General features: G+C 41.7%; 7 protein-coding genes across 7 annotated transcripts; 3 read left to right on the top strand and 4 right to left on the bottom strand.

Annotated features, from left to right (window-relative positions):
- Positions 1 to 6,342: 6,342 nt before the first annotated feature.
- On the top strand, positions 6,343 to 7,308 carry LOC308439969 (olfactory receptor 2A1/2A42-like; the record flags this gene model as incomplete). Its single annotated transcript, XM_080941904.1, has 1 exon — positions 6,343 to 7,308. The coding sequence occupies one exon, from the start codon at positions 6,343 to 6,345 to the stop codon at positions 7,306 to 7,308; it is 966 nt and encodes a 321-aa protein (XP_080798030.1).
- Positions 7,309 to 28,287: 20,979 nt separating this feature from the next.
- On the top strand, positions 28,288 to 29,244 carry LOC308439968 (olfactory receptor 6Z7-like; the record flags this gene model as incomplete). Its single annotated transcript, XM_080941903.1, has 1 exon — positions 28,288 to 29,244. The coding sequence occupies one exon, from the start codon at positions 28,288 to 28,290 to the stop codon at positions 29,242 to 29,244; it is 957 nt and encodes a 318-aa protein (XP_080798029.1).
- A 3,113-nt stretch (positions 29,245 to 32,357) lies between these two features.
- On the bottom strand, positions 32,358 to 35,696 carry SLC37A3 (solute carrier family 37 member 3; the record flags this gene model as incomplete). Its single annotated transcript, XM_080941902.1, is given in 7 exon segments — positions 32,358 to 32,512; positions 32,515 to 32,559; positions 32,562 to 32,692; positions 32,694 to 32,906; positions 32,908 to 32,963; positions 32,967 to 33,151; positions 35,693 to 35,696. Coding segments are annotated over 7 exon segments (789 nt in total).
- A 5,689-nt stretch (positions 35,697 to 41,385) lies between these two features.
- Positions 41,386 to 42,327, top strand: LOC308439854 (olfactory receptor 6Z7-like; the record flags this gene model as incomplete). The annotated part of the gene is made up of 1 exon (XM_080941770.1): positions 41,386 to 42,327. One exon carries the CDS (start codon positions 41,386 to 41,388, stop codon positions 42,325 to 42,327), a length of 942 nt encoding a protein of 313 aa, XP_080797896.1.
- Positions 42,328 to 44,748: 2,421 nt separating this feature from the next.
- On the bottom strand, positions 44,749 to 45,679 carry LOC308439856 (olfactory receptor 6Z7-like; the record flags this gene model as incomplete). The annotated part of the gene is given in 2 exon segments (XM_080941772.1): positions 44,749 to 45,574; positions 45,576 to 45,679. Coding segments are annotated over 2 exon segments (930 nt in total).
- A 5,680-nt stretch (positions 45,680 to 51,359) lies between these two features.
- Positions 51,360 to 52,310, bottom strand: LOC308439858 (olfactory receptor 6Z7-like; the record flags this gene model as incomplete). The annotated part of the gene is made up of 1 exon (XM_080941774.1): positions 51,360 to 52,310. The coding sequence occupies exon 1, from the start codon at positions 52,296 to 52,298 to the stop codon at positions 51,360 to 51,362; it is 939 nt and encodes a 312-aa protein (XP_080797900.1). The 5' UTR covers positions 52,299 to 52,310.
- A 9,770-nt stretch (positions 52,311 to 62,080) lies between these two features.
- Positions 62,081 to 63,019, bottom strand: LOC308439855 (olfactory receptor 6Z7-like; the record flags this gene model as incomplete). The annotated part of the gene is made up of 1 exon (XM_080941771.1): positions 62,081 to 63,019. One exon carries the CDS (start codon positions 63,017 to 63,019, stop codon positions 62,081 to 62,083), a length of 939 nt encoding a protein of 312 aa, XP_080797897.1.
- Between the last annotated feature and the right edge of the window lie 9,070 nt (positions 63,020 to 72,089).

Below are 72,089 nucleotides of genomic sequence, written 5' to 3'. Positions count from 1 at the left end.
GTTTGTGTGTGTGTGTGTGTGTGTGTGTGTGTGTGTGTGTGTGTGTGTGATCATAGTGGTTATAATAAGAACCAGAGTTCAGATCCCAGAACCCATATAAATGCCATGTGGCCACATAATTTCAGTCTTGGAAGCAAACACATGGGATTCCCCAGAGCAACCTGGCATGTGGGTGAGCCCTAGACTAGACTGAAAACTCCTGCATCAAAGAACAAGGCGGGAGAGCAATTATGGCTGACTCCTCACATTAACCTAGGGTTTCCATGTGCACAGGCATACAGCCATGAACACACACACACTCACACTCACACACACACTCACACACACACACACTCACACTCACAAAAATACACACACACTGTATATATTGTAATGGAAAAAAGAAACAAGAAGAGAGGAGGCAGCAAGCTTGGTCCAAGTGCAGAGTGGTACTCAGAGACCATTTGCAAGTCAGGCAAGGCCAGTGATGGTGACTCCTAGGTTGCAGTGTGGACTCAAAGCACAAACATTCATGCAGTGGTCTGTTATCAAGCTTTATTGTTTCATAAACAAAGTGGGAATGATCCCTTACATATAATCTCACCCCCTACAATCACATAGCTTATGGTATGTCTGTGTACAGTGATGGATACATGGAACACTGAGCAGAGACCAAGCATTTGAACAGGGCCACTGTTCTTGGGTTGTCTGAAGGGACAAAGCTGAACATGGAAATGCTTGAATTCTTGATTTTCCAAGGGTCTGAAACAGGACTTGTGTATAAGATGTGTTGATTCATGTAGGAGTCAGCTTTTTGGGACTCATGAAATAATATAAGATAAAATGGATAAGAAAGGTGGAGCTGGGTCGTGGTGGTGGTGGTGCGTGCCTTTAATCCCAGCACTTGGGAGACAGAGGCAGGCTGATCTTTGTCAGTTCCAGGACAGCCTGGTCTATAGGGTGAGTTCCAGGACAACCAGGCCTACATCTTGCCTTGAAAATTAATAGGTCAATCAATTAATAAATAGAATAAAATATGGAATAGGGTCTAGAGAGATAAGGATGGAGGGTGTTAGAGGAGAGACAGTGTGGGGGGAGGGGAAGCTGTGATTAGGATGTAATGTATAAAAGAAGAATAAATAAAAAACAAAATCAGAAAAAACAAACAAACAAACAAACAAACAAATAAACAAACACAGAGAAGAGGGTACTGTTTTTGCAGAGAACCAGAGTTGGGTTCCCATTACCCATGTGGGGCAGCTCAGTGGCTTTTAACTTCCCCTGTGGGGCATCTGTCACTCTCTCTGGCCTTTGAAGGCACTGCACTTATGTGTGTGTACTCTCCCACCCCTGTAACATACTGAAATAAAAATAAAGAAAGAATAAAATATAGAACTAGGAGAAGGGAGACAGAGATGGAGAAACAGCAGGCTAACCTGTTTCAGGGTAAGATTCTAGAACAGAAAGAAAAAAGAAACTGGGAAGTTGAAAAATGTAGCCTTTTGCAAAGTGGTTGCTTTTTGCTTTCTAATTCTTTGTCTTTATAATAATTTATGTACTTTGGTTGTGGGTCCTACTTGGGTTCCTCATTTATCTGTCTCCTAACATTATCTCTGGTCTTTGGCTGGTTCAGCTCTCACCAGCTCTCTTCAAAGCCGGCTAGCCCAAGTCACTTTCATCTGTCTCTTAGGTTCACTCTTCAAAATCTCTCTTGTCTTCTCTCCTCTTCTCTCCTCCCTCACCTCCTCTTCCCTTCCCTTCCCTTCCCTTCCCTTCCCTCTCTTCTCTTCTCTTCTCTTCTCTTCTCTTCTCTTCTCTTCTCTTCTCTTCTCTTCTCTTCTCTTCTCTTCTCTCTTCTGTCCTCTCCTCTCCTCTCCTCTCCTCTCCTCTCCTCTCCTCTCCTCTCCTCTCCTCTCCTCTCTTCTCTTCTCTTCTCTTCTCTTCTCTTCTCTTCTCTTCTCTTCCCTTACTCAGTCTTCTTTATTCCTGCATTAACTGCCTCCTCTGACCCCACTCTTCTGTTTCCTGGTCCCTACTTTTTCCTCCTCCTCTCTCTAATTCCCTTTTTACTCCTTAGCTCTCAGCTTCTGCTGGCTCCTATATTCGCTCTTATTTCCAGAAGTCCAAGAGTCACGTGTCGCTGAAGAGCACAGAGTCATTTAAAGCACCAGACACATAAAATATTCATGTTACAGATAGAATAAAACAAGCTCAAGGCAATGCAAAGACTGAGCCAGTCAGAGGTGAAGAGAGGACGCGAAGGAAGGGATGGGACTATGGCATCAGGACAGACCAGCAGACATTTTGATAGAAAGAAGGACAAAGAAATACTAGGGGAGATAAGCCAGGGACCCAAAAATAAGAGAGGAGAAGAATTCGAGCTGAGAGATGCTTAAGATGTGAAAAGACAGGGGAAAGGAAGCAGGGAAAACGTGGTGCCTCTGACTGCTAGAGTTTGAGCCCCAGAACCCATACACTGGAAGGAAAGAATTGATTCTTAAAAAAAAAAAAAAAAAAAAAAAAGGTACAGTGTCCTGACTGTAGTACACCTGTACACCAGAAGAGGGCGTTAGATTCCTTTATAGATGGTCATGAGCCACCATGTGGTTGCTGGGAATTGGACCTCTGGAAGAGCAGCCAGTGCTCTCAACTACTGAACCATCTCTCCAGCTCCTACAAAGAACTGACTCTTAAAAGTTGTCCTCTGGCTCCCAATACTCCTCAAAGATAAGTAAAAAATAATGTAAAAATGAAAGAGAGGAAGCAAACGAGAGATGGAGAAAATGATAGGATAGAGAAAATCTTCCTGGCTTTTCTCTCAGGGTGACATCTATTCTCACACTTAGAAAAGGTAGGTGGGGCCCATGGGGACCTGGGGCTAAGATCAACCCACTGAAACCTCATTACTGATGGCCAATAATGGGTTCTTGTGGGAGTCAGGTGTGGTCCCAATGTTCTGACCCAGGGAGAGAACAAAGTGGGGAGTCTTGTAATTGCTCCCCAAGTCCCTCTGTGTCAGAGGTCTCTGTGGATCTGAGTAAAGGGCTTTAACTCACCCTACAGTGAACACAGTCTGGATAACTGGCTATTTTTCCTGCTTCTAAGCTCAGGAGTCTCATGCATACAGTGCATCCTTGGATGAATCTATCTACTCCATGATGGGGATGCAGATAGATGTAACCATGGAGCAAGTCTGAGTGAGGAACTGGGCAAAGAATCCATGTGGTAAAGGAGGAGGTGAGGAATTTCTGAGAGGTGAGTCTGTTAAGGTTTCAGACCCTTGAGCAAGACCCACAGGGGGGTCAATAAGATGTTCTATGATTCAGAGAACCCTCTGTACAAAGCAATGCATAAGGGAGAAATGTTTCTGGGTAAAACATTTCTCTCTCCATCTTTCTTCTACTATAGTCTTGACCAAATATCTACTAGGTATGTCGGTAGGAATCTTTCATGATTGATATTCAAGTACCTATGGTTTCAGGAAGTTTATAATTAGTGGAAGACTTGGATATTTGTGTATCTCAGGTCCAGCCATGGTCCTTCTTCTAAGTCTTGTGCTCACCTATCCAAGTGTTTGTTAGACCATCCTAGTTTAGGGACCAACAAGGGCCTAAAAATGTGAAACATAAGAAGAGTCTTGCATACCTCTGTTCTTTGCACTTGGCATGCTGATGTTGTAGGAAATCAAGTTTGAGTCTAGCCTGGGATACATCGTGAGTTTCAGGCTGACCTAAGCTGCACAGCAAGCCTCCAAAAGTCAAAGAGGAGAAAAAGGAGTTGGTTCCAGAATAAAAAGCCCCTTCTGTAAAAGGAATGTGAGTTTGCAGTCAAAGGCTTAGGAAGATCTGAAAGTTGCTTATCCATCTGTAATATGGTACTTCCTGAGAGCCAAGGTTCACATTCCCACTGAGAGTAGAATCAAGAAGTCTTCTCAGATGTCAGTCAATCAGACTATGTCACCCTGTGATTGACATGTGATGGCAGTCCCATCATGCTTGTCCAGGACCTTGGCTAGAACCACATTGTCATCTCTTCCTTCACTCAGGACACCCCAACCATCGGCCTCCTTAGTGCAGTCATGTGAACCCACGCTGTCTGAGCTGGACTTTTACTTCTTTTGTGTGTCTTTGGGCTCCTGACTTCAATGTCATCTCCCAAGTCATGATGGACACCTTTCTAATGGCTGTGTGAACTAACACACTCTTCAAACAAGCTTGTAAGTGATGTGCAGAGATTGTCTGCATCTTACAAAATTAAGAAATAGAGATTCAAAGTCATTTTTTTGTTTTGTTTGTTTGTTTGTTTGTTTTGGACATGGTTAGAATCAGTATAGAGCAAACTGGTTGCAGAGATTGCCTGTGTCTGCCACTCTTTTCCTATCCTTTCGACCAATGACCTTTAGATGCTTCATCAAAGACCTTGAGGTCAGTCTTGGATGTTTCTGTGAAGGAGTTTTGGAGCGTGGAAGATTGTTGTGGTTTCCCTAAGGTAGGCCCTCCTTGGAGAAAAATAAGCCAGATTTTCCCATGAGTACTTTGTTTTCTTACTGTTTGTCTAACCTAAACCCAGCAACTGAGTTAGAGCTGACCCAGAGGTTTTATGTGCAACTGTCTCTTACAGTGGATGTACCCCAGCCACCAGTACTGAAGAGGAAGAGAGTCAGGATTCAGACAACAAGAGAGGGGGAATGGAGGGCAGTGAGAGGTGAAAAGGAGAGGAAAACAGGAAGAAGAGAGGGAGGAGTGAGGGAACAGATGAGGGAGACAGAGACACTGAGAATTATAAGAACATGTAAGTGGAAGAGGGAACGGCAGGAGAGGAAGGAAGAGGAAAAGCAAGAGGCACAAGAGGTGGCTGGAGGGAGAGATGAGCAAAAGGCAGAGACAGGGAAAGTTAAAAAGAGAAAAGAAGGGAGGTTGAAGGGAGGAAGGAGAGAAAGAAGAAAAAAGGGTAGAAAGGAGAGGGAGGGAAATGAGAGACAGGAATTGGGAGTGGGCGATGTTTGTGACAGGGGTTATCATACTTTGTGAGAAGCCAGGGGTACATGTTGGTGGGGGGAGGGCAAGGCAACTCCAAGAGGGGAGAAAAGAGGAGAAAAGGAAGGAGAGAAGGGAGGGGGAGGAGGAGAGAAAAAGGGAGAGAGAGGGGAGAAGAGGGGAGAGAAGGGAGGGGATGAGGTGTGCCTCTAACTTGTCTGTGTCATGGAACCTTTGTAGAGAAATTTCTTTCTAGGAAAATTGAGAAGGGCCTCTTGCGATTGGACATCTTGTGATTTAATCTTGGACCCCAGGCTCAACCTTGGATTTCGGAATGATAGGTACTGAATGGAAGGAAGAATGGCTAGGGAAGCAAGGAAGAGGAGAGAGGAGAGGGGCAGAGAAGACTTAGTGTGAGGACCACCCTAGGCTTATGTTGACTGTTGGGGAGGGGTTACTGGGCCCAGAGAGGATTAGATCTTACAACCAACACTGCCTCCTCCCCACACCTGCCAAGTGGCATGTCCCACTATGTAAGTTTTGTATATTTTTTAGCTGAAGGACTCAATGAGAAATGAGGATGAGTTAGGGTTAGAGTTAGAGGGTAGGCTTAGAGTTGGGGGTCCCAGGGTCTTGTGATGATTAAGTCAAAAGTAGCCTGAATGAACATGGATGTGAATTACTGTGTCAGATGGTGATGTGGTGCTAGGGAGACGTGGAGAGAAAACAGAAGGGGATGGATAGGGACTAAGAATGGAGACGATGGGAAGAAAAGAGGAAGAGAGAGGATGAAGGAGAGAAAAGAGAAGAGGGCTAAAGGGAAGGATAAAGGAGAAATGGAGGAGAAATACTGGAAGGAGGGGAGAAAGGGGGAGATGGAGGATGAGTGAGGGAAGGGAGAGGAATGAGGACAAAAAAAGAAAGGTGGGCAGAGAAGAGGGAGGAAGATGAGAAGGAACGGGAGAAGAGAGAGAGGAGGGGAGAGTTGAGAAGGCTGGCGAGGAGAAAGAAGGGGAAATGAGGGAGAGAGAGAAGAAAGGGAAGGGAGAGGAAGAGAGGCAGAGAAGAGAGGGACAGAGAGATTCTTTTACAAAAGAATATAGAAAATTAATTTATCCTCCTCTCTGTGTCTCTGTGTTTCTGTCTCTATGTCTCCATCTCTATGTTTCTCTCTCTCTCTCTCTCTGTGGGGTGTGTGTGTGTGTGTGTGTGTGTGTGTGTGTGTGTGTGTGTGTGTGTGTGAGGGGAGGGGGACGGGATGTCAAGAACAATGAGGAAGAAAAGTTCTGGGAAGGGAGACTAAGGGAGGAGCTGGGTCTTGCCATCCGCCATCTCTTACATTCCCAGCCCAGACTATTTGTGACCCTGATATTTGTTTGTCTCCAGGATGAGCCCAGGGACCCTCAATGATTCAGGAACCACAGAGTTCTTGCTGCTGGGACTGTGGGCTCCACCTTCCTTGCGCCCCCTGCTGTGGGCCTCGCTTCTTCTGGCCTACCTCACCACCGTGCTGGGTAATGGTGCCCTAGTGGGCCTGATAGCCCTGGACAGACGACTGCACAGGCCTATGTATCGCCTGCTGACCCACCTGGCCCTGCTGGACACGGCTTATGTGAGTACCACGCTGCCGCAGGCACTGGCACACATGGCCATGCGTCACGCCCGTCTCTCCTTGCTAGGTTGTGGCGCGCAGCTGTACGTGGGGATCTCCCTGGGCAGTTGCGAGGCCATTCTGTTGGCCGCGATGGCCCTGGACCGCTGCCTGGCTGTGTGCAGACCCCTGCATTACGCGACCCTGGTGACCGCGCCCCGCTGCGCAGCGCTGGCTGGAGCATCCTGGACACTGGGCTTTGCACTCTCTGTGCCCAATGCGGTAGCGGCACTGCGCCTGCCCTTCTGTCCTGGGAGGCCAGCGGTGGATCACTTTTTCTGTGAACTGCCTGCAGTGCTGAGGACAGCGTGTGCGGACACCACAGCCAACTACAGGCTGGTCTACGGCCTGGGCGTGCCCATCCTCCTCGTACCCTTGGTCCTCATCCTAGCCTCCTATGCCTGGATTCTGGCTGCTGTGCGCAAGTTGCCTTCTGCTGGGAGTCGCCGCAAAGCTTTGTCCACCTGCAGCTCACACTTGGCCGTGGTGGGGCTCTTCTATGGCACCGTGAGTGCTATGTACCTGCGGCCAAAAGCCTCTAGTGATCTTCCCGCTAGACACCATAAACTGGTGGCAGTTTTCTACCTGGTAGTCACACCTGTCCTCAATCCACTTATCTATAGCCTTCGAAACCATGAGGTCCACATGGCCGCCCGCTATGCCCTGGCCCGGCTGCGGGGGACGCGCACTGTGTTGCGCTAAGCCACTGCGGGGCACAGAATTTTCTCTGTCTGGTCAGTTCAAATTCTTCTGGAGGTATCCTTCTGTTTTATTTTTAAGTTTTGGAGAGAGGATTTCAGTATTGTTAGGAAAAAATGAAGAGAGTAGGGGTATATGATCCATGGAAGTGCGGAGAGGCATGGGGGCAAGGGGGATGTTTCTGGGGGACCCATGATGGAAACCCCTTCCCACTGAGGGATCAGAGTATACAAGGCAGTATAGTACAGAATAGTTTATTCAGGGCATGGGAGGAGAGTTAAGAGGGTATTAGGGGCAGAGAGAAGGGGGGTGGGAGAGACAGAGAGAGAGGAGCACGTAGAGAGAGGGGGGAAGGAAATGGGGAGGGGAGGGACTAGGTAGGGGAGAGCGAGAGCAGGAGAGCAGGAGGCTAAGAGAGAGGAGGGGGCAACCAGCCCCTTTTATAGTGTCAGGTAATTGGGGTGGAGCACACCTGGCTTTTGCCAGACCACTGTGGGGTAGGGTTTACAGAATTCCAACAAGTATAGCCCTAGCTAGCCTGGAACTAGATAGACTAGGCTAGACTTGAACTCACAGAGATCCACTTGCCTTTTCCTCCTGAGTGATGGAATTAAATGGATATGTCACTAAAGATTTCTTTGAAAAAAATTTAATATAAGATCTTTATTGAAGTTTCGATAGTTTCTCAGACTGTATTTTGATTATATCCATTGCCCACTCCTTCCCCTGACTTCTCCATGATCCACCCCCACCCACTCCCCTGGGAGTTCAGTTTGTGTTCCCTAGATGTGAGCCACATCCCCAGGCCTGCCGGAACTTTCAAATAAAGAATTAGATGATAAATACTTTCAGAGTTGCTGTGGTTACTTCACCTCTGAAACTGTAGAGGGAGAGAGACAGGGAGGGGGAGAAGCTGAGGAGAGGAAGAGGCTGAGGAAGGGGGAGGGGGACAGATAAAGCATGAAAGGAACTTGGGGCTACATCCAGAACACTCTTAGAGGACATTGGTGTCTGGATGTTACAGAATAGCTGTGTATCACCAGATCTGTAGTGAGTACACTTGGAGAGGCTGGAGGCAGGGACGGAAAGGGGAAACGCAATATAATTCTATTTGAAGTAAAAATGTATAAAATTAAAAAAATAAAAGTATTTATTTTATAAATGTGTGTGCCTGAACACAGGCATGTGTAGCATGTGTGTCTGAACACAGGCATGTGTAACATGTGTACCGCGTACATGCGGTGTCCACAGAGGCCAGGAGGGACTGAATCCCCTGGAACTGAAGTTACAGATGATTTTGAGCACCATGTGGGCGCTGGAATTTGAACCCAGGTCTTCTGCAAGAGTAGCCAGCACCCTGACTGCCGAGCCACCTCTCCAACTTGCCATTCACAACTCCTTTACTTCTCAAATTATTTGAGGATGTAAACATAACTCGAAGATAGCAAGGCCATGTTTTAGCAGCCCTGACACCAGGCAAAAAGCAAACTCAACAATCTCAGAAACCCAGAGGTGTGGGCCAGGCTTGTCACCTCAGCACTAGGCAGGCAGAGGCAGGAAAGCTGAAAACTCATTGTTCACTAGGATGACTTTTATACACGTTCCCTCACTCAACTACATCCTGTACTTTGACCACATTTGCTCCCGTACCCCTTCTTTCTGCCCACCCCAGGCTTCTGGTCCTCTGTGTTTCCCTGTCCTTAAAACAAGACTAGAAATGCTTTAAATTTTTCATTTAATAAAATGTTGTCTAAAGGTATCTTGTAAATCTTTCGTTGTCTTGAGATGGATTTTCCTACTCTGAGTTTTCTCAGGTCTTGTGTCATAAAGGAAGGTCGATTTAAAATATTTTAATTTTTAGTTACATGTATATGTGTAAATGTATGGGTGTGTGCATGTGAGTGATGCTGTTCTCAGGACACAAGAGAAGCTTTTCTCCTGTAACAGCTGTTGTGAGCTGCCACACGTTGGTGCCGAGAACTGAGTTCTGGTCCTCTGTAGAGCACTTCATGCTCTTACCTGTTGAACTGTCTCTCTTGACACTATTTCTACTTCTGTAGAAAAGCAAACATTCCTGCCACAGCCATAGTTTGACAGTGTGCTTCTGTTTCTCCAGATCTGAACCCACATCACTACTGCATGGATGTTCACTGGGTAAGCCAGGAGCAAGGGATATATCAAAGGTGTCAATAAACTTCGGGATGCGACCTCGACAAATACTCAAGACAACGAGGTTATAATGAGAAAAGGTTGTGTTCATTTTTCTCACTTTGGGTGAGGAAGCATACCACAAAACACAGGGATACATTTACTCTGTCATTCTATAGGTACACCAGGAGTCTTACACACTGAGGCATAGGTGCACCAGGAGTCTTAACACACTGAGGCATAGGTGCACCAGGAGTCTTACACACTGAGGTATAGGGGACTCATCTCTTTTTGTAGAAAGGACCAGGGGTCATTTTTGATGATGTATAGAGAACAAGAGAAGTGATAATCACTTATAAGCATGATTTATTTTGGGCATCACATACAGGGCACAGAAGTAGAGTGTGGGAGTGGGGGAGCAGCCCTGGTGTGTGTGTGTGTGTGTGTGTGTGTGTGTGTGTGTAGGGGAGCAGCTCTGGTGGGTGTGTGTCTTCTTTCTTGTTGGTTCTTCTTGAGGCAGCGGGGGGAGGGGGAGAGCATTGGCAGAGGGCGAGACTTGGTCTTACAAACTGTTTAGAGTTGTTTTAGAACAAAAACGCTTACTTATCTAAGTCTAAGTTACTGTGCCACTGAAGCTGACCTGACTTCTGTTATCTTCTGAAGCCAGAGACTGCAGCCTCTGGCTCTTAGCACCTCTTCCTAAAACAGCAAGGGATTAAGTAAATAGACTTTGTACTATCTCAGCAGGAACTGCTGGGCTCTGATTTTCAGCCTGCTAGAAGGAAGTCACAGGAAGAAAAAGGGACATTTAGAAAAATGATTATGTTTATTTTTAAGTTGTAAAAAGTTTCCTATGGGCGCTATCTAAGCAAGAAATTCTTCTAAGTAGGAAAAGGGAAAAATTTTTAGGAAGGGAAAAAATTTCTTTCTCTTTCTCATCTCTTTGTTCTCAGTACACATCTTTCAGAACACATGATCACATGTTACAAAGTTCATCACGAGTTCACACAAAAAAATCAAATCATAAACTGAAATAGAAGTTTACAGCAGAGAATGCTTACATGCATATGCACTGGGAGTAATTATCCGGCTAAACATCCATCACCTGTCTCAGCTCCACAGGTTCACTGAAGGTTTAAAACCATAACTAAGTTATTAGTGAAGTTTTGTATAGATAAACCCAGTCAATATTTTATCCTCTGTCCCAGCACCTGTAATAAATCATTAGTTCCCTTTTCATGACCTTTGTTTAATTGTTTTAAAACCTCTTGGAATGTGCTCTGAGTAGGAGAAAGTCTGGTTACTATCTAAGAGTAATTAACTGGTGTCACTTGGGAGACTGGCAGAGTCCTCACTGCAGTTCTGATGGTCAGAAATGACCTAATAGCAGTCTCACTATAAAAGAGCTTAATAATCAGCTATAATTTTAGGAATTCTGATAGGATCATCATTAACAAGAAGTCATCTGTTTGTCTATATAGTATCACTACAGACCGTACATCTTCATAGATCTGCAGAGATCTGCTCCAAAGGGTGTGCTATTCTTTAATGATTCTTATATATGGTTAATAATAAGAGGACAGACATTTTAATAGCAGGAATCTTTTCTAAAATGAATCCCTTACAGGCTTGCTTTACAAGGGTGAATCTATCACAGATTATATAACAATCCGAGGCGGCCATCTCAGGATGATCACCTTCCAGTTAGTAGCTCGTCCCGTTATGGCTGAACACGTTTGTGCTGAGTTTTGAGAGGAAGAAAGTGTGCTCAGTAGTTCAGAGGGTGGTTCACAGTGAATCGTGTGTGTGTGTGTGTGTGTGTGTGTGTGTGTGTGTGTGTGTGTGTGTGTGTGTGTGTAAGTGTATGAACCTGATTATGGTGGTAGCCAAAGTGGCTGAAAGAGGGAATTAGATCTTCTGGAGCTGCTGTTACAGGCATTTGTGGGATATCTGATGTGGGTGCTGGGAATGAACCAGGTCTTCTGTAAGAATAATACTCTTTCTTAACTCCCGAGCCATATCTCCAGACACCTTGTTATTTCTTATCACATATTTATTTATAAATAACTAGTTAATTACTTAATTTGGATGTGTAACTATGTATGTGGAGTTCATGGGACGAGTTGTAAAAGTTGTTTCTTTCCTTTTACAACACAAGTCCTGAAGACCAGAGCGTGTCATTAGGCTCAGCTGCTGGTGTTTTTACCAACTGAGCCACATCACTGGTCCCTTATAATCTGTAATACAAGCAGAAATCTGTGACTGTTTAAAAAGGAGTTCAGTTTAGAATTTTAATTTAAATGCTAGATCCAAAATATGGTCTGGAGAGTTTGTAATGTGTGTGTATGTGTGTGTGTGTGTGTGTGTGTGTGTGTGTGTGTGTGTGATTTTAGGGTTCTGAGAAAGTCTCTAAGCACACTAACCTGTTTTTTGGCTTCTGTACAGAGGTGTGCCACGACATGGTAAGACATGAAGATAGAAGGGTGGGCAGGAGAATTCTTTAGGGCATTACAGGTCAGTGAGGGGATTGTAGATTTCTTGTATGAATATAGAGGCAGACACAGGTAGGCCAGAAGAGAAACTGGGAAGAGGGAGCTATGGCAGGGTAGGTTCACAGTTTCTGGGGCAAGCAGGGGCTCCGGAGTCTTTGCCTCCTTCTGCATAAAGGGCACAGTTTTACAAAGGGGGAGTCTTCAGGGCTCTCATTGTCCATCCAGAGCCAAAGTCTCCATCGTTGGTTTCAGAAATCCCAGTTAGCCCCAGGAACTCAGTGCAGGCAGACAGAGAAGTGGAAGGTGAAGGGAAGAATGAACACAGGGCTCAGTTTGATTGACAGACGATGTAATGATCACTGGGAGCAGAATACCATTGTTTTCATTCTATGATGGGGATGCTGATGGAGGTGGTAATAAAGATGAAGAATAAGGCTGAGGCAGTACGGTGATGCAGCTGTTTCTGCTGATGCTGCTGATGGTGATGATGGTGATGAGGTAAAGGTGGTGGTGATAAACATGATACTGATGGCCATGTTGATAACGGTAGTGACTATGGTGGTCATCCTGAGGAATCCAATAAAAACACAAAACTAGACGTCGTAATATAAACACAAAGGACCTGGATGGTAAAAATAACTAAATAAATAAGCCTGAAAAATCATTATGAGACAAAGAACTTCCAAAAATTTCCGAGTTTGTTTCATGTTGGCCTGCCCTTAAGAGGGGTTTACAGTAATTTTAAATGAAACATAGATTTTACATTTACTTTTATTTATTTGTGTATGTGTTTGTATGTGTGTTTGTTTGTTTGTATATGGTGTGTATATGTATGGTGAGTGTGGGTGGTTATGTGTGTTTGTGTGTGTGTGTGCTTGTGTGTGTGTGGTGTGTGTGTGTGTGTGTGTGTGTGTGGTATGTATGTGTATGGTGAGTGTCTGTGTGTGGTATGTGTATGTGGTATGTTTGTGTGTATGTGTGTGTATGGGGACAATCAGAGAACAACCTCCAGGGTCTCTGCTCTTGTCACGCATACTCCAGAGATCAAACTCAAAGCATCACGCTTGTGTAGCAAGTTCAAGATTCCCAGGGTTCCCTCCCCAGGCTCTGACACTGTTTACAGGTCACTGTGGCTGTGTTAGATTTTTGAACACACTGCTACCCAAATAAGTAGCCGTGTTTCATGCAGTCCTTCAAGTGAGGGAAATCCTGTTTTCACAAATCCACAGGGAAGCAAGGGGGTCAGAGGGAGGCTACTTGGCCTTGCTCATATGTGGCAGAAATTTTCCATCCCTCCAAGGCCCCCATTACTAATCAGATTCTCTCCTCCCTACAGCACCACGTTCTTGTATTTTAATCTCTAGGTGAGCCTTTCTGCCTGCTGATGCTTTTCTTTTCAAACTGCAGCTCCTGGCACGCTAGTGAATCCTAAGACTGAGCAGACTGAACACTGGTGGGGGGGGGGCGTCCTGTGCACTTTCACCTCTATTCACTGGGCACATTTATTTCTTATTTTTGGACTGGGGCTGTCTTGGAAATCTTAACTCTTTAAAACAAGGAATTCTGGGGGCTGGGGAGATGGCTCAGAGGTCCTGAGCTCAGTTCCCAGCGATCACATGGTGGCTCACAACCATCTGTGATGAGCTCTGCTGCCCTCTCCTGGCCTGCAGGTGTACATGGAGATATGTCACTCACACATAAAATAAGTAAATCTTTAAAACAGAAGGAAAGGAATTCCTTTCTTTTTAAATAAATCTCTTTTCCCCAGATTTAATTAGTTCTTTGGCAATTTCAAACACACACACACACACACACACACACACACACACAAACGTACACACATACATGCACATGCACACACATGTACACACATATCCACACACACACACACACACTTTTCATATACAATTTTCATTACAACTCCCTCACTCTCTCTGATTTCCATGCCCCACGCTCACACAAATCCATTTCCTCTATTTACATTTTTTGTTCTCTTTTGGTTTTGCAGCAGCACTAAGTTTAATGGAGGCTGCCCGCGTGACAAAGGTGGTGAAGTGAGAAGGGAATGTCAGGAATCACAAACGTCAAAGTTCTGGAAGCCAAGCCCAGTGAGCCTCAAGTGTGGAAAGTGCCGAGGATGGAGAGCAAGAACCATCTCACAGGCGCGGGGCACGTGCATTTAATCACAGCACTTGGGAGGCAGAGGCAGGAGGCTCTCTGTGAGTTCCAGAACATCATGATCTACATACTTAGTTCAGGACATCCAGTGTCATCTCCAAACCCAACAGCAGTCGTAACAAAACAAAGAAACAAACACACACAGCCCTTTATAAAAACGAAAACTATTGTACAATGAACTAGGGAAAGGGGGGTTTGAAGAGAGAACAGCAAGGTCAAAGATGGACTAGGTCAGCAATTTACCCACACCCACTGGGAATTTTAAGAAGGCTCTGCCCATGGTGGGGGACTGGACTTGATTTACCTTTGGGAATGTGAAGGGTGGAATTCACAAGCTGCAGTTCTCACTTTGTCTTCTCTTTCCTCTGGCACACCTGCCTAGAGATGGTGCCACCTACAATGGAGTGGACAGCCATGAATCATCAGTCAAGACAATTTTACAGTCATAATCATCGGCCAGCTTGATCTAGACAATTCCTTAACATGCTCTGTCTTCCCAGGTGACTGTAGGTTGTGTAAGCATGAGGCTGGATCAAAGAAATATGCCATTTTAAGTCAAACTTCAGATAAATGAACTAACCACAGAGTGAGGGGTTTGAGGGAGACTTGGGCTAAAATCTTGGCTACAAGGTTATTACTATGGTGTTGCATGCTTCTAATTCCAACACTTGGTAAGTCAGGAGGGTCGGAAGTTCAAGGTCATTCTAAACAACATGTAAAGTTCAAAGCCAACCTGGGCTACATGAGACCCTGTCTCAAGATAACAAATTATCCTGCTTATATCAATACTAGCTTGTGAAGACATTTCTCCTGTGTTTCCTTTGTATTAAAATTAATCAAAAAATTTTCTGCTGTATTAGTTGTCTTAGTCACTGTTCTCTTGCTATGGAAAGACACTATGACCACAACAACTTTTCTAAAAGAAGACGTTTAACTGGAGCCTTGCTCACAATTTCAAAGGTTTAGTTCATTATGACAGGAAGCACAGCAGTAGCAGGAAAGCAGTCACAGTATTGGAGAAGTAGCGGAGACTACATGGGAGAGGGTCAGCCATTGAAACCCTTAAATCCCACCCAAAGCGGTGCACTTCCTCCAATAAGGTCACACTTACCAATCCTTCTAATCCTTTCAAATAGTGCCATTCCCTGGTGACTAAGCATTCAAATACATGAGTGTCCTGGGGACATGCTTTTTCAAACCATCACACTAGTTGAGGGTTTTGTGTGATTTCTTTACTCATCTAAAAATAAATGCCATTAGCAGGACATATGCTTTTAACTGTAGCACACAGAACACAGTGGCAGGAGGATATCTGTGAGTCTGAAGTTAATACTGTGTCATACAATGAGACTCTGTCTTAAAAATAAGTAAGCTATCAAATTTGTTGGTGGAAGATTTAACTTATTTATTTTTTCAGACAGGGTTTCACCACAGAGCCTAGGCTATTCTGAAACTCACAAGGTGGTCTAAGCCTTTAAAATCCCACCCTTCCAACTTTTGCCTCCTGAATGCTAAGATTACAGTTGTATACTCTCACATTTAGCTTCATTTTAACTTCAAAACAGACATATGCTACTGTTTGTGTGTGTGTATATATATGTGTGTATGTGTGTGTTTGTATGCACTTGTGTGCATGTGCCCATGCTGATACATGCCTGGAGGTCAGAGATCAATATTAGGTGTCTCCTCTATCACTTTCCGCCTTATTTTCTATTACTGTTACTGAACCTGGAGCTTACTTTTTGACACTTTGGGACCAGACCATGAGAGATATATGACATATATAACTGTTGGGAGATATTGTGAAGTTTTAGCCTTGAAGTCTTTTTCTGATGTTTGCTCCTCAGAGCAATGAATGGAATAAGAAGACACTCTTAACAAATCTTACTTTACAGACTGAATATGAGAATCTTCTCCAATTCTGTGTATTGAATCTCTAATTCTGAATAGGATGGTATTTGGAAGTAGGCTGTTGGGAAATGATTAAGATTAAGTGAAATCATAAGGTTGGTGTAAGTTGATGTCATTATGCAGGTGAAGGCAGACACAGATAAAACAAGGCCTGTTATTGGATGAGAAGGAAGGGTATGTGGGAAAAAAGTTTTAGAAAGGGAGGAAGAAGCCAGAGTGAAGAAGAAGGAGGAGGAGGCAACAGAAAGGGAGACATAGATGATTATCTTTGCACATCTCTGCATAGATACAGGTTGTTATGAATATTTTTATAAGGGATGAATGTGTACAGGATGATTTGACTTGTCTAGGTAGGCAAATAATATCATATTATTTGGCTCTGGGTTTGTGGAAGTATAAAATTTGTCGAGTAAAACTGATATAAAACCTTTGTTAAATTGCAAGTTTTTGGAGTTTTGAGTTTGTCTGGCTTGCTAGAGCATGGAAAGGGTTCTCAGCTAGCAGAGAGGCAGCAGGAAGAGAGACTAACCAGAGATAAATTAATATTAGTTTCATATGGCCCCAGTCAGAGACAACCAGGGGCCAGAGTGGGGCGGTTACATGCTGGAACTGGTTAACGACTTTTTAATATTTACTGCAACAGGTTGGGGACCTTACAATGGTATTAGTGTTTTTATAAAGGGTGTGCAGGATACACAGGATCTTCTTATCACTTGAGAGCACAACAAGGAAGCTGTCAGAAATCCAGGGGTCAAGCCTTCAATATGCAACAAATGTGCCAGCGATTGTAAAATTCCAGCTTTCAGAAAAAGAGAACAGATGTTTAAACCACCCAGCCTAGTACATTTGTTCTGTACTTTGTGATACACTAAATACATGTAATTAAATATATTAAAATGGAAAATTTAATACATATGTGTTTTTCACATTTGAAACTTTCAGATGAGGATTTTTTTTCTCTACAAGCCATTTATTTGAAATTCTAACTATATGTAGGATAAAGTCAGTGTTACATGCTTATCAGTAACAGTAGAAAAGTAGAACCAGTGAAAACCTCTGTACAACTGTGATGATACTCAAAAGAGATATGTATCAATGTTTACATTGTTTACATGTTTACAATGTTTACAATGTTTCACACAGACGAATTCAAGTTTGGAGGTATCTAAATAAAAATACTATATATTTCTTTAAAAAACACTATGAACAATTGAAGTGTAAGCAAGTTTTACAAAGTACTGGTTATGCATGTTGTAAAAACACTTGCAAGGGACATGAAATCAGTTTAAGAAAGATTTCTGAACCTTTAGTATTGAAGGCACTTTACTTTACCATTAACAGCACAACCTCAAGAAACGTAGTGGTGGAGCCAGATGTGGCATACACGGACAGCAAGGGGAGCTCAGGAACCTCAGGTTTGTCAACCGCCTCATCTAAAAGCAGAATTCCCCAGCATCTACCCAGACAGTCTGTGCAGGCACACCCGAGGACTCTTCCAGAACATATCTGATCCAGAGCTCACATAAACACACGAGTAGAAGATATTTCCAGGACACAAACTTGCAGTCGTTCTATAAAAATGGCCGCAGCATTATAATATTCTGAACACAGAAGATTGGTACAGTCATGGATATACTTTTAAAGGAAAACAAAATCAAGAGACTTGCTCAGACAATAACCACATGACAGCTAGTACAACTGATGGGACAGAAGCACTTACACATTAGAGCACTGTTCCAAGCAGTGTGGATAGAGGACGGTCAAACACCTGTAGGGCGTGCAGAATAGCTCTTAGCAAGATTATCTGAATGAGGCTTGAAAGTAACTACATGGTAGACTTTGTGAACCACTGCAGACCGGGGATAGCACCCATCACTGCGGCATTAATAGTCTTGACTACAAAGAGCTTAACTCAGCCCAAAGAAACATGTAAATGCATTATTGTTGCAAAACAATGGTCATATGCAAACTTCATGAAAAGCATCTTTCCCTTAAAAGGCAAGTTCAATACTATGAAGACGTATCTCCTTGTAGACAAGGAGTGTTGATCCTCCAGCTTTGGTCCAGCTGGTCCACATGGCCTTAATCAGATTACATTGTGTGACATCCGTCTCATTCAAATGTACAAGACCTGTACCCGCTGCCATCAAGGTCAACAACAAAGGAAAATGCAAGAAAGAGTGGCAAATGTTAACAAGACACCTGAAACCTAACAGAACAGCCAAAGAGGAAGCAAAGTCAAAGATTAGGTTGAGTTATATAAGATGCAGAACACATATATTTACCACTATAAGCCCTAAAAGCTCAATGGCTGCTGAAATGGCATGCTAGCTCAGACCTAGGGACAGCACTAATGAATAAGGCCAATGAACGAATGTAAAAGGGAGATGGAAATTTAAGGATCTGTTCCGAATGGTTTTATTTTTTTCTCCTTATGAGCCATAGGCAACTTTAAATGTTATTTTTTAAAATTACAAAACTAAAGCAAAAATGTTAGAAAAAGATCAACAGCGTCTTGAGAACCTAAGTGGTGACTCCCCAGCCTCAGCACTCAGTGGGACTGGCATGGTGATTGTCCGAACGGCCTGATTGTCCCTGGCATCAAAAGGAGATCTGGGATTTTTTGTGATTTGGTTCTTATTAACTTTCTATACTAAGAAAAACAAGTTCCTGTGGCCCAAGGTTTATATAACGAATACCTTCTTTTCTGAGACCAACCCTATTCACACTTCACATTTGTAAGTACAGCATTAAGAAACTTCATAGATGCTTCACAGCCAGATGCACGCAGTCTAGCTTCCCATGAACACCTTATCCTATCACACACAACACACTTGTTTATCTTCTGCAAGTCACTCTAGTCCACAGTCCCATAGATTAAAGCAAGATTTCCCTCTATACACACGGTTTGGCCATGCAACTTACTAAGTCACTAAAAACAAAGCTTATAAGTTAAATATGACGACAAAGTGCCAATTTACGTTTATAATTACACCATGTGGATTAGAGAGCACATTTAATAAATTTTCAGGAAAAAGGTGAGGTCAATCAATGGTCGTAAAATGTTAAAAAACAAAACCTGTCAAAGGTGAGAAGCTTCGATGTACTTGATTCTCTGCAGCACCTGCACAGTACAGTCTGATCCGGAACAATCTCAAACTACATCAAACACTTAGGTCCCAGAAACAGACAGGAACAGAATGGAATTGCTTTTGCTTCTGCAACCTAAGACTGTGCTTCAAAAGATACCACTTTTAAAGATGAGCAGAGCCCTGTGGTTTTCTACCTGAAAGGTTTTATGAGCCCACTTTACAACAGATGTGTGCCCTGTCCAAGCCCACGAGCTTAGGATACCCACTTCCGGGGTCAGCCACAGTCCCCTGCTGGACTCATGAGCTAACTAGTCAGGCAACAGAACCAGTGGCAGCGACTGCGGGGCAAAGAGATGGTTATGTTCCCATCTATGGGATTATGTACTGTTAGGATGGTTTAAACGTCAGATCATTCCTGAGTGTAAAAAATATGGAACACTTCACGAATTTTCGTGTCATCCTCGCGCAGGGGCCATGCTGACCTCTGTATCATTCCAATTTTACTATATGTGCTGCCGAAGGGAGCACGATGAGGAATATTTTATACTTCAATGGCAGAGTACTTTTCTAGAATGTTTGATGCCCTAGATCCAACCCCAGGACTATAACCCAAATGAATAATTAATTAAAACATATGGAAATGAAAAGAAGGTAGGAGTTGTTAATAATAAAGATTATTGATCACTTCTGAGGTCAGGGGTCAGGGATCACTCGTATTTCTTAGGAGAAGTGACTATGAGATGATGCTAAAGGCAGAATCAACAGAGGAAGACATAATAGTGAAGTGAGTGAGTGCACCAGGGCATCCAGGCTGGGCGGGGCACCAGGGCATCCAGGCTGGGCGGGGCACCAGGGCATCCAGGCTGGGCGGGGCACCAGGGCATCCAGGCTGGGCGGGGAACCAAGGCATCGAGCCTGGGCGGGGCACCAGGGCATCCAGGCTGGGCGGGGAACCAGGGCATCGAGCCTGGGCGGGGAACCAGGGCATCCAGGCTGGGCGGGGCACCAGGGCATCCACTCTGGGCGGGGCACCAGGGCATCCAGGCTGGGCGGGGCACCAGGGCATCCACTCTGGGCGGGGAACCAGGGCATCCACTCTGGGCGGGGCATCTGGAAATGATCAGAATCACAGCCAATGAGGCAGTAAGTATTTCTTGCCTTGGTGTACTGTCAGGAGCCATCACAAGAAGAAACTAAACACTATCAGGTGATCTTCCTGAGAAGAGTCCATCTTGGATTAAAATCAATAATGGGTTTGTTCCTGTAGACAAGGTCCACGAGAAATCCATTTTAAAAACGATTCCTGCTATTAATTTGCTTTTCCTGTTATATTAAACATATATAATAATCACCAGGCATCACCCCACCCTTTTAAGCATATCTGTGCAGAATAATGAGTCTTGTACTGCCTTGTCTTTATGCAGTGATGCTACATACCCAAATAGGTGATTTCTTAATTCTTAATGATCCTATAAGAATTCCTAAAGTTATAGTAAATATTAAGCTGATATTTCTGATATTCAAAACTTCAATGAGAACTCTGTCAGTTTCCAAGTGTCATAGCACATTCCAAGAGGTTATAAAATTATTAGCCAAAGGTCATAAAAAGGGAAGTAACTATTCTAGGTGCTAGGACAGAGGATAAAATATTGGCTGGGGTTATCTATACTACTTACTTACAGAAGTTATGGTTTTTAATACTCCATATTGAGCTTGGGCAGATGATGTATGTTTAACCAGATAATTATTCCTAATGGATATGCTTGTAACCATTCTTTTTTGTAAACTCCTTATTTAATTTATGATTAGAATTTATGTGTAAACTTGTGATGATTTTACCATGTGATCATGTATTCTGAAAGAGGTACTAAGAGCTGAGGAAAAACAGAGACAACCTTTCTTAGACAACCCTTATCCCCCCCTTTTAGAAGCCTCTTTTTCTTAGAAAACTTTTATAGGACATTTTTTTAGAGAGAACCTAGAAATAAAGACTAAAATTACTTTCAAAGTGTCCCTTTTTTCTTTCTGAGGCTTCAACTAGCAGGCTGGAAGTTAGAGTCCCGCAGTTCCTGCAGAGATAGATCAGAGACTACTTTTCTAATCCCCTTCTGTTTTATGATGAGATGCTAAACAGTTTCTCACCCCAGGAGAAGTAGAGGTCAGATCAGCTACTGAAGCACAGAGACTTAAGATAGGTAAATGTTTTATTATTATACAGCAGTGCTAAATATCTCATAAGATCAAGTCTTACCTGCCAATGCTCTTTCTCTTCTGTGGCATCAAGAAGAACCAGACCAAAAAAAAAAAAAAAAAAAAAAAAAAGAGCCATTAGGGCTGGCCCCTTATAGTATATTGTGTGGCCTGAAATGTCAGGTTGAGAAATACCAGTTATATGCTAAAGTTAATAAGGGGAGAGAGAGAAAGAGAGAGAGAGAGAGAGAGAGAGAGAGAGAGAGAGAGAGAGAGAGAGAAACAGAGACAGACAGAGAGAGACAGAGACACAGAGAGGGACATAGAAACAGAGAAAAACAGAATCAAAGAGACACAGAAAGGGACAGAGACAGAGACAGCGAGAAAGACAAATATAGAGAGACATAGAGACATAAAGAGACATATACACACAGAAAGACAAAGATATTGAGACAGAGACAGACAGAAATGTGTGTGTGTGTGTGTGTGTGTGTGTGTGTGTGTATCTGACTATTCCAGAGAACTGAATACATAATGTCTACTCATTCCAGATAGAGAATCAATCACAGACAAGGAAGCTACTGAGGTTTAACTTGGTGAACCAGTGAGTTTTACTTGGGTTACTTAGAGGTGTAGAAATTACTCAATGGCCAACATGTCACCAAAATACCACCAGCATGGGTGGCAGTGAATAAAGTCTGGAATTTTTGAACTCACTCCACAACTTGCAGACAATTTGGAAGGTAAGAGTGTCTCTTAGGCATTACAGCTGGTATGAATATCTTCTAGGAAGATTGGCTTGTTAGAGAATGCCTTTAAGCAGTTTTTACCACTTGTATATGCTCAGGCAGAGAGAAGACTAGTTTGGTCAGTTTCAAGAACTTGCTGAAGCCTTTGAGTTGTTTACTTCCTGAGTTTAAGGAGCTTTCCCTGTAGGATAAGCTATTTTATTTCTCTTAGACCAGTGGTTGTCAACCTTCCTAATGCTGTGACCCTTTAATATACTTCCTCATATTGTGGTGCTCCTCAGCCATAAAATTATTTTCATTGTTATTTCATAACTGTAATTTAGCCACTTTATAAAATGTAATGTAAATATCTTTGTTTTCTTATGGTCTTAGGTGACCCCTATGAAAAGGTCATTTGAACGTCGAAGGGGTCATGCCCCACAGGTTGAGAACCACTGCCTTAGACCATTCTGTGTCTTAAGGAGCTTCCCTTAAAGTTGAAAGGAAACTCTCTGTTTCTCTCTGTCTCTCTGTCTCTCTGTCTCTCCCCTCTCTCTCCCCCTCCCTCTTTGTCCCTCCTTTGTGTTCATGCACACATATGTTCATGCACACATATGTTCATGCACACATATGTTCATGCACACATATGTACACTCACAGGCAGTACCTGCAAAGAGCAGATGATAGCACTGCTCTCCTGGAGCTAGAGTTACAGGAAATTATGGGCTGCCAACTGTGAGTGCTTGGAGAACTTTGACCCTCTTCAAGAAGAGCAAACATTCTTAACCTCTGAGTTGTCTATGTAGCTCCTAAGAACATCTGCTTTAAACTTGTACTTATGATCCAAAAGGTGGCTGTACAAGGGAATGCCTCCTGACCTATGCTGGATGAATGCAGCCACAGAGACTTTCCTGGAAATGCCAGTTTTTCTCCAGGGCAGCATGAAGATGCTGTGGTGAGATTACCTTGGAAACTAATTGAGCAGATTGGTATTGGGGTCGGTAAGTTTGTAGTAAGTGTAAAAGAACTGTTGACATTTTCTAGTGGAAATGGGGTGGGGTAGGGGGTCGCAAAACCCATAAGTCAGATTCCTTCTTGCCCCACCCCATTGTGGCTGAACTTGGGAGATGCCAGAGCATACCGGGAGTGGAAGGCTAACTGATGCTGAGACTCCATGATGTAGCTCCTATGAGGTCATTATCTATGATGCGGTGGGAGGCTCTTTGGTGATGTTGGTGTTTGGGGACTACTCGCCCAGTTCTTTAAGAAAACTAAATGATTCCTCAGAAAATTGGACATAGTACTACTACCTGAAGATTCAGTTATTCCACTTCTGGGCATATACCCCAGAGATGCTCCAACATACAACAAAGACACATGCACCACCATGTTCACAGCAGCCCTATTTATAAAAGCCAGAAGCTGGAAAGAACCCAGATGTCCTTCAGTAGATGAATGGATACAAAAATTGTGGTATATTTACACAACGGAGTACTACTCAGCTATTAGAAACAATGACTTTATGAAATTCTTAGGAAAATGGATGTATCTACAGAATGTACTATCATGAGTGAGGTAACCTAGTCACAAAAGAACAGACATAATATGCAGTCACTGATAATTGGATACTAGCCCCAGAAAGCTCTGAATACACCAGAAACAACTCACAGGCCATATGAAGCTCAAAAAAAAAAAAAAAAAAAAAAAAAACCAAACAAAAACAAAACAAACAAACAAAAAACCCTCAATGGCCAAAAAGTAAAAGCCTCAGTCCTTCTTAAAAAAATAAGTGTATAGAGCCTTCTCAGAGTGTGGTACACCTGGACCTTAAATCATTAATAATTCAAGAGTTAAGAATATAGCCTTGTGGCAATTTTTGGTATTCAAAAATTATTATATTTAATTTATACACACCAAGAAAACTTTGACTGTTTCCATGTTACATTCTGTTCTACATGTACTTTATGCTTATGGTAACTAGTAAGATTTCAATGCACACTATCAAACCTCTAAAAGAATTAAGTACTGACAAAATATATTCATATAGTTTTATGCCAAAATGCTTTAAAAAATCTGTACGTGTATCTCTTTTTTTTTAAAAATAAAGTTGTAAGAAAAGAAAACTGAATGAAGCCATTAGTTTTCCAGGTTGGATTTAAGTGGAGCCATTATTACTGGTTTGCTATTGGTGTCCTATCTGGGGTGAAAAGACATTTATTCATGTCTCTGTAGAAAAAAGTCAATGCAGCCTGTCTTCCTCTGCATCCTCCAGCCTCTGTCTCTGTTTTCATATTGACCTTTACCACAGACTTTGGGATCTGGGACGATGTCACACTTATCCTCATGTTCGTGGCACGCAGAGTCTTCTATCACAAGACGCAACGAATATTTATCCACACGCTGGAAAATCACTCTAGACTTGGCACATATTTGCCCTCTTCTTTGAGCCTAATAGCAATTTAGAAAAAAAAAAAGAAAACTCTTCCATCTGTTGTTTAATTCCTCAGAGGTTTGGGGCAGTCTCAGAGATCCTCAGCCATGGCTTAAGCGCTAGCATGTTTCCGAGTACAGAAGCAACTTGGCGTTGTTCAGACAAGAAGCTGAGATTGTGAGCGAACGGATGCTTAGGACTCTCGCTTCAGAACCAAAGACAATGCCCACAGGCTCACAAGGATATGCCCTAGCCCACTGAGTGCTCAATCCTTTGGCTTCATTGCTGAGAAAGAAATCCACCTCTGAGTGGACACACGGGAAAGACCCCAGTGGAGGAGTACTTTATGTAAGCTTCTCAGGTAAGTGAAGTGGAAGCCATGGGCAGGGGCTGGAGGAGGAAAGATGAGGATGAGAAAAGTGGAGACCCAGTCTTGTTCTCTGTGTCAGGTGCCTTGTCAAGGCTTCTCGTTTTATTTCCGAGAGTTCTCCTCTCTGCCCTAGGATGTCGCCATGCACACAGCCTTATTTTACAACACAGCAAGACCGTGTTGAAAAAAAAATTGCTGTCTGTCATACAACTGACTAGTTTAGGATCTTGAATTTGAGTCCTGGTTCACCTGATTCCGAACCCTGGATTCTTTCTGCCATAACAAGATTTCTCTGGAGGACAATCCAGGATTGAGAAACACAATTGGGATTGTATTTTCAACTGGCCGAGGCACTGAGCCTTTTCACTGCACTTTTCTTCCTGCTTACTTACTGATTAATGTATTGATGTGTGTGTGTGTGTGGGGGGGGTACATATGCCACGTCACTTGAGTGAAAGTCAAAGGACAACTTGTGGGAGGCCAGTTCTCTCCTTACACAACGTGGGTCAGGGATTAAACTCATGTCAAGTTTCATGGAAAGGGTTTTACCTTCTGAGTTTGTTTTTTTTTGGCATGGTTGCCTTCTCTACAGCCCTGAATCTCGTTCAGAGGCTAGAGGAAAGAGAGATTTGCAGCGTCATCTCAAACATGTGTAGAGTAAAGCAATGGTCATTAGCTTCAGAGCCAGGTGGATCCTGTCCTGGCTGCTGGATTTGCTGCTTACTACCTGAATGTCCCCAGTCAAGATGCATCCTCTTCCCGGGCTTGATGTCTTCTGCTAGGTGAATGCAGTAACATCCCACCCACAAAATGCTTTGCAACCTGAGTTCATAAATCATTGTGCCTTCCATAAATATGATATTTATATTTGAATGCACATGTCTTAATCATAGCATGTAGTATTTATTGTTTGCCATTTTTCAGAAAGTTGGAAAATGTAAGTCTAATTAGACTATCACTACAATAACAATAATCTTTCTAGGAGGAAATGGAGGTTCTAGGAGAGTATGTAAGTTCTGTGATCAAAGCAATTAATAGCTACAATACAATCTAATATATAATAACAGAGAAGCCCAGGTCTATTTGAACCTTACTTGATAGTGGAGGTATAAATTGCCAATGAAGATAATCACATCTGCTTTTTAAAGGCTACTTAAGTGTTATGGGTTAGAGTGATTTATCCAAATTTAGTCAATAGTGAAGAAGAAAACTGGGAGCCCTTGTCTGGGGCTAAATGTCGCTTATTTCTGTTTTTCCCTTGTGCCTTTCTGGGGATGTCACGGTGTTGATGCTATAGGGATGTGTATAGGATGGAACCACTCTCCGCTATTGAGATTGTGCACCACACAACTGCAAAGTGGTTTTAAAACTAGGATATACTCAGTGGTATTATCAGTGGGATAGAGACTGGAAAAATGTGCATCAGAGTGACCCATGGAAAATAAAATCATTAGATATACTCATTCAGTGTACCTGTGAATCAGAGCAACTTCTCCAGAAGACCATCGGCCATTCCTTAGTAGATGGTGCTGATGGTGCCATTGTTTTTAAATCAGCTGGTACTTAAACCCACAACAAGGGAGATGGGAATTATCACATATCTCAGTGTGCCCAGAAAAATGACTGATACCCACTGTAGTATTAAAGAGAATTAAACATCAATAATAACTTAATTCAATAAAACTTTATTTTTTATTGTCTTGTTTCATCTCCACCACAGTTCCTGAAAAACAGTATCATTAAAAAAAATTCCCTTTACAGAGAAAAACAAGGAAGCTTGAATAAATTCAGAATGCTGAGAACTGTACTAGGAAAAAGAACGTTTTTGACTCACGAGCAGTTTTCTACCCGAGTCACTTTGTATCTCTTCTAACTCGGTAACCATAGGAACCAGATGTGCTGTCTCACATCTGTAATCCCAGTACTGTGGAGGCTTGCTATGAATTAATGATCATCCTGGTTTACACAGTGAGTTCTAGAGCAGCCTGGATCTGAGACACTGTCTAAAATAAACTGTAAAACCAAGTCAAAACCATCCAGCAACCATTACTCATGTCTAAGCCCTAGTGTTCTTCTATCCACTTCCTGTGAGCCTCTGGAAGGAGTGAATAAGTCCTAACAAGCCTCCTCCAATCACCATGCATTATGGAAACATCCTGAGTATGTACAGCACACTATATGAGCATCTTTGATTGAGTGTGGAGGACAGTCTTGAGTTAGACTGACATCAGATGGTGCAGTCTTGCGCTCAGAAGGCTTTCTAACTAGATGGAGAGAAAATGACCAATTGAGGAAAACATACTAGTAATTTAATTTTTATTCTTTTTATTTTATGTGTATGTATGTGTCAGACTATATGTATCTATGTATATCACCTACATGCCTGGCACCTGTGGAGGTCAGAAAATCTCATTAGATAGCCTAGAATGGAGTTATAGATGATTCTAAACCACCATGTGGGTGCCAGAAGCCAAACCAAGAACAGCTAGTGCTCTTAACCACTGAGGAATTGCTCCAGTATTAAGTGAACTAATACCAATCACTTAACAAGGAAGAATTAAGGCGTGGAATCAGGAATAATGACATGATGCTTGACTTGGGACTTTGGAGAAAGGCCTATTTGGAGACATCACTTTAAAATGAAAATCAAGAACATGGTGAAGTATTTTCTAGAAAACAGGAGCAGCATGTGGGAATTTTTTAGGACTAGAAGGAGCTTGGAGCATTTGAGGACATGGAAGGGGAACCACAAATTCTCAGTGGATATTCAAAGAGAACTTTGCACCCAAATCAGTTGGAAATCAGGGCACTGGAAGCAAGAATGCTGCATTATATCATAAGTTGGGTGTGGTTCATATGTCTGTAATCTTATTATTGAGGAGAGAGAGGTAGGATACTCAGGAATTCAAGGCTATTGTCAGGCACATAATGAGTTCAAGTCCAGCCTGGGCTACCTGTGACATTGTCTCAAAAAAAGGGATATCTCTACAATACCAAAAAAGATACTGCAGAGAATATCTATTAAAAGAATAATAGGGATGTGTGGGCATTTTAAAGAGAGAGGGGTATTATCAGGTATGTTTCAGAAATATTCCTCACTTGATGATATAAAAAGATTTTACAGGTCAAATTCAGAAGTGAAATGATTCAATCAGAAGTAGTTTCAGGGCTGGTAAATGGTTCAGTGGGTAAATTTGTTCATAGCCAAACTGATGAACTGAGTTTTATCCCTGGAACCCATATGGTGTAAGAAGAGAACGAACTCTAGCAACCAAGAATCTAATGACTCTACACTTGCACACAAGACCTTTTGCAAAATACATAAATGTCATAAATTTTTAAAAGAAGCTATTTATGTAGCTGTGACCATAGGTTTTGTTTAGGGTGGGATAAATGAGGCAGTAGATTGGGTGAATAATGTGTAAATGTATTTTGTTTTTAGATGGAGAAGTCACGTGACTTGGGCAACATGACCAGGGTCCAGGAGTTTGTCCTACTAGGCTTGTCCACAAAGCTGGGGATAAGAGATGCCTTATTTATTGTCTTCCTGACTCTCTACCTGCTGACGCTGCTGGAGAACACACTCATCATCTACCTCATCTGCAGTCACAAAGAGCTCCACAAGCCCATGTACTTCTTCCTGGGCAACCTCAGCTGCCTGGAGATGTGCTATGTGTCTGTCACCATGCCCACCCTGCTCATGGGGTTGTGGACAGGTCCCTGCCATGTTCTATTCACAGGTTGCATGACCCAGCTTTTCTTCTTCATCTCCCTCATCTGCACAGAATGCACTCTCCTGGCCTCCATGGCTTATGACCGCTATGTGGCCATCTGTCGCCCTCTGCATTACCCACTACTCATGAGACCACAGGTCTGCCTGGGCTTAGCCTTGTCTTCATGGCTGGGTGGGCTGCTGGTCTCAGTGATCAAAACAGCATGCATTGCAAGCCTGTCCTATTGTGGTCCCAACGTCCTCAATCACTTCTTCTGTGATGTCTCTCCTCTTCTTAACTTGTCCTGTACCCACGTGGCCCTCACAGAGCTGGTAGACTTCATCTCAGCTATCGTCATCCTCTGGGGTTCACTCCTTGTAGCTGTGGCCTCCTATGTGGCCATTGGTAGGACAGTTGTAGGCATGCCATCAGCTGCCGCCCAGCGCAAGGCCTTCTCCACCTGTGCCTCCCACCTGGTCGTGGTGGGCATCTTCTACTCAGCTACTATCTTCATCTATGCCCGCCCCAGCCGCATAGAAGCCATGGACCTCAACAAGGTGCTGTCTGTCATCTACACGGTGGTCACCCCCATGTGTAACCCAGTCATCTACTGTCTCAGGAACAGAGAGGTGCAATCAGCTTTCCATAGAACTGTGCGCTGGTCCTCAGCTGGAGGTGAGACATAATTTACCAACATCCCATTTTGTGTTAATATATAATTCATGATTTAAACACATACGATTCAGTGTTTGAAACAAAGTTGTACAACCACTATCACTGTGTAATTTTATCACTCCCAGAGAAATACCTGTACAGTTTGGAAGCCATTCTCTGTGGTATCTCTACTCCTAAAAAGTCACTAATCTATTTTCTATCTGCAGAGATTATCCTGTTTTTGACATTTTGTAGATATGAAATATGTAATGTCAACTTTGATAGCTGAATATTTTCAGAGTTCATAATGCATTAAGTTTATGAATAATGTAGCATGTACCAGTGGTTCATGTGTTTCTATGACCCAATTCCTGGAGTGCATGGACAAACTATGTTTATGTGACTATTCATGTGTCTCCATGACCCAATCACCCTGGAGCGCATCGACAGACTGTTTATGTGACTGTTCATATGTCTCCATGACTTAGACACACTGGTGTGCATGGACTGATTGTTTATGTGACTGTTCACTGACTGATAGTTCAACTGTTTCCACTGTAGGTCTGTTGTCAATTGATTGTCTGTACATACTTATGCAGAACTTGACAATATTTTGTATTTATTTATGTGTGTCTATATATGTGCAAGAGTATATGCACACAGGCCCCTGAGGAGGCCTGAAGCAGGCACTGTATTTCTGGAACATCAGTTACAGGTGATTAGGAACCATCTGCTATTGATGCTAGAAAATGAACTCCAGTTCTGCAAGATTAGCAAGTGCTCATAACTGTGTGACTTTACAGCCTCATAATCTATAACTCTTAGTGGAAACACGCTTTTATCTTTTTGAGGTTATAGATGTAGAATTTCTCAGCTGGTCAGATGTTAACTGAATGGCTGACTTTTTGAGTAACTGACAAACTATTTGGCAAAATGTTCGATACTTTACTTTTAGAACAAACTTCTAATTTATACACATCTTAAATTTATATATACACTTAAAGTCACACACACACACAAAAATACCTTCTGTATATGTATGCAGAAAGTGGGCTTCTATGGGAAGAAAAGACTTCGGTGAGAAAGAACAGGGGGCAGAAGATGGGAGTGGTGGGGTAGGGCAAACTGTATATGAAAATGTGGTAATGAAATCGTTACTTCAGTCTAATTTATAGAAACTAACAGTCAGAAAACCCCAAAATATATCTTAGGACAAGTAGTGATACTTATAAACAGAATTAGCAGCTGAAACAACTCAATGAATCGAAAGACCTAACTGGCCCTGGCTGAAATGTTAAGTAGAAAATTGCACCACCATATCTCATGTTGGTGAACATTCAGGAGATTTCTACATTTTAAGGAGTTTTGCTTTTGTTTTCATTTTCTAAGAAAGATTAACATATGGTCATGTATTCCTGATGAAATACCAAATTATTTAAATTTTCTTGAACAATAATCTATCAGCTTGTATAAAAAATTTAAAATTGGTTGTGAACTTTGACCCAGTGTCTTCACTTATGTGAATATCTAATAAGACAATGAAAGCAATAGACTATAATAGATAAAAAATGTTGATTGTAATATTGTGTCAAGTGTATGAAACCAAAATAAATGATAATATTAACTAATAAAACAAAAACTAAGTACAATGTGCTAACTCCATGTTAATTGCAGTTTTACAATTTAATTTAAAAGTCAAATGTACAAGACATTTTCAACTTGAAATTTAAATTTTGGAGTAAAATTATAATTAAAATATTTGAATAGGAAGCATTTAAACAAAGATAATAAACATTTAATATACATTTTATAGGGATTTTGAGACACCAAGAAGCATTCAAGGGCATTGTGAAATTTTATTCACAAACTCTAGAAATAATAGAAAGTGTTAACCAAAGGTGATACAATTTTCAGAGCAAAATTAGCACTATTTGTTACATATGTGAGTATGTATGAGTGTTGACTCAGAACACAATTGAAAGAATATTTGCAAAAAAAAATTTAGAATATTTGATCCACCTGCAAGCATATTTATAACATTTTGTGATTTTAAAAAGATGTATGTATGTATTTATGCATGTGCGTATGTATGTATTTATCTACCTGTTATTTGTGTGTATTGTATGTGTTGTGTGTGTTGTGTGTGTGTGTTGTGTGTGTGGTGTGTGTGTATTTGTGTGTGTGTGTGTTGTGTTGTGTGTGTGTTGGGTGTGTTGTGTGTGTGTGTTGTGTGTGTGTTGTGTGTGTGTGTGTGTGTGTGTGGTATGTATGTGTGTGTGTGTTGTGTTGTGTGTGTGTTGGGTGTGTTGTGTGTGTGTGTGTTGTGTGTGTGTTGTGTATGTGTGTGTGTGGTATGTATGTGTGTGTGTGTGTGTGTGTGGTATGTGTGTGTGTGTACTGGTGCCCTCAGAGGCCAGAAGATTGTTTCACAGCATTGGATTCATGTGGAGCTGCAGTCACAGGTGGTTGTAAGATGCCTGACAGGGGCACCGGGAACTGGACTCTGGTCCTCTGTAAGAATAGTATCATGCTCTTAGCTGCCAAGCCTTTTCTCCTGCTCCATTTTGTGCTTTTATATTTAACATAACCAAACAGCTGGATGTTTATTATGACAGCTGGAGGTTTGTTTCTCTTCCTTTCCTATGTTTTTTGTTTCCCTTTATGTCAGTGACTGAACTGGAAAAGAGTCAGAAATCTATAGTATTTCTTCAAGTTCATCAATACATATTTTAGAGCATAAAGCAAGAGCTGGAAGAATAGTTCCTAATGCAATGTGAATTAGGTTCCCCTCAAAATTGAACCTTTTCCTCTTAGTTTGTTTAAAATGTACAGAATGACCTTAAAGTATTGATTCATGTAGAATTCATAGTCTTGAAGTCATACACTCTAAAACTGTCTAAAATGGGCAGGTCTCAGGCCCTAACAATCCACCAACATGATTCAATAATACAGTTCACACCTCTGGGACAAAGAACGTTTGTCTTTCCTCTAAGCCTGGTCTTCTGCTGAGGAAGCTCCAGGAACCCGGCTGCGACACAGACCAATCTTCCAACAATACAGCTACACAGAACAGCTTCTCAGGGGCCTTATTGTCCCCAGACGTGAGTCTGGGGTGAAGCGCCATACTGGAATATCTGGAATAACGTTATAGCTCACTAATGGAAGACCGCTCCTGGGAGTCAGTCAAGTGCAAGTGAGGTCGGAGGACAAGCGAGCTGCCATCATAGAGAGGACAAGGTTCTTCTGGTGACACTAGGAGTCCAAAGAAGATGACGACCCCACCAGCAACCTGAGAGGTGGCACCTGGAAGGTGAACTCATAACTATACTGGAGAATGGGTGGAGCAGGCATGCTCCCAAAATATTGCTCTCTGAAGCACAGGTGCCCCAGAGACCAAAGACAACTCCTCGACCGGTTTTTCCAAACCAGTTGTCCACCACACAGGGCCAGCCAGTGGGGTGCAGCAGGCCATTTACAATCTACAGGCCACTTGTAGAAGTGCAGCCATTCCATACGAGTACCAAAAACAAACACCACGAATGCAGAAGAACACATGCCGAAAGACAGAAGCCACCGCAAATTCAGCCGGTCCCCTGTGATGCCACTGATGAAGAGGCCCACAGCATAGGAGAACAAAAAACCAGTATCTAGTGTTCCAAGAAAAAAAGTGGCTTTCTCTGTGCTGGGAAACATGGCTGCTGCTCCAGATCTCTGCAGGCTGGTCCGCTGATGTGCTAAAATCATTCGGGGTCTACTGCTTGGAAACACTGACTTTGACCTTGCTAAATGCTTTTCTTGATGCACGGAGTAACGAATAGCTGAAGAGCGTAAGCAGGAACACAGTCACATTGTGAGCATGGAGATGGCTGAAGCTGCTGAGGAGAGCTCCTCTCTGCAAAAGTTGAGGCCAGGCCAAGGTCTTCCCATCTCCCTCTTCACCTTGACATCAGTCTTTCCAGTGACTGAGTTACATTGTCTCTGCTTGTCTGAGATCCACCAAAGTTCTGCTTCTCTAGAGGCCACTCCCACCACTCCCGCTGCCACCGCACCCCCATTTTGTGCTTTTAATGGAGAACAACTGGACAAATATAAATCACTGAAGGTCCAATTGTACATAAATTACCACATCTACACAATGGTGTGATAAATGTAGAAACGAATTACACAGCTATAGTTATTCATAAGTATGCCACAGAGTATGATAGTTACATGTTGTGATGTTGAAAAGCCACATCACAAAACCACGTCTGGAGCTAAACAGATGGCTCAGCAGTAATGAGCACAGGTTGCTCTTGCAGAGCTCCCGGGTTTAGTTTCTAGCACCAACATTGTGTCTCAGAATTCTGTAACTACAGTTTCAGGAGATCCAACATCCTCTTGTGGCCTCTGCATAGCTAGGCCACACGCAGGCACAACACACATGCATATATGTAAAAATAAATAAATCTGAAAAATAAAACCATGTCCATGTGGTATACTTATGTTTCAGCTTCAAAAATGCACTTGGGGAGTGGGGCTGTAACTCAGTTTGTTGGGTGCCTGCCTGGTGTGCACAAGTCTGAGTTTGTACCACAGCCCTGCCTAGATGGGCAAAGATGGGAAGAGGAGGTGCAGGCCTGTAATCTCAGAGCCTGTGAGGTGCCGGCAGAAGGCTCTGGATTTGCAGGTCATTGTCTACTACACAGTGAGGTCAAGGGTAGACTAGGCCACATGTGGCTCTGTTTTGAAACAATTTTAAAAATGCAAATTGTATATAAGAACATTTTAGACATCGGTGCTTTAAATTTTTAATAGTAATTATCTCAGTGTGGAAGAAGGTGCTGCTTTTCATGTTTATGTTTGCTTTCAACTTTGTGTGGTAACCATGATTTTTAAAAAATAAAATAATGTCTCATATTTTACGATACTGAGCTAGTGGTGAGAGATTTGAATTCCTGCCCCCTTTTCTTGACTTGTTCCAAGCACAAGTTTTCTTGTGATACCCCTTAGAGGCCAAGATCATATATACATATTACAAAAATTTCTAAATCTCCAGATTTTCACCTTCTGCACCTGGCACGTCGCTTTCGATTTATTACAAGGCTCTATAAATGTCTTTTGTAGGTTCAGTGGCTTCAGCATCTTAGGAGCAGCTCAGGAGCTGCACATTCTGTTTGATGCCAGGGTCTGACACCCGTACTTGGCCCTATTAGGAGTTGCAAACTGACTATGACGGATCCAGAAATAATTCTGCCTTTGGGTCACACTCACAGCCCCAGTACTACCCTATGAACAGTTTCACCTGAGTCTTTGCTCCAAACCCATAGAGATTAACACAGCCCTCTAAGGCCCGGTTCTTGGATTTAAGTTGACCCTTCTGTTTGGTGTTGGCTAGAAGAACAGAATTGCTTTGAAAATGCAGAAGTGGAGAAAAGTGAGTAGTTAATAACTCATTGCCAAGAACTAAAGAGAAATTTCCAAAGCACTTGGCTTTGACTTAATTGTCCATCCACTTAAGTCTGACACCTTAGCTTATGTCAACATAAGAAACTGGATATTCTTAAAGAAGAAAAAAAAGGGAGACTCACTTTCTGAACAGAGCGGTAAGAAAATTCTGATTACATTATTTCAGAGAGGACAAAATATTTTCTTTTTATAGGATGTCTATGGATTTTAGAAACAGCCTGGATAACACACAGACTTCATTGGAATGAGTCTCCGTAGCAACCAAAAGATTCAAGGTCATCTGTGAAAGCACGAAGGTCAGATGGGTGAGTGATGGGAGCGTAAAGGGACAAAATGCAGGAGGTGAATATGTTCAAACCTCAAAACACATCCAAAAGCAGTTGCATATGGACGTCTCAACAGTATGCAATAATTAGATACCATTAAGGTATTTTTAAAAAGAAAAAATGGGTAACAGATTCATGCTGGAGATGGGTCCGTGAGCTCTGTAACTTCAGAATCTATGCAGTCAGTAATGCATTAGAATCAATGTCATTTCTGTGCTGTGCTTTTGAGTTGGCAGTACATCTGAACCCGAGAGTCATAAGATCAACTTATTGGGTCAATGATCGTATTAAAAGGAAACAGAACATTGTCACTTATGTCTCTCATAAGGGAAGACACCATTAATCCTAGATGTGTGGGGTAAAGATGAGTGTTATCTTTTTAAACCTTAAGTCATTGGTGTTTGTGTATGCGTTACATTGTGATGTATTCACCATGGAAAATGCTTTCTTATTCTTACCACAGTAAAAGTACCTACAGAGCACGCTGTACCTTGCCATTTCTAAATCACCCAATCCCTGGCACACAGGTGGCAGCTGAAAGCTATGACACAGTGTCTTTATGTAATAGACAGTTCACCAAGGCACCGAAAGAGTGGGCGTTGATGCATGCCCACTTCCGAGAGCCCAGCAGGCAGGGGCCATGATTACATTTCACTATGTAGTGTCTTTGAAGCCAGTGGAGTCGATAAGTTGCTGTTTCATTCTTTACCCATGCTCTGAAACATTTTTGGTGCTTTCCAAATTGTCCAATACCTTTAACAATACTGTCATCATTTTTAAGAAAATCAGACAGGGTCATAGGACATCTTATGTTATCAGAGCGGTAAAGTAATATAAAGAAGCCTTCAGGAGAAATTATATCAGCTGCAGGGAGTATATAAGGCAAAGGATGAGAGATAAATGACCGAGGAATAGGTGGACCAGACAAGGAAATCAATCCTACTGAGGAGGAAAGGATGTAGAGGAGGATTAACAGGAGCTATTTTCAGGACCACGGTCAGCTCCAGGAATCCAGGGGAGAACCACAGAGCACAGTTCCCCTGACATGGCTTCAGTTCCAGAAACAGTTCTTGGGGCCATTGAACTCCTGTTTCAGGTACAACACATCTATGCTGGTGACACTGGTTATGTTTCTGGGGATCCATCCTGACTGGTGCAAAGTGTGATCGTCTGAAAGCAATTTTAGCACTGTCTTTGAGTCTTGTTAGGCTTGTCTGGAAGGAAAAGTATTGCTTTTGTATTTATAAACAATATTTTAAATTAAAATGGTGTGTGTGTGTGTGTGTGTGTGTGTGTGTGTGTGTGTGTGTAGAGGACAATTTGTGATTCCATTCTCTTTTTCCACCAAGTGAGTGTTACAGATCAAACTTGGGCCATTAGACTGGGTGGCAAACCCCTTTACACACTGGACCATCTTACTGGCTTAACAATATTTTTCAAAATTTATCATCATCATCATCATCATCATTATCATCATCATCATCATGTGTTTGTGTATATAATGGGGAGGGATGTAGGCTTACACGCCACAGCATGCACATGGACATTAAAACAGAACCTTTGGGAGTCAGTTCGCTCCTTGCCCAAAGATTGCTGGAATGGGACTATGTTTGCCAGGCTTTGCACGCCAATCTTTTACCCACTGTGCCATCTTTCCAGCTCTAAGATATGCCTTTAAGACATCTTTTCAATTTTACTTTATATGAATGATTAATACCACTTGGATGGATATGCATCTTTCTTTTCTCTCAGGATTATGCCTTTGAGATTGGCCACCAAGGATACTAGCTAGTCTCACTTACTTAAAGTTAAAGGTAACATTCCATTATCTAGACAAGACTTGGTTTATGTTTAAGTTCTACCAGTGAAGGTTTGCAGAGTTTAGACACATTATCCTTGGCACCAGAAAGTGTTGCTGTTAGTGTGACTTCTCAAGCAGCAGCCACACGCTACTGTTTGTTAGATGGTGGTTACTTCATTTCTCAAGAGCCGTACCCATCTGGGCTGTTTTTACTGCTCTGTAAAAACTCATATGGTAAATCTCAGTGTGTCTGAATGTTCACATACAGGACAGCTCTCCAGCTGTAAACCCTGGCATCTCATTTCAACTTCAATTTCCATTTTCTGTTTTCTAATAAGATTAGAAGTCTTTAAGTTAATTTTGGTTAAAATAGGTTAAAATAGTCACTCTAGAACAGTGGCTCCCAGCCCGTGGGTTGAGAGCACTCTGGGGGTCACATATCAGATAGCCTGTATGACAGATATTGCTGTGCATAAAAGTAGTAAAATCACAGTTATGAAGTAGCAACAAAATCCTTTTTATGGTTGGAGACAGACAACATAGGAACTGCCTTAAAGGGTCTCAGCGTTAGGATGGCTGAGAGTATTGCTGTAGGAGTCTCTCTGTCTCTGTCTGTCTGTCTCTGTCTGTCTCTCTCTGTCTCTGTTAGAGAGTCTCCTTCCTGCACAAATCAACCACTATCTTTATATAGTTTATAGAGAAAAGAGCCTAAGAGAAGGCACAAGAATCTGAGATCCATTCATCATTCTCACACTCAGGAATCTAGTAAAAATACTAAATTTGAAGACACACACACACACACACACACACACACATACAGATTTTTTTATTATTGCTATTTTATGTACACCAAAGGTCATAAAGTCAAGTCTCTGCACTTTTTAAAAAAATTTTAGGGATTTTTGTTTTGCATAAATGTTAACATTTGTCAATTTCATACATGTATACAGGTCTATGAACAGGTTCACCCCAGTTGCCTTCTCTCATCCCCCTCTCACTCCTGACTGCTCCTTCATTTTTCACAAATAGACCCTTCCTGTTTTGGGATCACACTTCATATGCTGTTCTATCTTGCATAGGTGTGTTGTGTTCTGGATTATAGCTGTGTTGTGTTCTGGATTATAGCTGTGTTGTGTTCTGGATTATAGCTGTGTTGTGTTCTGGATTATAGCTGTGTCATGTTTTGGATTATAGCTGTGTTGTGTTTTGGATTATAGCTGTGTTGTGTTCTGGATTATAGCTGTGTTGTGTTCTGGATTATAGCTGTGTTGTGTTCTGGATTATAGCTGTGTTGTGTTCTGGATTATAGCTGTGTTGTGTTCTGGATTATAGCTGTGTTGTGTTCTGGATTATAGCTGTGTTGTGTTCTGGATTATAGCTGTGTTGTGTTCTGGATTATAGCTGTGTCCTGTTCTGGATTATAGCTGTGTTGTGTTCTGGATTATAGCTGTGTCCTGTTCTGGATTATAGCTGTGTTGTGTTCTGGATTATAGCTGTGTTGTGTTCTGGATTATAGCTGTGTTGTGTTCAGGATTATAGCTGTGTCCTGTTCTGGATTATAGCTGTGTTGTGTTTTGGATTATAGCTGTGTTGTATTCTGGATTATAGCTGTGTCGTGTTTTGGATTATAGCTGTGTTGTATTTTGGATATAGCTGTGTTGTGTTCTGGATTGCACTAGCTGGATGCAGACAGCAATTCTCAGGACTCCTCCCATCCCCATCCCTGATGGTCTTTCTCCTTATGTTTTGTTAACATCATGAGTGACTTCTCTGGCCAGGTGGCAGTTAATACAGAAACTCTTAACTCCTCAAATCCGGGGATAAATGACTAGTGAATGCTCAGCCATGAACAGGAAATCCACATCACATTTATATTTTTATTTGATCAATGATTGAACTTTTGGTGTGTGTATGTGTATGTTTGTGTGTTTGTGTGTGTGTGTGTGTATGTATGTTCATGTGTTGTAGGCTTTTTCTTGTTTTAATTGTTTGGTGTGGATAACTAATTATCCAGACACAGATTTTTCTTAACCATGTGGAGTAGTTTCCCACAATTTCAACACTCTGTTTGGTTTATTTTCTTTCTTGTCATTCAAGAATACATCAAAACATCACTTTCCTGCCCAATGAAGTGTTCTCTGAGTCTTAAAATAGCCACCAGGCCTGGTCAACTATATGCATCCTGTCCTGTACTATTTTTTAAACATCTATCCTCTGACTCTCTCTCTCTCCCTCTCTCTCTCTCTCTCTCTCTCTCTCTCTCTCTCTCTCTCTCTCTCTCTCTCTCTCCACATGTGTGCATGCATGAATGTGTGTGCATAAATGTGGAATTGATATTGGTGCTTCCGTAAGTCTCTCTCCACTGTAGTTTGGAGACAGGGTCTTTCACTGACCAGGGGGATACTAGTTTGGCTAAGCTATCTGGCCAGAAAACTACAGGGTTCCACCCATTTCATGCCCAGTGACAGTGCTGGAGTTATAGCTGCATGGTGGGTATTCAAACTCAGGTCCTCATGCCTGTGAGACCCTTTAATGACAGATATTTCCCTTGTGCCTACTGTTGCATTTTTACATTTGACCATTTTTTGAGTTTTTTAAAATCTCCCATTACCTAGAATTTTAAAACATCAAAAGGTTGCAAACACGTATCCCCCTTCATTCTATTCTAAGCATCTGGTATGGATAATATAGTAGACATTTGTTAGTGAACAGGCACGAACACTACTCTCCACATTTCATACTGAATCCCATGGTATCAGTCGCACAGAATAGGACCTGTCATCTCTTCTTTGAACATGGTACTTACTGTTCATGAGCTCCAGAACAGTTCCATGTGTTTGGTTTGAGCAATGCCTATACACATAAAGTAGTAAAACACACCTAATGTTTATATTTTGAATATTCTGTAGACCCTAAGTTATGCTGAATATTCCTAGTTTCTTTCTTTTACCAAGACCACTGGTCATGGAAGAGAGAGCATACTGGGTAAGAGTGCCTGCTAAGCAAGCATGAAGACCCAAGTTTGTGTATGCAGAATGCACATAAAAAGCCTGATATGGCACCAGGAGCCTGTAGTTCCAGCATGGAAAATCAGAGACAGGAGGACCTGTGGATTGTGAGAAACGCCGTCTGAAGGAAAAAAGGAGAGAGTGGTAGAGGAAGACCCTGACATTGTACTATGGCTTCTGAATATACATTCACAGTTGCATATTCACAGACATGTGCATGCAAAACACACAGGCACAGGCACACACATGCATGTACAGATACAAAGATATACGCACCTATGCATGCCTATACACATATGCATATATGAACACAGAGATGGAAGCACACACACACACACACACACACACACACACACACACACACACACACACACTATTATGGAAGGATTTCCTTTACCCAAACTTTATGAGTCTCAGTTACTATGTTGTTCTAATAAGTGAGGGGCCTCACAGATGGTGAAGTGCTTAAGAACTCTTATTGCTTTTGCACAGGACCCAGATTTGATTTTCAGCACCCGCGTGGCAACTCACAACTGCTCCAGTTCCAGGTGATCCAATACTGACCTTTGTGGGCACCAGGCGTGCACGTGATGCACATATGTATGTGTAAGCCAAATACTCAGATATGTAGAATAAGTAAATCTAAATGATTCTCTTCTGTCCAACCTGCGCTGCGCTCACATGCCCTCACAGAGCTAGTCAACTTCATCCCTGCCGTTCTCATCTTCTGTGGTCATACAGTAGTCACAGAGGACGTGGAAAGATTATATACATATAGTATATATTACATATGAAAATATATGCATGTATGTTTCATTTGTAAGTGATGGCAGTTAAGAGAGCTGTACTCAGGAAAGGTTGTTGTCAGCCTTACTTGAAACAGAGCATACAACTCCTGAGATATTGGGAGGATTTTGAACTTTGACCCAGAAATGATCATTTAAGGTCATTAAAAGCAAGAAAACATTCCTTATTTTATCAAACACAATCTCATCTATTGCTATATTTAAGTATCATGAAGGGTCTGGGATGTGATTCAGTAGTACAGTTCTTATGTAAGATAAGCAAAGCCCTGGGTTCAATTCTCAGCTGTGCAAAAAAATCAAAACAAAAACTAAACATTCATAAAAGCTAAGGGCTTTGTGAGGATGGGTTTCACTCTGTCTTATTTATTTTAGACTTATTTATTTTGTATTAGGTGTATGATGGTTTTACCTAAATGTGCATACTTTCTTCCCTCAGAGGTCAGAAGAAGGCTGTGAGCCGCCATGTGGGCACTGGGATCAAAGCCAAGGCTTCTGCAGAAGCAGCCAGCGCTCTTCACCACTGAGGTATCTTCCAGCCTCTTGGCTCTGATTTTTACCAATACGGTAACTGGGGCTCACAAACATGGGATATAATTCTTAAAACTGAAGTCTTAGTAAGCTCCTGTGGGTGTCAGTTTTCTATTTCTGTTTTGGCAGTTTATTGCTCTGCCTGACACAGGTCGAGCCCTTGCTAAGATGGCTCAACTCTAAGGAGGTTTAATCATAGATGCCTTTATACTATGGAATAAATCAGTGTCTTTAGTGACCTATTTCTTTCCTCACTTAGATGGAGAGATCTCTACAACTGGCCAATTGGACTGTTGACCAGGATTTTGTCCTGCTGGGTTTGTCTGCCAGCAAAGACATCAGGGATGGCCTGTTTGTTATCTTTCTGACTCTCTATTTGCTGATCCTCTTAGAGAATATGTTAATTATCTACCTCATCTGCAGCCACCGTGAGTTTCTCCAGAAGCCCATGTACTTCTTCCTGGGCAACCTCAGCTGCCTGGAGGTGTGCTACGTGTCTGTCACCATGCCCACCCTACTTGTGGGCCTGAGGTCCAGCCCTTACCATGTGTCATTCTCATTCTGCATGGCTCAACTATTTTTGTTCATTTCTCTCATTGGCACCAAGTGCACCCTCCTGGCCTCCATGGCCTATGACCGCTATGTGGCCATCTGCCATCCACTGCACTACTCACTGATCATGAGGCCCCAGGTCTGTTGGAGATTGGCCTTATCCTCCTGGGTGAGTGGACTGTTGGTTTCTGTAATCAAGACAACATGCATCGCAAGTCTGTCCTACTGTGGCCCCAATGTCCTCAACCACTTCTTCTGTGATGTCTCTCCACTGCTCAACTTGTCCTGCACCCATGTGGCCCTCATAGAGCTGGTTGACTTTATTTCAGCCATTGTCATCTTCTGTGGCTCATTGCTCATTGCTCTGGCCTCTTATGTGGCCATTGGCCGGGTGCTGATCCAAATGCCTTCAGCAGCTGTGAGCCACAAAGCCCTCTCCACATGTGCCTCCCACCTCCTTGTAATGGGTCTTTTTTACTCTGTGGTCCTTTTTATGTACTCCAGGCCTAACCATGTCAAGTCCACAGACCTCAACAAGATGCTTTCAGTCATCTACACAGTGGCCACGCCCATGTGCAGCCCAATCATCTATTGCTTGAGGAATAGGGAGGTCCATGCAGTGTTGAAGAAAACTCCCTGTGTGTGCTGAGATTCTTGAGAGAGATGATGTTGTTTCTCTCCTGGTTTGAAAAAAGATTAATGAACAAATACACATAAAAATATTCCAAAGTCAGAGAGAAACATAATAGATGTTTCTAGAACATTGTATGTATGGACTTCTTAAAGACAACATGAAAAGTAAGGCTATTACAGAGGCGAACAGGATGGCTCAGTGAGTAAAGGCAATTGCTCTCAAGCCTGATGATCCAACTCTCCAAGATTCACATTACAAAAGGGGTAAACTGGTATCCACAGGTTGGCCTCTGAGCTTCACATGTGCATGGTGACATGTATATACCACAATATACAGTCAGAAAAAAAGTCTTAGGTTACCTTTGCTGGTGACAAAACCATGACAGATCAGCATCTTGTTTATTGAATATGAACTTGAGAGGAGATTATCATCTATTCTTTGCATCCCTAATACATATATACTACATATATCTGTAAGTATGAATAGTGAACAAAATATACATATGTGAATGGCTACTGCAAAACTGTGACATTTGAAAAAGATACCATACAAATAAATATTTGAAATGATCGGAAATAACTCAAAGATCCACTTAAAGATTATTTACATTTATAATTTACATATTATGAAAGGATTAAACTGGATCTGTGGTTACTGACATGGGGGACACAACCCAGGTAGGTGGTTGAGTTGAAAATAAGAGACAATTACATGATCGTGCCATTCTTATAAGACAACAATGGCAACTCTAGTGTTAGGAATAACTACATTACTGTGTATCCAGAAAGGGTTCTGAAAGAATGTGCTACATATCATAGCTAATCACTGCTAGAACTGTTTTGTTAATGAAAAGGACCATGGGAAATTCAAATTTTCTATTTTATATGCCTACCATTTTTGCCTTAGGTTTGTTTTAGTTTCATAATTGAATTAATAAATTAATTCATTAAAAGAGGAAATAAACTATATCTGGTGGCTCATGTCTTCAATCTAAGCACACTGAAGGCAGTTTTCTGTGAGTTCATCACTAGCCAGGTCTACAAAGCAAGCTCCAGGCTAGCCAATGCTACATAGTGAGATGTTGTCTGAAAAGAAAGGGGGAAATAGAAATAAAAGAATGATCTTGACTTATTGACTTGCTCATCATACTGGAAAATTTTGGAAACTTTATTTGAAACAGTAGTTTGTGTTGACAGTCACTCAAGAGGTTGGGTTTGTTGTGACTATGTCCATGACTCTACCAAATGACAATGGGAAAACTGAAATATACTCCTTAGCTTCACTTGCTCTTAAGCTGACTCAAAAGTTGCCAATTCTCAAGGTCCCACATCTGGACATCTCACTGTATTTCCTGTAGATAACAGAATTCAGGTTCTCATGCTTATAGGCAAGGATGTTTATCAACTGAACCATCTTCCCAGCCTGTGTGTCATAGTATGCCACTGTGTAAGTGTTCTGTCCACAGACAACTTGCTGTTTGTTTCTTGGTATTTCTTTAGGGATGTGGACCCTGCCAGCTTGCTCATGCTCATTCAGGCAGCACTAGTTGAGCTCAGAGGAGGAAGGAAGAGCACATGAATGTGTAAAGATGGAATGTTTGGGAGGGAACAAAGATTGGGAGCGGTGTGGGTATAGTCAAGATACACTGAATACATGGATGTAGTTGTTAAAGAATAAATAGAAGTCTTTTAAAATTTTTAAAATGGTATTCACAAAGGCTGGAGAGACATATCAGCTGTTTAGAGCACTGACTGTCCCTCTAGAGAATCCATATTTGGTTTCCAGTACCCACATGGTGGCTCACAACTGTCTGTAACTCCTACCAGAGGATTCAGTGCTACCTTCTGGCCTCTGTGGGAACCAGTCACTTACATTTGTATAATATACATGCAGGAAAATATTCACATGAAAATAATAGCTATAATAACTTTCAAAAATTAAAAAATGTCTTCAGCTGCATTAGACCAAAGATTTTCCTCAAAGCATAATCAACCTACATATCCATTAACTGGTCAAGGGGGATGTCACACAATGTAATGTTGTCTGAGTACAAAGAGAACTAAAATACCATCTTATGCAGCAATGTATACAGCTTTCAAACTATGACAGTCACAGTAGCCACATATGGTATAAATCCATTATAAAATTCCAAGAACTGATGTACAGAAACAGAATGTAGACTGTTGGTTTCTTGGGGCTTGGAGTAATAGCTAGAAATGTTAGGAATGATCTAATAGGCCTGAGTTTGTCCTGAGGGTAAAGAAAATGTTTGGGATTTAACATTGGTGATGGCTGCATAATTACAAGGAAGCAAAGAAGAAGACACTGCATTGTGTTTAAAAGATGAAATGTATGGTATGTGAATTATATTTTAATATAAAAATAGATACTGGTAATTTAACATCCCCCCTAAAGGACTTAATCATTAGGTAAACCTCAGGACCAGTGCATGGTTCTGTGGAGAGCTACTTGGACTTCCTTGTTCCGAAGACAGTAGATGACTGGGTTGCACATGGGGGTGACCACTGTATAGATGACAGACAGCATCTTATTGAGGTCCATGGCTTCTATGCGTTTGGGGCGGGCATAGATGAAGATAGTGACTGAGTAGAAGATGCCCACCACGACCAGGTGAGAGGCACAGGTTGAGAAGGCTTTGTAACGGGCGGTGGTAGAAGGCATTTGCAGAACTGTTCTGCCAATAGCCACATAGGAGGCCATAGTCATGAGGAAGCAACCCCAAAGGATGACAATGGCTGAGATGAAGTCTACCATTTCTGTGAGGGCCACATGGGTACATGACAGGTTGAGTAATGGGGAGACATCACAGAAGAAATGGTTGAGGACATTGGGGCCACAGTAAGACAAGGTGGCAATGCATGTGGTCTTAACCATAGAGACCAGGAGCCCACCCAGCCATGAAGTCATAGCCAAGCCCAGGCAGACCTGGGGCCTCATGAGTACTGGGTAGTGTAGTGGGCAGCAGATGGCCACATAGCGGTCATAAGCCATGGAGGCCAGAAGGATGCACTCTGTGCCCACCAGGACAATAAAGAAAAAGAGTTGGGTCATACAAGCTATGAAGGGAATATGGTAGAATCCATTCCACAACCCCATGAGCAGGGTGGGCATGGTGACAGACACATAGCACATCTCTAGGCAGCTGAGGTTGCCCAGGAAGAAGTACATGGGCTTGTGGAGCTCTTTGTGACTGCAGATGAGGTAGATGATGAGTGTGTTCTCCAGGAGCGTCAGCAGGTAGGAAGACAGCAAATAGGGCACCCCTTATGTCCAGCCTAGTTGACAATCCCAGCAAGATAAACTGCTGAACCCTAGTCATGTTGGTAAACTCCAGGGACCTCTCCATCTGTAGAGAGACAAGCCAATTGTTATCCTCTGTCCTTCGAAAGCATCATAATGAAAGTAATTAGAAGGATGTTTACAGTAAGAGGTTACACATTTGTGGTCATTTCCAGGGATCTCTCCATCTGTAGAGAGACAGAGAAAATTGTTGACATTCTATCCCTGGTGATACATTGTGATAAAATATCTTTTTTGGAAAGGTATTCAGAGTACTGGGAGGCCTCCAACATGTTTGTCCATCTAACATCTGTTGAAGTTGTTACAGCAGATTTGTGGGACAGTATGTGAGTATGATATCTCACTGCTGTTGAATCTATGATTTCATATAGAGCACCTAAGAGGTGGGAGACTCATGCATGGTGTCCCTGAGTATATACCACAGCTAATCAATAGTGATCAATAAAGAGTAAGTTCCTCTTTCACATAAAGATTTAATTATGGGCCAGGTGTGGTGTGTTTAATTCCAGCTCCTAGGAGGCAGGGCCAAGCAGATCTCTGAGAGTTGGAGGCTTGCCTGTTAGTGCAGTGAATCCCAGGTCAGCCAGTGAGATTGTGTCTAATATCTATTACATGTAATATATTATATTTGTATTATATACACGTATATTACACATTTATATAATATATATGTACAATATATCTGTTATATTCATTAGGGTTCAGTGGAAAAAGTGATTGCTCACTAGGCATGAAAACATGATTTTTAAATCCTAAGAAAACTCAAGAAGTTACATACTATGGCATATAGCTGGGAGGCAGAAGAAAAGAAAATTCCCTGAAGCCCAAGGACCAGGTGGCCCGGCTTATACACAGGAAATACTGATTTAAAAAACGTTGACAATGAGGACTGACACTCGACTGACATCTTTGCACATGTGTGTGTGTGTGTGTACAGAAACACACACGCATATCATACTATGCTTTGTCAGTATGTGGTCTTTTTGGCCATGGTGCACACCTTTTATCCCAGCATTCCTGAGGCAAAGTAGGCAGATTGCTGTGAGTTCAAAGTAACCCTTGTCTACAAAGCAAATTCTAGGACAGCCAAAGCTACTCCCCAAAACCCCCAAGACAAAGCAGAATAAAATAAAACAAGAAAATACTCCATCATCCCTAAAGCAACAGCCTCTCTCCTTATTTCTCTTTCTCCTCCTCCTTCTCTCCCTCTTCTCCTCTTCCCTTTTTATTCTTTCCAGAACACTGTGAAAAATGCTGTCATTACCCCTATGTTATAAAACACACCATAGATCATGGCACTAATAAGGGGCCAAAGGGACCACTCAGTGGTTAAAGTAGCTTGCTACCAAGTCTGACAACATGGGTTTGAATCTCTGGCCCTTTACCGTAGGGGAAAGCGAGATTAGACTTCTGAAAGCTATCTGCTGACTTCCACACATGTCTCCTCTCTCTCTCTCTCTCTCTCTCTCTCTCTCTCTCTCTCTCTCTCTCTCTCTCTCTCTCTCTCTCTCTCTCTCAGACACACACACACACACACACACACACACACACACACACACACACACACACACACTCCACATATTTTCATTAGAGATTAAACTCAGTTAAAATGACTTGCTTGAAATTGTACAACCAACATGGGAAATGGGATTTAATCTCTGGATGATTCAAGGCCCTTTCCAGCCACAGTCTCTAATCACTATTCCCTGCTCAGTGCCATTCCGTACGGCAGACACAGAAGCATCAAATGATTAGACACTAGGAATAACCACTCTGAACTCTGTTCTTCCTCGGGCCCGAGTCTTTGTTTTCACTTCACAAACTTTAGCTCTTTAAAGCTTCATGCGTCTAGACGTTTGATCACCACAGCCTCACAGCGGACATTGGGATTGAGGAGAGCAACAGTCAAGACACGGGGAGGGACTGAAGAGAGGGGCTGGTTTACGACCTGGGCTCTTACTGAAGTTCTGCTTCCTGACATCTTAGGTGCCTGTCAACAAGAGAATGAATAAAGGAAACATGGTTTATATGCACAGTGGGACTTTACTCAACTGTAAATGAGAATTGGATAATGTTTCCAGAAAAAAGGTTGTGACTTAAGTGAAACAAGTATTGGATATTTCCTCTCACACATGAAATTCAGGAATAAGATATAAAGATGGATACATTAGGAGAAGTCGGGAGGAAAATCACAGAAAAGCAACTTCTGTTTAAAAAATGTCAAAACGAAATCGAATGCTGAGATTTTTATTAAACACAACCTTATAGAAGCCAATAGTTTTGTAGGTGTATTAGGTGAACATTGTACCAGTGCCCACACTCCAGGGGAGGACTCCACACCCATGTTCGTCTGAGAAGCACTGCTGGGACTTAGGGGGTTAATTTTTTAGTGGCAGGAAGATGTATTGAAGGGGCTGGGTGGATCACATGGAGAGGGTGGGGGTGGGCATGACCAAAATATTGTATCCATGTGTTTAATTAAAATATTAAAATTAGAATAATCAAAACTTAAAACATTATATTTTGTCTTTCATTCTATAGTGTATATCAGAATTTTGGTTTGGCCAATTTCCCACTTTATAGGTTTAAATATTTACTTGGACAAACTACTAAAAATTCAATAATTTCTTTGTTAAATTTTCATAAGAAAAATAATACTCTTATACCTTTATGGTAAAAGCTGTGTGTGTGTGTGTGTGTGTGTGTGTGTGTGTGTGTGTGTGTGTGTGCATGTGTGTGTGCACACACACATACCAGAAATCAATATTTTCAGTTATTGAAGACCATTAGAAAGTTCACACATATATTATCAGAAGGGTCTGCCTATTCTTTTTCTTAAACAGTAACTTCCACATCTGAAAAGCATCACATTGCTGCACATGAACTTGCCATTAGTTTGGGCTTTTGTCTGCATAGAAGGTCTTTCCACAAACTTGTATACATGAATTAGGCAGTTTGGGTTCTATTTGTGGTTGAAAATGGAGTCTTTATTATCTAGGCTCAGGACTGATGCCAAGATTCTGAAGAGTCCAGTAATGAAGTCGCTGCGAAGCAATCCCTTTCTTGTAATCCCCCTATGTTGGTTCCCCTCCGTTTTTGAGTTTCATTCTCTCCCCCTTCACAATGATCCTCCTAACTGCTTAACTCTTCTATGAAAGTTTTTATGGGTAACATTTTCTGATTAACACACTGAAATGTTGTGAAGCTCTCCATAAAAATCATACAAATATCTACCAGTCACCCAAAGTCTTAGCTCTCTGGAGAACCAGAAGACACAGCCAGTTCTACCTCAGCTTTGTAGAATACGAACCACTCAGCAGCATCTGTATTGGACTCATGTTGTATAGCCTGGTTCTGAGTGCTGGCCATTGGAATATAAGTCACGATGATTTCCCAAATCTGTGCCCTGGACAGGCAACTAACTCTCAAGTATCAACTGTATGTTTCTCAAGATGAGAAACAGTCATCATTTACTGTGGTAAATAGCATTTTTATGCCCCACGAGGGAAGGAGAAACATCATGTTAAATACAAGCCTTTACTATAAGGCTTGAGTTCCTAAATTAAATAGGAACAGATTTAAGATCTCTTGTCTTAAATAAAATACAGAGGTTTTTCTCTGCAAGATTATTGGTTAGAAGACTTCTTCAATAGTCATTATTTCTATCCCATTTCACATGTGCTTATGAAAAAGGACTTGGAAAAAAGAGAGCGGCGCAAGAGTGACAGATTTATTGCTACCAGACAAGTTGAATGCTTAAACCAAACTATTTAAAAACTGTGAAGCTGCCTTTAGGAATCGCTTCAATTACCTCAACCGATTTTGTCTTCCCAATTATTTCTCTTGTTTGAAAATGGATAGATTTCATAATAAACTTTACATCCTGCCCAGGATCTCATCACTGGGATGCAAACTGAGCCTCTGTGGAGAAGCAGAGGCTGAAGTCACCCCAACAGATCATCTCTCTCTTGCAAGCACAAGGTCTCTAAGATCCCACCTGTTCCCATCACGCTGTCCATCTCCCTATCTCTACTCATTTTCACACATACTTTATATGGTGTTATCAAGAGCACTAAGTGGATGTCTTTTAAGTATTTGGATATGATACCTAATAGCCTACTGTGTGTTCTATGCTAGTTTACTTTCCTCTGGGCAAGCATAAACACCTGTTATTGCACACTGTAACTCCAGCACACCAACGCTGACAGAGGTGGCCACAAGTTTGAAGCCATCATGTTTTTGACTAAATAAATTGTCTTCTTTATGTTGGTCCTCATTTTTAGGTAAGGTCTCATATAGCCCAGTACTTGTTATCTAATGGAAGATAGCTGGAGCTTATGTCCTCCCTGCCCACCTCTAGTTCCTGAATACTGAGATTACAAATATGTGACATCATTCCTTTCTTTATGTAGCTGGATTCAAACCCAGAACTTCTTTCTGGCCAAACACTTGACCACCTGAAATACAGCCTCATCCCTATTCCTTATTTCACCCCTTCAGAGAACTTTTCTGGGTCTTCTCACCTTCTGGTTGGAGGCAGATAAGCACAAATCCTTTCTTGCAGATGCGGAATGTGGAGTAGGCTCTGATGGTGGCCAGACAGAACCTGCTGGCCCTGAGGAGGGGCTGCCAAGAAATCAAACCTTTCAGTACATTTTGAGAGAAACTGTCCTTGGTCTTGAACCAAACACACACACACCCACACATCCCTGTGTTACTGTCCTGAAATGTCACAGTCACTGAGTTGACTATACTGTGGAGGCAAAGATACACACTTAAACCAGCTCTCTACACCTCAGAGGATTCCTTGGTCCCTGTGGATTAGAAAAAATAGGGAAAAGAAAGCTTCAGAGAAGATGGAAAATGAGGGTCGGTGCCTGAAGTTTTCTTATGACCTCCACTCATGTGTTAAGATGTGTGCACACACACAAAAAAACCTTTCATTCCACATTTTACTTGTTTTTTTAAAGTTAAAGGTACATATGAGCTAGCCATATTTTCATGCTAAAATATGAAAAACATATGGGCTAGAGAAATGACTTAATGGTTAAAAGCATTCACTGTTCTTGCAGAGGACTCGAGTTTACGACCCAGCAGCCATTTTGAATGGCTCATAACTGATGGTAACTGTGCTCTGGGGGGATTCTGATGCCTATGAGTTCTGTGGGCATATGCACTCACATGCACCTGCACAACACATAGACATACAAGTGTATACGTAGTTAAAATAATAAAACAAATAGCTAAAACACATTATATTTTTAATCTCATGCTTTATCTTGTAAACAAACTATATGTATAAATATTATTGATAGGCATTTAAATGTTTCTCTCATTTTTGTTGCAAACAATGCCCCGGTAAGCTTGTAATTTTTTGTATAGTATTTTTCTTCCTTGTAGACTTCTATTGGCTCACTTGATAAATAAATATCAGTTAATTAGCAATAAAAATTACAGGACTATCAAATATGCACATATGAGTGAAATTAAGCATATATACATGTGGGCTAGCATATGTGCAATATTCATAAACTTTAGTGAATTATTCAAAAACTTGGATCATTTTTCTTTAATAATTTTTTTTCTTGATGATTTTCCTGAGCTGAACTCCTAGGAAAATATTTTGTAAAGGTTTTAGTCCACATTTAACGGTACATTAGTAGTAGTGGTTGGGCCATGAAAGATTTGAACCATGGTGTGAGAAGTTCATGTATGGAAGACGGTGATCAAGGCCAATGAAGACTCTTCCTCAGCACAGTGTGGACCTCCTTATTCCTCAGACAGTAGATAATAGGGTTGCAGAGAGGTGTGACCACCGTGTAGATGACAGACAGAACCTTGTTGAGGTCCATGGACTTGATGCGGCTGGGGCAGCAATAGATGAAGAGAGCCGCTGAGTAGAAGATGCCCACCACGACCAGGTGGGAGGCACAGGTGGAGAAGGCCTTGCGCCGGGCGGCAGCTGATGGCATGCGCAGTACAGCCATCCCAATGGCTGAATAGGAGGCCAAGGACACCAGGAGTGTTCCACAGAAGATGACAATGGCTGAGATGAAGTCTACCAGCTCTGTGAGGGCCACATGGGTACAGGACAAGTTGAGCAGAGGGGAGACATCACAGAAAAACTGGTTGAGGACATTGGGGCCACAGTAGGTCAGGCTTGCAATACATTTTGTCTTTATTGCTGAGACAACCAGCCCTCCCAGCCATGAAGACAAGGCTAAGCCCAGGCAGACCTGTGGTCTCATGAGCAGTGGGTAGTGTAGTGGGCGACAGATGGCCACATAGCGGTCATAAGCCATGGAGGCCAGGAGAGTGCATTCTGTGCAGATGAGGGAGACAAAGAAGAAGAGTTGTGTCATGCAGGTTACAAAGGAAATTTGGTAGGGCCCAGTCCATAGCCCCACGAGTAGGGTGGGCATGGTAACAGACACATAGCACATCTCCAGGCAGCTGAGGTTGCCCAGGAAAAAGTACATGGGCTTGTGGAGCTCTTTGTGACTGCAGATGAGGTAGATGATGAGTGTGTTCTCCAGGAGTGTCAGCAAGTAGAGACTCAGGAAGACGACAAACAGGGCGTCTCTTATCCCCAGTCTTGTAGGAAAACCTAGTAGCACAAAATAATGGACTCTTGTCATGTTGGTCAACTCAAGTGATGTCTCCATCTGTGGAGAGCAAAATAGCAATGTCAAGACGAAGCCCAACGCACAAACCTGTGTGTTTATGCTTCCTTAGAAATTAGTTGTGCTGACAAATGTCCAGAAAGCTGGCATATTATCCAATCTTAGAAACTCTAAGCATGGCTCCTGCTTACATTAGTTACTTTCTTGTTGCTATGATAAAACATCATGGTAAAAGCAAATCAGGGAAGAGTGAGTTTACTTTAGCTACATCTCCAGGGATGGGCAGACCTCAATGACATGCAAGGCAGCTGGAGCGGGAAGCAGATAGCACCCATTCCAATGGTAAGCTTGAAACAGTCAGCAAACTTAGAGGAGACGGTGGTTATGAATCCTCAAAGCCTAACTCCCAGTGACTGAGTTTCTCCATCAAGGCCACTCCACGTAAGTCTTTAAAAATATAAAGTGGTCAAATACCCGAGTGTATGGGAGATGGATTGTATTCAGATTAATACCACACCAGTCTCATGTGTGTGTGTGTGTGTGTGTGTGTGTGTGTGTGTATGTGTGTGTGTGTGTACCCACACACTAAATAGGATTTAATTTTTAATATGCAATATGATCATTGGGTAAGGTGCTTCCCACCAAGTCTGACTAACTCAGTTCACTCTGGGAGACACAGGATAGGATGAATCTTTTGACCCCACAGGAATGATGTCTCCAAATAAAACAAGAGTGACGTCTACGTGTTGTGATTAGCAGAGCAATTCATGACAAGCTGTGCACCAAGTAAGGAACTGGAATCACTTTTATCTAGTTGCACTAGATGTAGTCTGTCTAGATAGTTTTTAAGTTTCAATCTCCACACAGAAATATATTCGTATTTACAAATCCAGAATGAAACAAGACTTTGTTTTCTTCCAAACATATCTCTTTTCTCAGTGTGATTTCAATTTCTATTGTTATAGTCTATTATAGGTCATCAACACAATTACTATTTCTTACATATATATATGTGTGGAGGCCAGAGGTCAACCTCATATATTGTTAAAAAGGTGTTATTCTTTGCATTTAAAATATGCTATTTTATGTGTATAAATGTTTTCCCTTCACATGAATGTTACTTGTGTTGCATGTCTGGTACCAGTGGAGCTAGAAGACAGAGTTAGATGCTTGGGACTGGAGCCACAGATGCTTGTGAACTACCCTGTGGGTATTGGAAATCAATCCCAGGTCCTCGGTAGATGGTGTTTTTTAAAACCTAGACAGATCTAGACAGACTACATTTCTCACACATCCAAGTGCTTTTGTGACACAGTCTCTTACCAGCCTGGAGCTTTCCAAGTATGCTAAAGGACACCAAGGACCTGCCTGAACCATCTCTTAAGAACAGAGAATACAAACATTTATAGTCATGCTGGGTTCTAGGGGCTGAACTCAGATCTAATGCTTGCATGCCAGGCATTTCACTAAACAAGCCATGTCCTAAGCTCCAAAGGTCAATGCTGATTCTATTCATGTGTGCCGCTTTTCTTTCTCCTTCATTGCAACAACTAAAATTCTTGTTTATAGTATATCACACACACAGACAAACACACACACACACACACACACACACACACACACACACACAGAGAGAGAGAGAGAGACACAGAGACAGAGACAGAGAGAGACAGACAGAGAGTTTAAAAATCATGGAATGCAGCCAATCTTTGTGATTATAACACACAGACACACATTTCTCACAGTACCACTTGCAAATATTATAATTCTGGGAGAACAAGATGAAGTTTCCTGATGCCAGTGATCAAGGAGGTAACACACAAGGAGAGAGAACCAACTGGCTGTGGAAACAGGTGAGCTGAGCACATTTTAGTCAATATGTTGGCAATGCAGTAGGGGTGGTCATCTGTGACTCGAAACCTTCCCTTACCCCAGTCCCCACCCCAGGAATCTATTTCCTCCTCTCTTGGAATTCCCATCTAGTGAGCTTCTAGAGCTTTCTCTTCTTCAGGTGATGCCTTCCAGTGTCTCTACAGTGTTTGCTCCCTGCTGTATACATTAAATAGTGTCATCAATGGGAAAACAATATCCATGCTTTTCCCTGATCTTTTCTCCTTGACCAACTTCAGACAAAAGATCTAAAATCTTTTCAGCTTCCAGATTTGAGTCTAAGACTTCTATGTGCCTGGGGACACTTGGATCAATTTTCATAATGATGAAAACTCCACCTCCCCTCTCTCAAATGGGATGAAACTTAGACTAATTCTAGGCTAATTAAAAAAATGTATTACTCAGTAAAGTAGTGTCAGATTCAAGGACTTCAACCTCAAAAATGTAAAAAACCAGCCTTGTTTACTCTCTCTCTCTCTCTCTCTCTCTCTCTCTCTCTCTCTCTCTCTCTCTCTCTCTCACACACACACACACACACACACACACACACACACGTGCACCAACAATTAAAAGAAAAAGAGGATGTGAATTCAAAAGAGAGCATTTGCGTTGAGGGGAGTGAAGGGGCAGTGTGTGGAAAGGTTTGGAGGGATGAAAAGTAAAGAGAAATGATGTAATTATATTATAATCTCAAAAATTAAAAAAATAATTAAAAATTTACTCATTCATTTATGGACACAAAAATTGTTCCCTTTTCTGGCCCTAATGAATAGTGCTGCAATAATCACTAGACCATGGATTAAAAACCAGCCAGGCTTGGTGGTTCATGGCTGAAACCACAGCAGTGAGAAGAAGTAAAGTCAGATCTGTGGGGTTTGCTGGCTGGCAGACCTACCCTATTTGTCAAGATAAAAACCAGAGAGAGACCCTGTCTCCAAAAATCAGACAGCTTCTGGTAACATCTGGTATTGTCCTCTGACTTGTGTTTGCACATGCATACATGTCTACAGGCACCCTCATGAGCATGCACACACACCTGCACCAATGAGCATTCGAACCCATGCCCACACACACATTGAGACAAAAACCCTTAGATTAATTCTAATTCCAGGTCCAGTCGCCTTTCTCTATGTTCTGACTGACTCTCTAACTCCTACTTGGTTGCCTCCCTCAACCTTGATGGATACATGCCTAATTTTATTGCACCTTGTTATACCAAGTTCAGTTGACACCAATGGTTGGCCTGTTCTTTTCTGAAGGGGATGGAGGAGGAGAGGAAGGGGAGGGAGGGATGCATTGCATGAGAAAAGCATAAATGAAGAAAAGACAGATGAACGATGCAGGGTAATCACTTCGGAGCGGAAACAAGAGCAGTGCGAACTCAGTTCCTTTTATGAGAGCTAATTGTCGGTCTATGTTCCCACGCACACCTGTCTGCATCTCCATCATCTTCAGAGAAACGAGCAACTTCCTTAAAGCAAAGAGCTGTGCAGTGGGGACCAGGACCCACATTGCACACCCTGCCCCACGCCCTGCTGTCCTCTTCTCTCTTTTCCTGCAGATTTTCCAGGTCTCATGCTCAAACACTGATTCAGATAAACTAGTGTGAACAGATTTTTTTAAAAATAAAAATCATATTTTCTTAAAATTAATACAGATTCTGCATTTAAATATCGGAGATGGAAAGAAATTTGTGGTATTTTTGTAGCTTACTGTCTTTTATTTTTAAAGGCTTGTTTTTATTTTTAATGATGTGCATGTCTATGTGTTTATGGGAAGTATGTGGTCTTTCGAGTGCAGGTGTCCAATGAGGCCAGAGACATTGGATCCCCTGGAACTGCAGTTACAGGTGATTGTGAGCCACCCAATGTGGACGCTGGAATCCAAACTTGTGTCCTCTGCAAGAGCAGTTCGTGGTCTTCATCCCTAAACCATCTTTGCAGCCCAGACCACATTTTAAAATGACCGCATTTTGCTTTTCTGGTTATGTGCATGGGTGGAAGTCAGAAGACAGCTTACAGGAATCTAGCCTTTTCCCCACTGTGTGGCTTCTAGGAGGTATCTAGGACATTACTCATAGAGCCATCTTGCCAGACCCTATTCGTATTTATTCTTCAAGAATTTTATACATTTATACAATGTTTTTTTGGAAAAGAAGGGAGCCAGAGGCAGTGGATGAATCTAAGGAAAGGCTGACTTCTGGACACAGTGGGGCATCTACACATTTGAACTTACAGTATTCGTGGCAGCATGCATAAAACCTATGCAAGCTCAAGCCAGGAAATTTCCAACACAATGATGGGAGCTGGGCTTGAGGTCCCACCCTGGTGGAGGAGCTATTGGCAACTTAGAGCTGAAGAGATGCACAATCAGCTTTTATTAAAGTACAGGTCCTTGTGAGTTGATCATGCTCCAGTAAAAGGCCATACACAGAAAAATGCTTGGAAACATAATTAAATTTCACTAGTGTAAAAAGAACAGCAAAATAGCTGAGAGAGAGGGAGAGGGAGAGGGAGAGGGAGAGGGAGAGGGAGAGGGAGAGAGAGAGAGAGAGAGAGAGAGAGAGAGAGAGAGAGAGAGAGAGAGAGAGAGAGAGAGAGAGAGAGAGGTTTTTAGATATGAAAAGAGTGTGCTTACAAGAACACATCCAAATAGTCAAGAAATAGCTTTTACAAATGTTTCACATCCTTAGTGATCAGGGAAATGCCAACTAGACTATTTTGAGATTTCACCTTACCCCAGTCAGAACGGTTAAGACTAAAAACCATATATACAGCAGATGCTGTCATGGCCATGAGGAAGCAGAGACAGCAATTTGCTATGGGTGGATGTGCAAACTTGTGCAGCTACATGGACATGGGTGTTCTGTAAAGAGCAGAAAAATAGATTTGTCACGAGACACAGCCATAATACTTGGCTCACTCACAGGCTTTACATCCTCTTATGGCAATACTTGCTCATCCAAGTTCATTGCTCCTGTGTTCACAACAACCAAGAAAGGGTTTTTAAACAATTCTCTTGAGTCTGAAGAGCAGAAATCGTGAGGAATACTGGGCATGCAGGGTGTCTTACTACTCTCTTTTTCTAGTTATATAGAATCAGTTTCTTTAATCAAACATAAAGGTCAGGAGCTATTGTGTCCTAGAGCAGAAATGTTGAACACATGACTTCATAAAGTGGTTCTGATGGGAATCTAGCAGTCCGGTTTCCAGATACTAGAACTCCTATTCCAAATAGTATTTCCTGGCTATTGTACAATTTTCTTTTTTTTTATCTTTGAAACAAGTGTCCAAAGTCCATCTTACATTCCGTCCCAAATGATATAAGTTTGGACATTTTCATAATCTTTCAACTGTTTTCAAACCAGTACAATGGGCACATAGTTGTCATTTTTCATGCAGTTATCGATGAGATTAAATTACAAAGCATAATCACATGGACGTATTTATCATTTATAGTTCTATCAAGGTTCATGCCAGTGTCTATTATGTTTGAATGACCCTATCATTTGCATCAATCAAGGCTTCTTCTCCAACTGAGCACCTGCCATGTCTTGAGTAGCTATTCTTTTTCTTTTTCTTTCTTTCTTCCTTCTTTTTTAAACAAAAGTGAGCCTTTGAAGAAATTGAGTTTGGTTTTTAGTGATAATCTTAAACAAGGGTCCTGACCTAGTTAGATTCTGGCTTCTTGAGTAACTAATCTTTGATATTTAAAACATTGCTCTTAATGCTGGAGATATACTTTATTCTGTAAAATAAAGCACCTTCCATACATGCACAAGGACCTGAGTTTGAATTCCATTACCTGTGCAAACACTGGGTGTGGTGGCATGTGCCTGTAGCCCTAGCCCCTAGGGTAGAAAATAAAGGATGGATAACTGGTGATCCCAAGCCAAGTTTGGCCAATTAGGTTCAGTTAGAGATCTTGTCTCAAAATTCAAGGTGGAGAGAAATAGAAAAAGATACCCGATACCCAACATGAATTTAGACTTACACAAAATGAAGCCACTACACACACACACACACACACACACACACACACACACACACACTCACACATACACCTTCCCAAGTTAAGTACTGGGTGAGAAAAATTGTGTACATTTTCAAGAACATGTAACATGGTCTCCTCCCCCTTGGTATTTCTCCTCCACTAAGATTACTGCTAGAATCTGCCTCTGATATTTTAGCAATGACTTTCACTCTCCAATTGCATGGATCCTTTTTGTGGCTACATAATCTGATTAATTATCCAGGAGTACTACATTGCCCGATATAACCATTATAACTGTAAGTGTACACCCCGCCCAGAGACCCACTCACCACCTTCAATTCAAGACCTAGACTATGTCACAAATGGTTCAACTGAAAATACAGGTGTGAGCCTTGAGCTGTCTTCCAACAGCTCTTCTGTGTAGTAAGGAGACAGTGATGAATCAGAAGTGAGTCTACTCTCTAGAGCTGTGACTTGTGGGTCACAACTCCTTGGGTGGGGTCACATATCTGATATCTTGCATGTCAGCTATTTACATGATTCACAACAATAGCAAAATTGTGGTTATGAAGTAACAATAAAGATAACTGTATGGGTGGGGGTCCCTACAACGTGAAGAAGTGTATTAAAGGATGAGAGCATTAGCAAGATTGAGAACCCAGTGTTCTAGAGGAGCTGGGCTACAATGCTTTCCATTCACTTCCTCCAGCATTTTGCCTTGATTGTTTTTTTTTTTTTTTTTTTTTAAATAGAGACCTTGGAGGTTAAAGAGATGCTGCAGAGACTAAGAGCACCTACTGCTCTTGCAGAGGACCTGGGTTCAGTTCCTAGCACCCATATTGGCAGGTCAAAAATACCTGTGATTCTAGCTCCAAACAACCTGACACTCTCTTTTGGCTGCTGAAAGTATTGCACATATACATATTCCTGAGCACAGCTACAGACAGACAGACCGACAGATAGACAGACAGACAGACAGAAACACATACACACACACACACTAAATTTTTCGTAGTTAAAAAGGTATTGATCTGTATTCTGAATTATTATTTTTTCTCTATTGATGAAGAGGGACTGTAATGTGGAGACCAACAGTTGGGCTCTGAGTTTCAGAGAATGTATCTGTTCTAAACAAAACTTAGGCTTTCCTTCATGAGAAAGTAGACGTCTTTAAGAGCACACAGCTCCACTCCACTCCACTGGCATTCAAGAAGTAGGAACACCGGCTGAACGGATTCTGGAGAAGGGGTAGTCACTGTCTTCAGTTTTGTACCTACTGAGATGCCCAACAGATTTGAAGACATGAATGTTTGAAAGGGAATTAAAGAGAGTAGGAGGTTAATATAAATAGGAGGGACATTAGAGGAGACAAGGATACTATAAGAACGAGAATTCATTTCATATTTGCATAAAATTGCCAAAGAACGAGAGAAAAATTTAAAGCTAGAGAAGGGTACTGAAACACAATGCATCCAGAACTGCATGCGTAACAACACACAGCTCTATTTAATTCTAAGTATTTGAAGAGCTGTGTCTCTAAAAGAGTCGGCTAAGATATTGAATCTTGCCTTGTCTGTTCTGTGATGTAGGAGTGCTCAACCTTTCCCTCGACGAGCCAAATCCACACAACAACAACCACTGCATTTGGGACGGTATAGCATCATGGTTTACAGGATGTCCCTCCTACCCTAGCTTGTTCTTTGGAAGCCACTTAGATAGGGTATGAATCATCACCAATTTAACTTCTAGATGCCATTACTGCAACTACCTCTCCGTCAGTTGATCTGATGATTAAAATAGTTTATTTCTGCAGAACTAGTTTATGCCCGTGTGTTAGATGAGTTCATCGATTCTCCTTGCCTTCTCCCTCCCAAAGAACAACACCGGAGCTTTCACCTGGCGTTTGAAGGGAGTAGACACATATTCTGCCTCAATGATGTGATCAGGAGGAGGTTCTGATACTCAGTTGCTGCCCAGAACACATGCCAAGAAACAGGAGCGAAACACTTCAGTACATCTCAGGAGGAACTGCTCCTGGTACTGAAGCAGATCCTCCAACCATACCTCTAATCCTTTCTGTGGCTCTGGAGTCTCTGAAGTGCAGAGGGTGCTTGCTGCACTAATAGGAGGATGCGGGGACTTTAAAGAAAGCCCTGGACTTCAGAGACTCCCTTGGCCCCAGAGGAGGTGGAAAGGTGGTAAGAACCAGAGAATTTTACTGATGATTTTAAGAGATTTATGTAGAAAAGACTGAAGAACATTTTCAGTTATAGTCATGCAGTGACTGATTTCTTTAAATAAAAATTATGTGCATTGGTGGCATCTGTGTAGAAATATGTGTATGTGAGTGCATGTGCCTGCAGTTGCCAGAGAGGACACCAGATGCATTAGAGTTGCAGTTACAGGCAGTGGTGGGCCATCTGAAATAGGTACTGGCAACTGAACTTGGGTTCTCTGCAAAAACATTATGTGCCCTTAATTTCTGGGTTATCTCTCCAGCCCCACATTAGATGATTTCTCATTCAATGTGAAGACTATTCATGGAGTTCAGAGTATTTATTAGTGAAAAAACCTCGTTCAGCCTTCAACTGACAGATACTTGGTATAGAAAAGCATGCCAACATGGAACCATGATTATATAACGTGCTTAAAGAAACTCAGTTGGTGGGCTGGAGAGATGGTTCAGCGGTTAAGAACACTGATTGCACTCCCAGAGGTACTGAGTTCAAATTCCAGCAACCACATGGTAACTCACAACCATCTGTAATGAGATCCGATGCCCTCTTCTGGTGTGTCTGAAGACAGCTACAATGTATTTATATGTAATAAATACATTCTTTTTTAATGTATTTATGCTTAAATGCTTAAAGAAACTCAGTTGGTGCTGAAGACACAAGAAAGAATTTAGCAGTTCATACAAGAGAATGGGTCCTAAGTATTCCTGCCAGAAATGTTACCATGTGAACAATAAATACAGGTCAAAAAATATCAAAGACATGAAATTGGATGAAGACTTGGAACAAGGAAAGAGACCAGCATGTAACCCATGAAAGGTCATGAGGGGTGAAGATGATTAAGTACATTATACACATCAATAAAATGGAGTACTGATGTTATTTTTGTACAATTCGTAAATATTAATACAGTTTTGGTGCTTTATTATTATTCATATAGTTCTGTGTGTATGTGCACATGGGCGAAGATACCTATGGATGCCAGAAAAGGGCATCGGTTTCTTCTCCTTCAATAGCTTCAGGTTGTCATGACTGGGTGCTGGGAACTGAACTCGTGTCCTCTGCAAATGCAGCAAGCACTCCTAACCACTGAGCCATCATGTTTCCAACACCTTACTTGATTTCTAAAAGTTTATATTGATATCCATCATGACACATTAAATCTGTTTCTCTTTATTTAAAAGTATATTACTTATCTCTCAATTGATTAATTTAACCCATCCATCATTAATATTTAGGTTATATCTACAATGGAAATATTAAATCAACAAAGACAATATATTTAGATACCTACATTCTTTAATTCAGCAAAAACATATCAATCTTCTAGGAATAAAAATGATGGAATGCTCATGCCAGAAGCCATGTGTTATGACTTAAAAAGGGGGTTACTGGTGACTAAGACAATCTTTGACTTGGTTTCTATGAGCTTGGCAAACTTCTTGGGTATTTCAGATTTAGTTATTTCTTGGTGTGCTACTATCATAAATTAAATGAAAAACATTTTATTCTATTTCTTTGTTAGAATTTTAAGGCTTATGGAGTTTTGGAGCCAAGAAATATCTGTATTTCTTTTTAAAATGGTGTAGAAAATCAAACACAAGGCCTATCCATGCTATGATAGTGATGTTCCACTGAACTACATCCTTAGACCTTAAGAAGTTTTTGGTGCAGGGACAGAGGTGGTTCAGGTTTGGAAGACCGTGATCAAGGCCGGTGGAAGGTCTTCTGTAGGACTGTGTGGACCTCCTTATTCCTCAGACAGTAGATAATAGGGTTGCAGAGAGGTGTGACCACCGTGTAGATGACAGACAGAACCTTGTTGAGGTCCATGGACTTGATGCGGCTGGGGCGGCAATAGATGAAGAGAGCCGCTGAGTAGAAGATGCCCACCACGACCAGGTGGGAGGCACAGGTGGAGAAGGCCTTGCGCCGGGCGGCAGCTGATGGCATGCGCAGTACAGCCATCCCAATGGCTGAATAGGAGGCCAAGGACACCAGGAGTGTTCCACAGAAGATGACAATGGCTGAGATAAAGTCTACCAGCTCTGTGAGGGCCACGTGGGTACAGGACAAGTTGAGCAGAGGGGAGACATCACAGAAAAACTGGTTGAGGACATTGGGGCCACAGTAAGACAAGCTAGCAATGCATGTTGTCTTGGCCACTGAGACAACCAGCCCTCCCAGCCATGAAGACAAGGCTAAGCCCAGGCATACTTGGGGCCTCATGAGCAGTGGGTAGTGTAGTGGGCGGCAGATGGCCACATAGCGGTCATAAGCCATGGAGGCCAGGAGAGTGCATTCTGTGCAGATGAGGACTATGAAGAAGAAGAGTTGTGTCATGCAGAGTGTGAAGGAAATGTGGTAGGGCCCGGTCCATAGCCCCACAAGTAGGGTGGGCATGGTAACAGACACATAGCACATCTCCAGGCAGCTGAGGTTGCCCAGGAAGAAGTACATGGGCTTGTGGAGCTCTTTGTGACTGCAGATGAGGTAGATGATGAGTGTGTTCTCCAGGAGTGTCAGCAGGTAGAGAGTCAGGAAGACAGCAAATAGGGCACCCCTTATGTCCAGCCTAGTTGACAATCCCAGCAAGATAAACTGCTGAACCCTGGTCATGTTTGCCAACTCCAAGGACCTCTCCATCTGTAGAGAGACAAGCCAATTGTTATCCTCTGTCTTTTAGAAGCATCATAGTTAAAATAATTAGGAGGATGTTTATGGTGCTTTGAGCCTTGAGCAAGTTAATAATCTCCACATCTGCTAGAGGGTGACTTAGAAGATTCTTCCTATTCTTGAGGTGAGTGCTGCAGTGGTCATTCAAGTATATAGGAGGGAAGTGAGCATCTGGATGATCAGAAGATACAATTTGTTCTCCGTGAAATTAAGTGAAGGAAAAGATTGACATTTGCTACGTAAGAGATAAGTATCTCCATTTCAATTTTTGAAAAAGTATTATTCCCAGACTGTTGCCATACACATCAGTTTAGCAATATTTTTAAAATCTAGGAAAAATTGGACTGCCATCTCTGATGTTCTAAAACACGGTCCAGTCTAAACCACACTACCCTGAATGGGCCTAATTTTTAACCAGGATTATTTTTTAATATTCTCAATAGTTTTGCTGGGATTTAAAAAAAAATTGTTGGTACCTCATTTAGCAGAAGTTTAGAGATTCTTTTTTTGGACCCAATCTGTTTGGTTATGTATACAACACTGACTAACAATTTGTAGAATGTTGGGGATTGTACTGGTTGTACCCAAAGTGAATGATAATATATATATATTACCATTCACATGCTACTGTTTAGGAGAAAGCTGGGTGTTACAGAGGGAATTAGGGGTGAAATCTGGGGTGCATATCTGATCCCTCAAATCTCTAAGATTCTTTGAGCTCTTACATTTTGTTAGAAATGTTTCATGGATACTTTGTTGTTTCATTTGGTGCTGCTGAGTTCTGGTATGATTTAGTTATTCTGTAATTTTTTAAAGGTTTATTTTATTTTATTTGCACAAATATTCACCTTCACGAATGCCTATGCATGCAGTGCCCATGGAGGTTATAGAGAGCATGAAATCCCCTGAACCGGAGTTACAGGTGGTTGTGAGCTGCCAAGTGAGTGCTGAGACCTGGACCTGTGTCTCCTAGAAGAACAAACAGTGCCCTCTACTGCTGAGCCATCGTTCTAGCTCCCCTGGCTTAAGTACTTGTAAATGACAGTTCTAGTCTATCCCACAGGGTGAGTGTGGTAACAGCACAGCACATGATAACACAGCCAGAAAATTTCTGTAGCTCAACCTAACTCCATTCCCATGGTAATTCCACTGGATGATATTAACCTTCTGAAATCCAGGGCCAAAATATACTCCAACACAGAAGACAAAAGAGCTAGGAATTTATAAAATTTGTGATTCCTTCTCGATTTAGAGTATCATGTATAGGTTCCACTCGGTGAAAAAAAGCTCATGTGATGAGTTAGGTTCTTCCTCAGTGCCCTTCCCTCTTCTCTCATTTCCCCATCTCTCTTATATTTTTCATAAAGATGGGAATTTTATTTTATATCTTGCTGCTATAAGCAAATACATTTACTCAACAATTCACAGCCATATCCCTCTCATCTATTAGGAGCTGACATCTTACAAGTCAGAACCAATGAGCAGATATATAGAGAGAGCAATTTCAGAAGAATTTAGCACTACCACAGAGCTCATGAACCGCATTTTCTTGATATTGACAGCTACTCATTCATAAATGATGAAGAGTCTAATGCAGGGGGTGATAAGAGTTCGGGAAGAGCATTACGACAAAGGAAGAGCAATAGTGATGCTTTTGTGTGTGCGCATGCACCATGGCTCACAAGTGGAGGCCAGAGAACAACTTGCAAGATTCAGTTATCTCCTGCCATGAGGATCCTGGGAATCTAACTCAGGTTATTCGGGGCCTTTACTTCCATCTCACTGGCCCAACTCCAGCATTTCTCATGGAGAAAACAACCATGTTCCTTCTAGAATGACCCTGCTTTGCACATCATGTGACCCCATCATGGGAGAGATAGAACAAGTTCAACTTGACATTCTCTCCCAGACCAACTGAAAGCAATGCTGTAAAAATCTACCCTCCAGGCTTTGGTCCTCAGTGTTCTAGATGACAGATGATTGAAAACTCTTAGTCCAATTTTCCTACATGTGAAAATAAACTATTTCATCTTCTTCTCTTCTCCTCTGTCTTCTTCTCTCCTCCCCTGCTCTCCTCTTCTCTCTCCCCCTTCCCTTCCTTTTTCTTACCATCCCCTTCCCTCCCTCTCCTCCCTCCTGTCTCTGTAGATTTATCAGTCTGGGCTCTTAATCTTTTTCTTCTTTTCCTCTCCTCCTTTCCTTAATTTCTCTTATATATATATATATATAGTTGTTTCATTTTATTTCTTGCTGTGATAAGATACTACCCAAACACTCTAGTCAGCATTTTACTTATCCTATGTGCTTAGTTGAACAGTTACTCAACCAGGCTCTTAGAACTGTGGTAATTATGGCTCCTGTCAACATCCTCAGATATGGGCATATGTATCTTGGTAAACATCAGATACTCTCTCAACTCACCATTTTTACCAAAGAATTAGCCTCAGACAAATCTCTTATTTTCACAGAGCTGATCCTTTCTTAGTAGAATCGATATGGCTTCTTGTACGAGTCCCAGCGTCCCATTTCCTTACGAGAAATTGTTCCACTTTCCTAGCACATCACAGAGATCACAGAGCAAGCTCAACTCCCCCACTAAGCCCTGCATAGCAGCACAGTGGCTGATACAACAACTGCATCCTACAAGACCATGAGAGTTTAAAATTCTAGCAAGGAGTGGGGAAATGCTCCAAATACTCATCCCTTGCTGAGGAGCTGGAGGGAATTGTTGGACGCAGAGGGAGCAAGACTCACTTTTCTTGTACAGGTGTTGGAGTGCTTACTGTTAGGTTGTTTATGTCCTATGGATGGTCCCACACAGAACATATGGGTAGAACTAATGGTACTTGGTGGCCTACAAAACAAAGATAGAATGCTGGGTGGGAGAGATGTCAAAGGTATGTTATGGGAAAACAATGTGAGCCGGAGGGAGAGAGTAAGGGTGAATATGACCCAGATATATTAGATCTTTAACGTCTCTGTAGGACAGTTTCTGGGGTGGGGTTATGGCTGAGTAGTAGCATGCTTGCCTGGCACACAGAAGTCTCTAGGATCAATCCACACAATAGAAAAAAATGTGACTTCTTATTGGAAGCTGAGACATTAAACTCTGATATTATTAACTTGCCAAGAGCTAGGGTGTACAGGGAACTTTCAGTAAGTGAATGACAAATCTCCCCTACCCCAAGTTTCTCTCTCTCTCTCTCTCTCTCTGTCTGTCTCTCTCTCTCTATCTCTCTCGCTTAGTTTCTAGTCCTTTCCCAATATTTAATCTTTTGATATAAACTGATGCTATAAACACCATGAAGCTGAGATTCATAGTGTCATCAGGTCTCAATTTCAGAGATATTATATAGGACCTGCACTTTGGAAGACATCTGAATATAAGTTAAGTCCAGTCCCAGCCCCTTTACTAAGCTATAGAGTCAGTCACTGAGCCAAATGTAGCTTTGTCCCATGCACATTTTTCTAAACAACAGGGACATCATTCTTTATCCTCACAAATTAGTTACGTGAATGATAGCTATGAAGTGCAGAGCAGTGTGTGCCGTGGAAAATGATGCCGGTTATTATTTCCTATCAAGGATGCCTCAGAGCTAAGCTTTAAGTCCTGGCCGTGGAGCTGTCTGCAGACTTCTTGAGCTTGGATCTGGTTATTTCTAGTATTTATTTTTTATTTCTGGTTTTTATTACCAGCTTAAACAGAAGCTTTGTTGATCAACCTGGTGGAAGTCTTTTGACTTCCTGAACTCTTCCTCCATTCCCGGCCTTCCACTGGTCTCTTTGCCCACCCACATTATCTTCTTCATGGATCCCCTTCTGTTCTACCACCGTAAGTGGGTGCTTCATGTGCGATGATATACCATTAGAAATGCATTTGGAAAATCCTCACAGGCACACACACAAATGCCTGAACCAGAGCTCTGAAGAACAAAGAAAGAATATTCAGACTATACTCTGTCTCAAAAATGTTTACTAGCTGTTGGGCAAAGTCAGCAGCTGCTGCTCAAAATGGGACAATGTAATGTGGTCACTAAAAATTGGGTCAATGTGCTACAAAGAACTCATAGATTAAGTGGCAAAAATCAACCAGTAAGAAGATTCTTTGTACAATTGAGTCTATTTAAGGATGAAAAGGGTCCTATTATAGGTCCTCTTGCGTTCTAGGGGCCATGAAGAAAACTGTTAAAGCAAAAATTAAAACTACAACCTTTCTGTTCAGTTGTGTGATGAGTCAGAAAATTTTTAGAAATTAGAATTGGAGACATGGAGAGATGTTTTAGTCTTAAGGTTATATACAAAGTATTACGAATCAGGACCTAATTTTGACCCTTGGTATGAACAGGCGCTTCTTACATACCTGTCATTATTATATACAAAACTGAGGACAGCTCTCAAGAGAAGGTAGAATCTCAACTGATATGTGATGGTCATCGATGGTCACAAACACCTGTCAAAGAAGGACTTGGTGCACAGAAAGCTGGTCCTGAGAGGCATATGGAGGCATGAAATAATTTAACTAAAGACGTTTGAAGAATTTGAAACGCTGTGTCCCTTGGAAAGCTTCTTGGTCTACTTAGTACTTTATGCATGTTCTTGGGGTCATTCATGGTATATAACATGAGTGGATTCTTTGGGATGGACCATTTTAGGAAGAAGCAGAGGTTGTGAACTGAGACAGACATGCACCAATGTAATTTCTCCACAGATAATTCTAGTGTGCAGAAGCCACTCGATCCATATCTGTCAGCTCTATTTATCTGTCTTTCTGTCTTTCTATGCATCCACCCACTGATCCATCCTATCTTTTATGTGTCTATATATGTGCCTAAGTATCTACATATCTGTGTATCTATCTTCATCACCTATCATCTATCAATCTTATCTAACATCTACTTTTCATCCATCTTATACTTCATATACCATCTATGTATCCCATAATTTATCTAATCTATTTGTCTATCATCTATTTATCATCTCTCTATCTCATCGGTATCCACACACATCTTCTATTACATATATCTATGTATCTCATACCCATTTCTCTATACTTCTGTTATCCATTAAATACCCATTAATACATACATCATTTATTAATCATGTGTGTGTGTGTGTGTGTGTGTGTGTGTGTGTGTGTGTGTGTGTGTGTGAATATCTATCTATTTATTGAGATGAAACTACTGGTCATGAGGAATATGGACCTGATATCTTAGTTACACTAGAAAAGAAAGAGATTTGTTTCTGCTGTTCTTTGATTTAACCCACAAAGAATAAAACTAGGTTTTCATACCTGATAGTTGATGGTAGACAGGTATTGATCCTTCCTTGTTTTGACAATGGAGTAGACTCTGATACTTACATAAACTCAGCTTTTGCTTAGAGACTGTTAGATCTGCCTTGAAAGGAGGCACACACACACACACACACACACACACACACACACACACACAGAGAGAGAGAGAGAGAGAGAGAGAGAGAGAGAGAGAGAGAGAGAGAGAGGTGGGGTGGGGTGGAGAGAGAGGACCCTTTGCCTCTTCTCTATTCTGAGCCCTTGAAGTTGCTGAATGAGCTGCCTGCACTGAGAAGGCATAGCCATGTAGACTTAAGCCAGAACTTTGGACCCCAGAGATTCCTATTGTCTCTGTGGATTGGGAAAGGAGTAGAGAGGAAAGTCTCTCACTGATGCTCTGTAGAGACCGAAGAAGATGGACAGAGTCAAGAAAGTGTCTTTGCCACCCTCAGTTCACATCAGTAGACACAGATAATGTTTTCGTAAATTTCAAGTCCTGCTCTTGGTACTGATGGGTCTGATGACCATAGAAAGACAAATTTAATTGACAAGAGGCTGAAAATGCTGTTTATTGAAAGAACATCGGTTACATACATCCACAGCAGCAGTGTTTACAGTAGCTAGAGATGGAAAAAAACACAGATTTCCTTTGAGAGCAACACAATGAAATTTTGTTTAGCTGTAAAGAAGAGAGAATGCTGATAGAAGTGACAACAAGGATATTCTCTGAAGGCATCTCTACGTGAAGTGGTCGCAGAAAGACCAGTAGTAAAATTTCAGAAGGCCCACGTCTAGTTCTCAGTACTCACATGATGGCTCACACCATCTGTAACACCAGCTCTGGTGAAGCTAACGCCGTCTTCTCACCCCTACAGGCGCTGCACATATGGTACGAAGACATACAGGCAAGGAAGCATCCACATATATTAAACAAAACTTTAAGAATTCAATGCCCTAGAAACATGAAACCCTAAGTGAAAAAAAATTTCTTTTTCTATTTCTTTTTCATTTCTTGATTTTTGAGCCAGGATTTCTCTGTAACACTGGCTATCCTAGAACTCATTCTGTAGACTCTGTCTACTTCTGCCTCTCAATGGACTAAGAGGGTGCACCACCACCACTGGCAATTTTCTTCCCTTAAAAATGTTTTTACGTATCCTGTGATATTCTATACATGTATTCTATGCATTTTGATTACATTCATACCATTTTTCCCTCCAACTCCTCTTGCCCTTCCCCCAACATTTTCACACACTGAGAATCTGAAAATTATTTATATTTAACTAATTTCTCCCAAAGACAAAAACCACAGTTTATAGCAACCACGAAAAAATTCCTTAAGTATATTCATAGAATTTTTGTAATACACCATTTTCTCATCCGATTTTCCACCACTCCCTCTTTATTGCAGAATATCTATTGTTTATTCTTCGAGAATTTCATGTGTATACAATGCATCCTGATACATCCACCTCAGCTTCTCCGCTCCACTTCCCCCAGTCATGTTTTCCTTCCACCCTCGTTCCCTCTCCCTTTCTGTTTAGACTCATGGAGTCTAGTTTGTGCTGCCTGCTGAAATGTACACTAATCCAGCTAGCTTGACCTTGTGCAGGTAACTGCAGCTGAGTTTGTATGTGCAACGGCCATGTCATGGCCAGAAGACAACATTTCACAGCGCTCTTCCCCATCCTTCAGCTTTTATTCTACCATTTTTCTTCCATGAAGTTCACAAATCGTGAAGCCAGCTCACCTTTTGTTTTCACATGTAATCTAGAATTCTTGTGCAAAGTCTTCCACACTCTCTATTCTCAATCGCATGCACACTAGTGAGAAAAAGTGTATGGGCTCCCAACAGGAGATCATTTTTTATTGTGATGGAATACGGTTTACCCTTTAAAAGTTAAACTGAATATCACAATATTTGAAAAATATTCATTACCTTTTTATGTCTCTACCCAAACAGGGCTGACTTCTTTCTCTGACTGAGGACAGAGGACATTACAGAGGATTGATCTCAGTAGCTTTGAATGTCAGCTTTGACCTATAAACTACCAAGATCAACTTGCCTTTCTCTCGGGATCACTGAGAAGACAAAAACTGTATGTAGGTGTCACTCAGCTCAGTGTAAGTCAAATTATCTTTTAATGGGATCATTTTTTATCATTACACGTATGTGGGTATTAAGCATAGACATTTTTGAAAACTAAATTAGTCAAGACATTTAGCATGTTGGCATGGAAACCAATGCTGTGTAGATTCTTAAAAACACTAGCAGATTTCCATCATGTTAGAAACACCTAGTCTATGGCCATACAACCTTGAACATACCTGATCTCACCTGATCTTGGAAGCTAAGCAGGGTCAGACCTGATTAGTATTTGGACGGGAGAAAAATTGACTTCATCATTCTAGGGATCAATTGATGTAGTAGCTGTGTTTTGTTCTGAGGGGCATAAGATTAAAAAAAATGCTGAAATATTGTAGTATTGTTTGACAAATGTCTCTCAGAGTCCTGGGAATTTGCACTGTTTGTCCCCAGTTGGTGACCCTGTTTGGGAAAGGTTAGGAGGCATGGCCTTGCAAGGGGTGTGACACTGGGGTGGCTCTGAGGTGACGGGCCCAGCTTACATTCTCTCTGCCTTCAGCTTGTGATTCTAGGTGTAAGCAGCAAGCTTCCTGCTCCACTCTGCCATCAGAGACTCAGCCCTCTGAAATAATTAGTATGAACACTGTTTCTTTGGTAAGTGGCTATTGATCATGGTACTTTATCACAGCAACAGAAAAGTAACTATTGCAAACACCCATGGTGGACCACTATCTTCCAAGCAGCATGAACTACCTCCACTTCCTCAGGGTTAATTTTTACGCCCTGTAAACAGGGCTGGAGCTCACTGGCCTCTACGATGTCCAACCCCAGGGTTACTATAGAGAGATAAAGAAGCAGTCGGTATAAAATAAGCACACTAGATGATGTGGTGGTGGTGGTGTTCAAAGTCAATGCCTGCTGGGTAATTGTAATGGTGCTTTGATACTAATTACATGTGCATGGACATCTTTATTTTTACCCAGAAGATTAAGCGATTTTCCAGAACAAATCCCTTCAATTTGCTATGTAGTGATGGCAATGTTGCCACATTTGCCACAGTCACCATTGTCATGACTGTCACCACTACTTCCACCATCATCAACCATCTTCACCACCATCACTGTCATCACCACCATTTCCTCTCAAGTACTAGGCTAGTTGTTATTGTTAAAATTGGGAGTCATGCCAATGAACAGCAAACTCAACCCAGACAGGCTTGAGTAGAACTGAATTTATTTGTTCAATGAAGCAGAGTAGACCATGCGTGGACCAAACTTCCGGTAGAATTAGATCCATGAATCCATCAGTTAGTAGGACTTCATTGCTATCTATTTACTAGTTTTGATTTTCCTTTGTTGACATTACTATCCTCCTGTTTTTTTGTTAAGATTTATTTTTATTTTTGTTTATGTATGTGTGTATATATTTATGTAAGGTAATGTGCATGTAATGAAAACCCAAAATAAGACAATAGAAATTAAAAAAAAAAAATCTGAAAAAGAAATACTGAGATCTGGCTTTCTGATGATGATTTGTTAATGTCCCCAGTTGCTCAATCATCCCTCTATGAAGGTTATGAATTTAGATGAAACTCCATATAAAGGATGAGGGTATCAACTGCCTCTGGATTTTAAATCTCCCCACATGGTTTGGATTGTCTTGAC

Source organism: Micromys minutus (genome assembly GCF_963924665.1).
Source record: "Micromys minutus genome assembly, chromosome: 30".
Lineage (NCBI taxonomy): Eukaryota > Metazoa > Chordata > Mammalia > Rodentia > Muridae > Micromys > Micromys minutus.
Note: the sequence above shows the minus strand (reverse complement) of the source record. Positions and strands in the feature narration are given on the sequence as shown.